The sequence below is a fragment of the Zea mays genome, chromosome 6 (genome assembly GCF_902167145.1).
Source record: "Zea mays cultivar B73 chromosome 6, Zm-B73-REFERENCE-NAM-5.0, whole genome shotgun sequence".
Lineage (NCBI taxonomy): Eukaryota > Viridiplantae > Streptophyta > Magnoliopsida > Poales > Poaceae > Zea > Zea mays.
In genome coordinates, this window is record NC_050101.1 from 178,535,925 (window position 1) to 178,608,013 (window position 72,089).

The window sequence follows — 72,089 nt, forward strand, 5'->3', positions numbered from 1 at the left end:
GAAGGTTCTTGAACTTGGACCCATTGTCGCTCCTTATCTTCTTCACCTTGAGCTCAAACTCGTTTTGAGCTCTCCTTAGGAAGCGTTTGAGGGTCCCTTGGTTTTCAGATTTATCCTGCAAAAAGAATACCCAAGTGAAGCGGGAAAAATCATCAACTATAACAAGACCATACTTACTTCCTCCTATGCTTAGATAGGCGACGGGTCCGAAGAGGTCCATATGAAGTAACTCCAGGGGTCTTGATGTTGTCATCACATTCTTGGCATGATGAGAGCTTCCCACCTGTTTACCTTCTTGACAAGCTGCACAAGGTCTATCTTTTTCGAAAGTAACATTTTTAGACCTATCACGTGTTCTCCCTTTAGAAGCTTGTGAAGGTTCTTCATCCCCACATGTGCTAAGCGGCGATGCCACAACCAGCCCATGCAAGTCTTAGCAATTAAGCATGCATCTAGACCGGCCTCCTCTTTTGCAAAATCCACTAGATAAAGTTTGTCGTCTAGTACACCCTTAAAAGCTAATGAACCATCACTTCTTCTAAAGACAGACACATCTATATTAGTGAATAAACAATTATATCCCATATTACATAATTGACTTACGGATAACAAATTATATCCAAGCGACTCAACTAAAAACACATTCGAAATAAAGTGCTCGGAAGAAATAGCAATTTTTCCTAACCCTTTCACCTTGCCTTGGTTCCCATCACCGAATATGATTGAATCTTGGGAATCCTTGTTCTTGACGTAGGAGGAGAACATCCTCTTCTCCCCCGTCATGTGGTTTGTGCATCCGCTGTCGATAATCCAGCTTGAGCCCCCGGATGCATAAACCTGCAAGGCAATTTTAGGCTTGGGTCTTAGGTACCCAACTCATGTTGGGTCCTGCAAGGTTAGTCACAATAGTCTTAGGGACCCAAATGCAAGTCTTGTCTCCCTTACATTTTGCCCCTAATTTTCTAGTAACTATCTTCCTATCCTTTCTACAAATTGCAAATGAAGCATTGCAAGCATGATAAATTGTAGAAGGTTCATTCATTACTTTCCTAGGAGCATGAACAATATTTCTTCTAGGCACATGATGAATGACATTTTTCCTAGCCACAATTCTATCATACATCATAGAAGAACTTGAAGCAAGCATTGCATGTGAATCATAAGCATGTGAACCAATATCATCGCAACTTATATCATGATGAACATTCCTAGAATATCTCCTATCATGGTATAAGAAGGCATGGTTCCTTTGCACACTATTTGCCATAGGGGCCTTCCCTTTCTCCTTGATGGGAATGGGAGCCTTATGGCTTGTCAAGTTCTTGGCTTCCCTCTTGAAGCCAAGCCCATCCTTAATTGAGGGGTGTCTACCAACCGTGTAGGCATCCCTAGCAAATTTTAGTTTATTAAAATCACTCTTGCTAGTTTTAAGTTGGGCATTAAGACTAGCCACTTCATCATTTAATTTAGAGATGCAAACTAGGTGTTCACTACAAGCATCAACATTAAAATCTTTGCACCTATTGCAAATCTTAACATGTTCTACACAAGATGTTGATTTATTTGCTATTTCTAACTTAGCATCTAAATAATCATTTATGCTCTTTAAGCTAGAAATAGAGTCATGACATGCAGACAATTCACAAGAAAGCATTTCATTCCTTTTAATTTCTAAAGCAAGGGATTTTTGAGCCTCTACAAACTTATCATGTTCTTCATACAAAATATCATCTTGCTTTTCTAATAACCTATTCTTATCATTCAAGGCATCAATTAATTCATTAATCTTATCAATTTTAGATCTATCTAATCCCTTGAATAAGCATGAATAATCTATTTCATCATCATCGCTAGACTCATCCTCACTTGAAGAAGCATAAGTACTAGTATTACGAGTGCTTACTTTCTTCTCCCTTGCCATGAGGCATGTATGACGCTCGTTTGGGAAGAGGGCCGATTTGTTGAAGGCGGTGGCGGTGAGTCCTTCATTGTCGGAGTCGGACGACGAACAATCCGAGTCCTTTTCCTTGCCAAGGTGTGCCTCGCCCTTAGCCTTCTTGTAAGCTTTCTTCTTTTCCCTCTTGTTCCCTTGTTCCTGGTCACTATCATTATCAGGACAGTTAGCGATAAAATGACCAACCTTACCACATTTGAAGCATGAGCGCTTCCCCTTCGTCTTGTTCTTGTTAGGCTGTCCCTTGCGTTCCTTAAGCGCCGTCTTGAAGCGCTTGATGATGAGGGCCATCTCTTCATCATTGAGCCCGGCCGCCTCAACTTGCGCTACCTTGCTAGGTAGCGCCTCCTTGCTCCTCGTTGCCTTGAGAGCAATGGGTTGAGGCTCATGGATTGGACCGTTCAACGCGTCGTCCACGTATCTCGCCTCCTTGATCATCATCCGCCCGCTTACGAACTTTCCAAGGATCTCCTCGGGCGTCATCTTTGTGTACCTAGGATTCTCACGAATATTGTTCACAAGATGTGGATCAAGGATGGTAAAGGACCTTAGCATTAGGTGGACGACGTCGTGGTCCGTCCATCGTGTGCTTCCATAGCTCCTTATCTTGTTGATGAGGGTCTTGAGCCTGTTGTACGTTTGAGTTGGCTCCTCCCCTCTTATCATCGTGAATCTCCCGAGTTTGCCTTCCACCAACTCCATCTTGGTGAGCATGGTGACGTCGTTCCCCTCATGTGAGATCTTGAGGGTGTCCCAGATCTGCTTGGCATTGTCCAAGCCGCTCACCTTATGGTATTCGTCCCTGCACAATGAAGCTAGAAGAACAGTAGTAGCTTGTGCATTTTTGTGAATTTGCTCGTTAATGAACATGGGACTATCAGTACTATCAAATTTCATTCCACTCTCTACTATCTCCCATATGCTCGGATGGAGAGAAAACAAGTGACTACGCATTTTGTGACTCCAAAATTCGTAGTCCTCTCCATCAAAGTGAGGAGGTTTGCCAAGTGGAATGGAGAGCAAATGAGTATTTGTACTTTGCGGAATACGAGAGTAATCGAAAGAAAAGTTTGAATTGACCGTCTTTCTTTTGTTGTAGTCGTTGTCGTCGTTGTCCTTTTGAGAAGAAGAGGACTCGTCGCTGTCGTCGTAGTAGACAATCTCCTTGATGCGCCTAGTCTTCTTCTTCTTTCCATCTTTTTATTTGTGGCCCGAGCCCGAGTCGGTAGGCTTGTCATCTTTTGGCTCGTTGACAAAAGACTCCTTCTCCTTATCACTGATCATAATCCCCTTGCCCTTAGGATCCATCTCTTCGGGCGATTAGTCCCTTTCTTGAAGAGAACGGCTCTGATACCAATTGAGAGCACCTAGAGGGGGGGTGAATAGGTGATCCTATGAAAACTTAAAACTTAATCCACAAAACTTGATTAGAGTTAGCACAGTTAAGCCAAGTGGCTAGAGAGGAGAGCTTGCACAACACGTAAACCATAAAGAGATCAACACAGAGATGGCACAATGGTTTATCCTGTGGTTCGGCCAAGTTCAACACTTGTCTAGTCCACGTTGTGGCGTCCCAACAGATGAGGGTTGCAATCAACCCCTCTCAAGCGGTCCAAAGACCCACTTGAATACCATGGTGTTTTGCTTTGCTTTACTATATCCCGTTTGCGAGGAATCTCCACAATTTGGAGCCTCTCGCCCTTACACTTTGATGTTCACAAAGAAGCACGGAGTAAGGGAGGGATGAGCAACTCACACAAGACACGAAATCACAACGACAACACGCACACAAGTCGCAACAAGAGCTCACAACACAACTCAACGAGTTCACAACTCAACTAGAGCTCTAATTGCTATTGCAAAGAATCAAATGCGCAGAATCAAAGTCTTGGTGCTTAGGAATGCTTAGAGAATGCTTGGTGTACTCCTCCATGTGCCTAGGGGTCCCTTTTATAGCCCCAAGGTAGCTAGGAGCCGTTGAGTGCATTCCATGAAGGCTATTCTTGCCTTCTGTTGCCTGGCGCACCGGACAGTACGGTGCACCATCGGACACTGTCCGGTGCGGATTTCTTTCCTTCTTTGGCAAAGCCAACCGTTGGCGCCTTGGAGCCGTTGGCGCACCGGACACTGTCCGGTGCACACCGGACAGTCCGGTGCCCCCTTCTAGTCGTTGGCTCGGCCACGCGTCGCGCCTGGATTACGCGGCCGACCGTTGGCCCCGGCCGACCGTTGCCTCACCGGACACTGTCCGGTGCACACCGGACACTGTCCGGTGCACACCGGACAGTCCGGTGAATTATAGCCATACGCCGTTAATCACTTCCCGAGAGCAGCAAGTTCGCCTGAGCCAGCCTGGCGCACCGGACACTGTCCGGTGCACCACCGGACAGTCCGGTGCACCCAGACAGAGCTGACTTTGGCTGAACAAGGCCATCTCTTCTTCAATTTGATTTCTCCTGTTTCCAGCACTTAGACACAATACATTAGTCTCTAAAACAATGTACTAAGTCTAAGAACCATACCTTTATATTTGATTTGTACTTTGTCCACCATTTGACACTTAGGCACTTGTGTTGGACACTAAATCACCAAAACACTTAGAAATGGCCCAAGGGCATATTTCCCTTTCAATCTCCTGATTATATTTTTCCTAAGGAACTCTCTTGATTATACTTAATGTGGTTCCCCATCAGCTCGCAGGTATTCTGTTAGATACGAGCAACCTTTCCTAGAAGTGCTCAGATAGAGATTCAGATGCAGTGCAATTGCTTTTGTTTGGTACCTCTGAGCATACGAGACATGATTTGTTTCAACAATGTAATATACTAATCTTACTTAGGCATTGATCTCTAAGTATATAATCAAGAAGTTGAAAATTCATACATTAATGGCCGTTAGAGTGCCTGAAAGTGGCAGGCTTATACTTGAGTTGATAGTGCAACTCTGGAGCAAGTCCTTCGTGACCAACATATTTGCACTTCTTTTTCACAAATGGGTATGCTATGTTAGTAAGTTAACAAATGGTCTGAGGATGTATTAAATACAGGCCATGTACATTATCAAGATATCATGGTTTCCGTTTCAAGTTCATGTCTTTTAAAAGTATCCATTTATGTTATCAAAAAAGAAATCATGTAGTTTAGGTTGACATGTAACATAAATCATTGGTAAAAAAAAGATAATCTCAGGATGCAGTATAATTTAGTTTGATTTTCGATTGATTATTCCTTCACAAGACATGATTCTCTCAATTATAGATACATTCATATTTAAACTTAGTTTATTGATTACATTTTTGTTATGAAGTTGTTTGAAGCCCTCTTGACGAAAAAGAAATATCGCTACGATATAGCTCTGCTCTTGTTCAAGGTGCTACAAATGTATTTTGGTACGGTTGCAAATATAAAAAACCATCATTATTTATTGTTAATTATTTTGAAACCTCAACTGTTTTCTGCTAATAGTTGAGAACAGATCGTTCTCTATCTTCTTGGCCTATATTTGACGCAAACTTTAGGCGCATCGTTGTGGACCTATAGGCGGATCCTTCCACCGACAAGGCGTTCGTGCTACACGAGGCGTTGGCGCGGCACCGGCGCATCGTTGTGGACCTATAGGCGGATCCTCCCCTCCGCCGCCAGCTCCGTATAGACAGGTCCGCATAATGGATCTCTCTTCTTCTTCCACATTTTTCATTTTGCTTGGAGCCAATGGCGGCGAGAGCAGTGAGATCTTCTCGGGCGGGTGGTTCTCGTCTCGATCTGATGTGGCCCCTACGATCCACACAGACCTCATTTTGATGAGATGAGGACTAGCGGCGCTTCTTGGCAGTTCGCTTGGTAATGAGACAAATCTTTGTTTGTTCAGTTGATACTACTGTCCCTGCTTGTGTGCTGAGAATGTTTGGGATTTGATCTGTCCCTGCTTGTGGCCACTGATAAACTAAAATTGGATCGAAAATATGCACTGAGATTTTGTCCTAAATACTGATGTGTTCTCTTCCAGTATTGATGTTCTCTGTCTTCTTGGCCTATATTTGACGCAAACTTCAGTTCTCACAGAAACAAATGGTAGTGTGATCTATTTGATCTTGTCAATTTGTTAGTTACTTGTTGCATAGGTCAGTGTGAGGTTTTCTCAATTCTTTTTTTAGTTATCATTTTTAATTGTAATTCCACCTAAATGATTATGTTTCTGGGCTGTTTTTATTTATTCTGACTGTTTTCTTTACTACTGTCTAATTTAGTTCTCAATTTCTTGTGCAGTGTCCATGTACTATCTTGTGCGGATTTCGCGCACCATATCACCTCCTACCGGATCTTTTCAGCTCTTCATCAGGTTACACTTTTTACCCTTGCTTCAGCTTGGCTCATGCTACTTATGTTTCAGATTTTCATACAGTCATCGGGTGCTGTTTTTGGCTAAGTTAGAAGCCCCGTCTAGGTCGGCAGAGCCTGCTTATCTTGCACATTTTCCTGCACTCACAAGGTACTATGCAATTTCACCATGGTTTAACCATTTGATTAACAACCTGCTTATGGATTATACATGTGTTACTCTGTCAATGCAGCATTCAACTATCTTTCACATGTCCATTTCAATATATTTCTCATTCCATTGCAAATTCTGCTAATTGTAATAGCTTCAACCATTGAGATACCTTGTGACGTTAATCCATAAATACGACACGATTGGAATGAAAAAACTTGTATACATTTACATTTCTTTCCTTTTACTTAACTTGCCTATTAAATGACCCTTTGATATTTTTTGCCTCATTTCCATGTTTTATATGACCTGTAGCTAATCTAAACAGAACCAACAAAGATATGTATACAATGAAGGCTACCCAAAAGTGTAGCAAAAGCATGAAACTTCCTTGACAAATCTACGGTGAAGAAGGCTTTCCTGCTTTATACAGAGGATGGCTTCCATCTGTAATCAGAGTTGTAGGTTCCTTGTAACTGTTAACCTATTCTGTTATGCTCTTGTTGATGTGTGTTTATCACTTTATTGTCTGAATAGCTGTTGAGTTTTAACTACTCAAGAGTGCACCATTGTGTTGTCTATACGACCTTAAGCTCTTGTTGAACTTATTAATGATTTTGCACAATGTTTTTATCTAGGAAGCACTTCCCCTTTCTATGTTTCTATTGTATAAATTGGTTATGGGTCTGTCGTGTGTGGCGTGGACATGGAAGTATAAATGGAAGCAGGACTTGTGCCCTAGGTACATGACTCTCGTCGTATGCTATATTTTTTTGAGATAATCCGTGTACTAGACTATTGTGTTGCTTATAAGGATTTGAGTGTCTCCCTGGTGAAACGAGCTTCCAATAGTTTTTAATGCAAATTATTTGTAATCGATACAGATGTAAGATTTTTTTGGAGTCACATATTAGAGTTCTAAAATGTTTGTGTTCTAAAATTTTGCTTGTAGGTAGGCTATTTTGCGCCCACGCAGTCAGGGATTGTAGATGAAGTCAGGCTATCTATCTCCCCGGTGAAACGAGCTTCCAACAGTTCTAAAATGTTTCTTTCAGCGCACACTCAAAGTTTATTTTCTTAAAAATGCTACTGAAATCTTCTATGATACAACATAAAGCATAGGATTACTATAATGGTTGGATCTGCTTCTAATTTTCTATCTATGAAAAATGGTTAAATTACTACATTGTAAACTGAGACCAATTTCCTTAGTGCTACTTAAGATCATGGTCACATATCCTCAGTTTTGACTAAAATTTTGCTTGCAGGTATGCTATTTTATGCCCATGCAGTCAAGGATTGTAGATGAAGTCGGGTTATCTATCTCATAGTTTGCGGCACCATCGTTGTTTTGGAAAAATAATTTGTTTTTTGGCACGCACTCAAAGTTTCTTTACTTCAAAATGCTACTAAAATATGTTATGATACATTGTAAAGCATATGTTTATTGTAATAGTTGGATCTGCTTTTAAACTTATATCTGTTGAAAATGGTAAAATTACACTATCAACTGGGGCCAATTTTCGTAGTGTTACTTAAGATCGTTGTACATTAACATTTATCAAATAGTTATACACCGTCGCAACGCACGGGCACGTACCTAGTATACTCTTATGGACTGATGACTTATATGAACTCTTCAATGTCCTAAGTTGTGGTATCTAATGCAGTAATGTATTATGTTTGTATGTGTGGATTTCTATTAGTTCTACTTCAATCATTTTATGTTTCCATTGTACTGGACCGCTAGTTTTTTCTGTATCCAAGTACCATTGTGATGTGGCACTCCTAGCACTATGAATTTAATTTGTAATGTGTGAACTATAAAGATGAGATATTTGTGCAATCAAAATGACATATTAATATTGTAACCTAATTATTTACTACCCTCATATTATGCCAAACATAGTGATATATTGCACAAGATAAACTCTGATAGGGTAAACCGGGATTTCCCAAATTTTTGGGTACCCACTTTGTCGGAGAGTAAACTCCATCCAGGTGGCAGAATGCACCTGCCTAATCCTACGAATAGAGGGCTGCCTAGGTTTGCCTAATGAGATGAACGAACACAAGAACACATAAGGATTTAGGGTGGTTTGGGCCACCGAGCGTAACACCCTACCCCATTGTGAGTTGTATTGCTGAGAGCTTGAGAAAACCTAGATCTGAATGGAGATGCCTCCGAGGGAGTTTGACTATGGATCTCCTAGCACGGGCGAGCTCGAGCGAGCTTTTCCCTAGGTAGCTTGAGTTTGTCCCCTTGCAACGCATGTGGCCTCCCTTTTATAGCTTAATGGGAGCACGTACAAGGAGATGAACCCCGACAAGTGGGCATAGGAATACAATAATATGGAGCGTGGAGCGGCAAATAGAGCTAGGTGGACCAAGGTCTTCCTCTGCGACAGGCAGATATCTTCTCTTGGTCATCGTGTGTGCTCCTCTAGCCAGACTCGCCTTCACGTAGTCTTATCGGCGTGTGGGTGAAGGCTCTGGTGTAGGCTACGATGTATACTAGTTTGTCGACTTGCGTAGGGGAGTAGATAGACAGTGTCGTCCTGTCCCCTTTGTTTGTCCCTTCGACTGGTGCTGTAGTGGGAATAGTGGAAGTCATGATGGGTGGCGCTGTCCTTGAGCGGCATAGAGAGTCAATGGTCTTGACTCGGTAATGAGCGGGTTATTGGCGTGGCCCAAACCTTGTGGACTACATAGACCACTCGCATTTAATGTGGGGTACACGCGCCTGTGACTGGTGGGAACAGGCGTGCCTCCTGCCCGTATTTAATGCAAACATGCCATGCTAGATGCTCACATGAGGCTATGCCTAGCGACCTTTGCGATGCGCCGCAGGACATGTGGCAACACCGTATCCCCACCTGAGCGAAGAGCAGGAGTTGGGAACGCATGCAGACATGGCACCCTGGACCTGACCTGGTTGGAGGTTCGGATGGTACTTGTGGAGGTCCGGGTCTCATCTGTGATGGCCTGAACATGTAGCACCACCGGACCTCCCCGGGCCGAAGGTCCAGATGGCAAACATGGGGCCCGTGACCTCCCCTTGGGGGTCCGACCCCATGTTATAGTTGCCGAGCAATCCCACCAACGGGACTAGTGGTGGCAATGGCCCGGAGGCCAGTGGAGGTCTGGAGGCCAGTGGCCTCCTCGGATGGGCCCAGACTTTGAGTCGGGGTAGACTATTCGTCACCATGTGGCTATGGGTAGTCACAGGGGGTCTCGCCTTGACCCAGCAAGAGTGGGTACCCCAATCTTGGGGTACCGATAGAGACCCCTGGGCCACCTCGGGTGAGGTGGCGAATCCACTAGTGGGGCCATTCATGCACTTTGCTCCAAGCATGCTGATCCTAAGCGGTGTGCAGCGGCTCCACGCCTACGACCTCCATGCCAACTTGCCAAGTAGCTTGTCTGATGACGCTTCACCACTATTGCAAAAACAAAACTAGGAGAGAATAATCTTTTCATGGGATAGCGCACTTGAGCTATGCGATGTACGCTAGTATACCGGGCCTATGGGGTCAGATCCCACCAGACTAGACGTTGCCTAAGTGTAGCCTGGCTCAAATGCAAGATTTTTCCTCTACTGGCCTCTATCACATTGGCTCTCTAGGAGGTAGTCTCAACTGTCTGAGGCTACCGTCAAACAAGAGGTCGGTCCTAAATACAATTCAAGATCGATGCTTAGCAACGTACCTCCTAGGCCCTTACTTCGTTGCATTCAATCCCTCGAATCATGTAACTGGACCTTGTTGAGCTTAGTTTCAGGAACCATCCTTGAAGTTTGAACGAGGTCCGAACCTCTAGGGACCTAGTCCAAGGTACTAGGTCAATTGTTCTAGGGTGATGGAGGGTGTAGGCTTACGGTACGGAACCAAGCTAAGCGACTACCTAGCTCCGGACCACCCCTGAGAGCCGAGAACATGGACCTTTTCCCTGGACCGAGTTCCTAGTAATCTGATACCCATTCATCATTAAGTGTGGTCCAAACTAAGTGCTAGGATAGTTACATAACTCGAATTTCATGATAACAAAGCAGTTTGGACTCGTGTGAGGGGTAGAGGAAATGATACATGTAAAATAAAATAGGAAAAGGAATTGACACATAAGGATTGAACTGAGAGCAAAATCTTTCTTTATAACTGGATACATGAGAACTGTGCGATGGACCCAGAAACCGGGTTTTATGAGGGGTAGATCTCACTTGGCTGGACCAGGTTTATGAGGGCAGACCTCTCTGGGCCGGACTGGGTTTATGAGGGTGCACGTCACCGAGCTGGTCCACAGATAAGTGCTATCCTATTACAAAGGAATTGTTCATTCTCATGCTACCTTATGGATAGAAGGTATTAGGCCGAGCTAACCGCCTGGGCAACGACGCCGAGTGTTCGACTCCCTAGTTAAGCAGCGACCTGCACTGCCTTCGTGGGTGTCGAGGGTGGAGCTTGATCGATGGCCGACGAAGGCTACCTCAAACACTCCTCGTTCGCCTCCTTCCAGAAATCCATCGAGAGGTAGAGAGACCATAGTGCTGACCTTCGTTCCCCCTACCTGGCGCGCCAAATGTCGGAGGCGCGCCTGATCTTAGAAATAGAGGGTTGCATTGGGTTTGCCTGATGAGATGAACGAACAAAATAACACATAAGGATTTAGAATGGTTCGGGCCGCTGGAGCATAATATCTAACTCCACTGTGAGTTGTACTGCTAAGAGTTTGAGAAAGCCAGCGAAAGGGCCTCTATCTGAGTTGGTTAGGTGGTCTGAGTAGCACTCCTCAGGTCCTGGGTTCGACTCCCCGTGGGAGCGAATTTCAGGCTGTGGTTAAAAAAAATCTCCTCGTCTGTTCCACGCCAAAGCACAGGTCTAAGGCTCAGCCCCGGTCGTGGTCGTTCTCACATGGGCTTCGATGCCGCTGTGTATGGGTGGGGCAGGGGTTCGGGGGTTTTCTTGACCTGTGTGAGAAGGTCTTCTTCTTAATACAATGTCCGGGGGCAAGCCTAGATCTAGATGGAGATGCCTCCGAGGGAGTTCGAATGTGGGTCTCGCAGCATGAGCGAGCTTGTCCCTCGGGAGCTTGAGTCTATCTGTCAGCAGACGTCACAGCAGAAGGAAGATGGCGGGAATGATGTCGATCAAACGGCTACAGAGTTGGGCCGTGGCAAGCGCAGGCCAAGTGGGCGCTATCCGACCAGTACTTGGTCTGCTTAAGGTAGCAGGCAGCACGCGTATAAAAGGAGTCTGAACTCCTGTAAAAGAATCATCCAGATTTTCAGATAATCAATACCATAGTTCTGTTCTGTATCTTCTTCGGTTTTCTCTGGTAGTTGTGTCCAGGTAGCAGTAGTTAGCTAACAAGTGGTATCCGACTTGGTTCTTGGGCGTGTTCCTCGACTCATGGCGGGAACATCGGAGTCCGGCCTCTCCGCCACGATGGAAGAACAAGCGAAGACCCTGGCAACGCAATCTCGCCTGTTGCAGTAGATTTGCAACCGCTTGGATGCGCAGGATCGCCATTGGCAAGCGTTGGAGCGCACGGTGTCGAGCAACGCCCAGTCAATCACGTCGCTGTTATCCAAGGTGAACGACATCGACATCGATGCGCATGTGGCCGAGATCCAGGCAACTTGGTAGGAGCGCATCGATGTTGTTGACGGAGCCTTGTCTACACGTGTGGCCGCCTTGGAGTCGGCGAATGAAGACGCAAACTTTAGGCGCATCGTTGTGGACCTATAGGCGGATCCTTCCACCGACAAGGCGTTCGTGCTACACGAGGCGTTGGCGCGGCACCGGCGCATCGTTGTGGACCTATAGGCGGATCCTCCCCTCCGCCGCCAGCTCCGTATAGACAGGTCCGCATAATGGATCTCTCTTCTTCTTCCACATTTTTCATTTTGCTTGGAGCCAATGGCGGCGAGAGCAGTGAGATCTTCTCGGGCGGGTGGTTCTCGTCTCGATCTGATGTGGCCCCTACGATCCACACAGACCTCATTTTGATGAGATGAGGACTAGCGGCGCTTCTTGGCAGTTCGCTTGGTAATGAGACAAATCTTTGTTTGTTCAGTTGATACTACTGTCCCTGCTTGTGTGCTGAGAATGTTTGGGATTTGATCTGTCCCTGCTTGTGGCCACTGATAAACTAAAATTGGATCGAAAATATGCACTGAGATTTTGTCCTAAATACTGATGTGTTCTCTTCCAGTATTGATGTTCTCTGTCTTCTTGGCCTATATTTGACGCAAACTTCAGTTCTCACAGAAACAAATGGTAGTGTGATCTATTTGATCTTGTCAATTTGTTAGTTACTTGTTGCATAGGTCAGTGTGAGGTTTTCTCAATTCTTTTTTTAGTTATCATTTTTAATTGTAATTCCACCTAAATGATTATGTTTCTGGGCTGTTTTTATTTATTCTGACTGTTTTCTTTACTACTGTCTAATTTAGTTCTCAATTTCTTGTGCAGTGTCCATGTACTATCTTGTGCGGATTTCGCGCACCATATCACCTCCTACCGGATCTTTTCAGCTCTTCATCAGGTTACACTTTTTACCCTTGCTTCAGCTTGGCTCATGCTACTTATGTTTCAGATTTTCATACAGTCATCGGGTGCTGTTTTTGGCTAAGTTAGAAGCCCCGTCTAGGTCGGCAGAGCCTGCTTATCTTGCACATTTTCCTGCACTCACAAGGTACTATGCAATTTCACCATGGTTTAACCATTTGATTAACAACCTGCTTATGGATTATACATGTGTTACTCTGTCAATGCAGCATTCAACTATCTTTCACATGTCCATTTCAATATATTTCTCATTCCATTGCAAATTCTGCTAATTGTAATAGCTTCAACCATTGAGATACCTTGTGACGTTAATCCATAAATACGACACGATTGGAATGAAAAAACTTGTATACATTTACATTTCTTTCCTTTTACTTAACTTGCCTATTAAATGACCCTTTGATATTTTTTGCCTCATTTCCATGTTTTATATGACCTGTAGCTAATCTAAACAGAACCAACAAAGATATGTATACAATGAAGGCTACCCAAAAGTGTAGCAAAAGCATGAAACTTCCTTGACAAATCTACGGTGAAGAAGGCTTTCCTGCTTTATACAGAGGATGGCTTCCATCTGTAATCAGAGTTGTAGGTTCCTTGTAACTGTTAACCTATTCTGTTATGCTCTTGTTGATGTGTGTTTATCACTTTATTGTCTGAATAGCTGTTGAGTTTTAACTACTCAAGAGTGCACCATTGTGTTGTCTATACGACCTTAAGCTCTTGTTGAACTTATTAATGATTTTGCACAATGTTTTTATCTAGGAAGCACTTCCCCTTTCTATGTTTCTATTGTATAAATTGGTTATGGGTCTGTCGTGTGTGGCGTGGACATGGAAGTATAAATGGAAGCAGGACTTGTGCCCTAGGTACATGACTCTCGTCGTATGCTATATTTTTTTGAGATAATCCGTGTACTAGACTATTGTGTTGCTTATAAGGATTTGAGTGTCTCCCTGGTGAAACGAGCTTCCAATAGTTTTTAATGCAAATTATTTGTAATCGATACAGATGTAAGATTTTTTTGGAGTCACATATTAGAGTTCTAAAATGTTTGTGTTCTAAAATTTTGCTTGTAGGTAGGCTATTTTGCGCCCACGCAGTCAGGGATTGTAGATGAAGTCAGGCTATCTATCTCCCCGGTGAAACGAGCTTCCAACAGTTCTAAAATGTTTCTTTCAGCGCACACTCAAAGTTTATTTTCTTAAAAATGCTACTGAAATCTTCTATGATACAACATAAAGCATAGGATTACTATAATGATTGGATCTGCTTCTAATTTTCTATCTATGAAAAATGGTTAAATTACTACATTGTAAACTGAGACCAATTTCCTTAGTGCTACTTAAGATCATGGTCACATATCCTCAGTTTTGACTAAAATTTTGCTTGCAGGTATGCTATTTTATGCCCATGCAGTCAAGGATTGTAGATGAAGTCGGGTTATCTATCTCATAGTTTGCGGCACCATCGTTGTTTTGGAAAAATAATTTGTTTTTTGGCACGCACTCAAAGTTTCTTTACTTCAAAATGCTACTAAAATATGTTATGATACATTGTAAAGCATATGTTTATTGTAATAGTTGGATCTGCTTTTAAACTTATATCTGTTGAAAATGGTAAAATTACACTATCAACTGGGGCCAATTTTCGTAGTGTTACTTAAGATCGTTGTACATTAACATTTATCAAATAGTTATACACCGTCGCAACGCACGGGCACGTACCTAGTATACTCTTATGGACTGATGACTTATATGAACTCTTCAATGTCCTAAGTTGTGGTATCTAATGCAGTAATGTATTATGTTTGTATGTGTGGATTTCTATTAGTTCTACTTCAATCATTTTATGTTTCCATTGTACTGGACCGCTAGTTTTTTCTGTATCCAAGTACCATTGTGATGTGGCACTCCTAGCACTATGAATTTAATTTGTAATGTGTGAACTATAAAGATGAGATATTTGTGCAATCAAAATGACATATTAATATTGTAACCTAATTATTTACTACCCTCATATTATGCCAAACATAGTGATATATTGCACAAGATAAACTCTGATAGGGTAAACCGGGATTTCCCAAATTTTTGGGTACCCACTTTGTCGGAGAGTAAACTCCATCCAGGTGGCAGAATGCACCTGCCTAATCCTACGAATAGAGGGCTGCCTAGGTTTGCCTAATGAGATGAACGAACACAAGAACACATAAGGATTTAGGGTGGTTTGGGCCACCGAGCGTAACACCCTACCCCATTGTGAGTTGTATTGCTGAGAGCTTGAGAAAACCTAGATCTGAATGGAGATGCCTCCGAGGGAGTTTGACTATGGATCTCCTAGCACGGGCGAGCTCGAGCGAGCTTTTCCCTAGGTAGCTTGAGTTTGTCCCCTTGCAACGCATGTGGCCTCCCTTTTATAGCTTAATGGGAGCATGTACAAGGAGATGAACCCCGACAAGTGGGCATAGGAATACAATAATATGGAGCGTGGAGCGGCAAATAGAGCTAGGTGGACCAAGGTCTTCCTCTGCGACAGGCAGATATCTTCTCTTGGTCATCGTGTGTGCTCCTCTAGCCAGACTCGCCTTCACGTAGTCTTATCGGCGTGTGGGTGAAGGCTCTGGTGTAGGCTACGATGTATACTAGTTTGTCGACTTGCGTAGGGGAGTAGATAGACAGTGTCGTCCTGTCCCCTTTGTTTGTCCCTTCGACTGGTGCTGTAGTGGGAATAGTGGAAGTCATGATGGGTGGCGCTGTCCTTGAGCGGCGTAGAGAGTCAATGGTCTTGACTCGGTAATGAGCGGGTTATTGGCGTGGCCCAAACCTTGTGGACTACATAGACCACTCGCATTTAATGTGGGGTACACGCGCCTGTGACTGGTGGGAACAGGCGTGCCTCCTGCCCGTATTTAATGCAAACATGCCATGCTAGATGCTCACATGAGGCTATGCCTAGCGACCTTTGCGATGCGCCACAGGACATGTGGCAACACCGTATCCCCACCTGAGCGAAGAGCAGGAGTTGGGAACGCATGCAGACATGGCACCCTGGACCTGACCTGGTTGGAGGTTCGGATGGTACTTGTGGAGGTCCGGGTCTCATCTGTGATGGCCTGAACATGTAGCAGCACCGGACCTCCCCGGGCCGAAGGTCCAGATGGCAAACATGGGGCCCGTGACCTCCCCTTGGGGGTCCGACCCCATGTTATAGTTGCCGAGCAATCCCACCAACGGGACTAGTGGTGGCAATGGCCCGGAGGCCAGTGGAGGTCTGGAGGCCAGTGGCCTCCTCGGATGGGCCCAGACTTTGAGTCGGGGTAGACTATTCGTCACCATGTGGCTATGGGTAGTCACAGAGGGTCTCGCCTTGACCCAGCAAGAGTGGGTACCCCAATCTTGGGGTACCGATAGAGACCCCTGGGCCACCTCGGGTGAGGTGGCGAATCCACTAGTGGGGCCATTCATGCACTTTGCTCCAAGCATGCTGATCCTAAGCGGTGTGCAGCGGCTCCACGCCTACGACCTCCATGCCAACTTGCCAAGTAGCTTGTCTGATGACGCTTCACCACTATTGCAAAAACAAAACTAGGAGAGAATAATCTTTTCATGGGATAGCGCACTTGAGCTATGCGATGTACGCTAGTATACCGGGCCTATGGGGTCAGATCCCACCAGACTAGACGTTGCCTAAGTGTAGCCTGGCTCAAATGCAAGATTTTTCCTCTACTGGCCTCTATCACATTGGCTCTCTAGGAGGTAGTCTCAACTGTCTGAGGCTACCGTCAAACAAGAGGTCGGTCCTAAATACAATTCAAGATCGATGCTTAGCAACGTACCTCCTAGGCCCTTACTTCGTTGCATTCAATCCCTCGAATCATGTAACTGGACCTTGTTGAGCTTAGTTTCAGGAACCATCCTTGAAGTTTGAACGAGGTCCGAACCTCTAGGGACCTAGTCCAAGGTACTAGGTCAATTGTTCTAGGGTGATGGAGGGTGTAGGCTTACGGTACGGAACCAAGCTAAGCGACTACCTAGCTCCGGACCACCCCTGAGAGCCGAGAACATGGACCTTTTCCCTGGACCGAGTTCCTAGTAATCTGATACCCATTCATCATTAAGTGTGGTCCAAACTAAGTGCTAGGATAGTTACATAACTCGAATTTCATGATAACAAAGCAGTTTGGACTCGTGTGAGGGGTAGAGGAAATGATACATGTAAAATAAAATAGGAAAAGGAATTGACACATAAGGATTGAACTGAGAGCAAAATCTTTCTTTATAACTGGATACATGAGAACTGTGCGATGGACCCAGAAACCGGGTTTTATGAGGGGTAGATCTCACTTGGCTGGACCAGGTTTATGAGGGCAGACCTCTCTGGGCCGGACTGGGTTTATGAGGGTGCACGTCACCGAGCTGGTCCACAGATAAGTGCTATCCTATTACAAAGGAATTGTTCATTCTCATGCTACCTTATGGATAGAAGGTATTAGGCCGAGCTAACCGCCTGGGCAACGACGCCGAGTGTTCGACTCCCTAGTTAAGCAGCGACCTGCACTGCCTTCGTGGGTGTCGAGGGTGGAGCTTGATCGATGGCCGACGAAGGCTACCTCAAACACTCCTCGTTCGCCTCCTTCCAGAAATCCATCGAGAGGTAGAGAGACCATAGTGCTGACCTTCGTTCCCCCTACCTGGCGCGCCAAATATCGGAGGCGCGCCTGATCTTAGAAATAGAGGGTTGCATTGGGTTTGCCTGATGAGATGAACGAACAAAATAACACATAAGGATTTAGAATGGTTCGGGCCGCTGGAGCATAATATCTAACTCCACTGTGAGTTGTACTGCTAAGAGTTTGAGAAAGCCAGCGAAAGGGCCTCTATCTGAGTTGGTTAGGTGGTCTGAGTAGCACTCCTCAGGTCCTGGGTTCGACTCCCCGTGGGAGCGAATTTCAGGCTGTGGTTAAAAAAAATCTCCTCGTCTGTTCCACGCCAAAGCACAGGTCTAAGGCTCAGCCCCGGTCGTGGTCGTTCTCACATGGGCTTCGATGCCGCTGTGTATGGGTGGGGCAGGGGTTCGGGGGTTTTCTTGACCTGTGTGAGAAGGTCTTCTTCTTAATACAATGTCCGGGGGCTGTCTTACCCCCGCAGGTCAAGTTTTTTTAGTTTGAGAAAGCCTAGATCTAGATGGAGATGCCTCCGAGGGAGTTCGAATGTGGGTCTCGCAGCATGAGCGAGCTTGTCCCTCGGGAGCTTGAGTCTATCTGTCAGCAGACGTCACAGCAGAAGGAAGATGGCGGGAATGATGTCGATCAAACGGCTACAGAGTTGGGCCGTGGCAAGCGCAGGCCAAGTGGGCGCTATCCGACCAGTACTTGGTCTGCTTAAGGTAGCAGGCAGCACGCGTATAAAAGGAGTCTGAACTCTTGTAAAAGAATCATCCAGATTTTCAGATAATCAATACCATAGTTCTGTTCTGTATCTTCTTCGGTTTTCTCTGGTAGTTGTGTCCAGGTAGCAGTAGTTAGCTAACAAGTGGTATCCGACTTGGTTCTTGGGCGTGTTCCTCGACTCATGGCGGGAACATCGGAGTCCGGCCTCTCCGCGACGATGGAAGAACAAGCGAAGACCCTGGCAACGCAATCTCGCCTGTTGCAGTAGATTTGCAACCGCTTGGATGCGCAGGATCGCCATTGGCAAGCGTTGGAGCGCACGGTGTCGAGCAACGCCCAGTCAATCACGTCGCTGTCATCCAAGGTGAACGACATCGACATCGATGCGCATGTGGCCGAGATCCAGGCAACTTGGTAGGAGCGCATCGATGTTGTTGACGGAGCCTTGTCTACACGTGTGGCCGCCTTGGAGTTGGAGTCGGCGAATGAATCCATCATCTCTTGGCGACATGGTGTATTTGAAGTTGCAGCCATACGTTCAGACATCTGTTGCTGCCCGTGCAAGTCACAAATTATCTTACAAGTATTTTGGTCCTTTTGAGATCTTGCAGAAAATTGGACAAGTGGCCTACAAGCTTAAATTGCTAGAATCTGCAACTGTTCATCATGTCTTCCACGTGTTGCAGCTCAGGTTGTCACCATGTCCACTCCAAACTGTCCAGTTAGTTCTTCACTTCCTGATCAGCCTGCTATTCAGTATCCTGTCGAAGTGTTGCAACACAGGACTGTCTCACGTGGTGACCGTTCAGTAGATGATACTTGGGAAGATGAAGTGGCTTTGCACCAGCCACAGCCATCACATCAGAAGGAAGATGGAGGGAATGATGTCGATCAAACGGCTACGGAGATGGGCCGTCGCAAGCGCAGGCCCAGTGGGCGCTATCCGGCCAGTATTTGGTCTGCTTAGCAGGCAGCGCGCGTACAAAAAAAGTAGTCTAAACTCTTGTAAAAGAATCATCCAGATTTTCAGATAATCAATACCACAGTTCTGTTCTATATCTTCTTCGGTTTCTCTGGTTATTGTGTCCAGGTAGCAGTAGTTAGCTAACACTATCCCCTTGCAACACATGTGTCCTCCCTTTTATAGCTTAAGGGGAGCATGTACAAGTGAGCTGGACAACGACAAGTGGGCCAAAGAATATAATAATATGGAGTGTGGAGCGACGAATAGAGCTAGGTGGACCAAGATCTTCCTCCACGGCAGGCAAATATCTTCTCTTGGTCGTCGTGCGGGCTCCTCTGGTCAGACTCGCCTTTGTCCAGTCTTGTCGGCGTGTGGGGTGAAGGCTCTGGTGTAGGCTATGGTGTAGACTAGCTTGCCGACTTGCGTAGGGGAGTAGATAGACGGTGTTGTCCTGTCCCCTCCGCCTGTCCCTTCACCTAGTGTTGTAGTTGGAATAGCGGAAGTCATGATGGACGCCACCCATGTGCGGCGCAGAGAATGGTCTTGCCTTGGTAAAGTGCGGATTACAGGCACGACCCAGACCTTGTGGATTGTGCTTATCGCCAGCATTTAATGTGGGGGTGCACACGCCTATGACCGGTGTGAACAGGCGTGCCTCCTGCCTGTATTCAATACGGGCTTCCCCATGCCAGAAGCTCGCAAGAGGCTATGCTTGGCGGCTTTTGCGATGTGCCGCAGACCACATTGCAGCACCGTATCCCCGCCTAAGTGGAGAGCGGGAGTTGAGAACGCATGCAGATGTTGCGGTCACGGTCCTCCCCTGACTAGGGATTTGAATGACACTTGTGGAGGTTCGGGTCTCATCTGTGATGGTCTGGACACGTAGCGGCGCAGGACCTCCCATAGCCAGAGGTCCAGATGGCATACATGGGGGCCCGGGACCGCCCCTTGGGGGTCCGGTCCCAGGCTGTAGTTGCCGAGCAATCCCACCGACGGGACACGTGGTGGCGGAGGCCAGTGGCCCCGTCTGACAGGCCCAAACTCTAAGTCAGGTTACACTGCCCGTCACCATTCGGACCGGAAAAAAGCTAGAAGCTCACGAGCCTCAAGCGAGCCGAGCCGAGCTAGGTTTTCGAGCTTGTTGCGGCAACGAGCCGACCTGGGCCGTTCTGGCTCACGAGCTGGACAAAATTAATCAGTCTATATAATAATGATGAATATTGGAAAAATTTATATATATTCGACCTGTTTCTTAGTCTTTAATGATGGATATATGACAATTATAATTTAGATTACTTGTAATGTCGCATTATAATTATTTATTTCACATTTATAGATTATTAATTCACTATATAATGCAATGTTATTTTTCAAGGTGCAGCTTGCGAGCCGAGCCGGCTCGTGAGCCTGTATCAAGCCGAGCCGGCTCACGAGCCTATATCGAGCCGAGCCTCCTTTTACAGCTCTTTGAGTAGGCGAGCCGAGCCAAACCCAATTATCTAACGAGACAGACCGAGCAGAGCTCGGCTCGTTTTCAGCTCTAGTCACCATGTGGCTATGGCCTATGGATAGCCACAAGGATCCTGCCTTATCTAGCAGGAGTGGGTACCCAGTTTTGCGTACCAACATGCTTATTTCGGATAGACATCATATAGCGGTTTTCAAAACCCGAATTTAGAAAAACCTAAATTACCAAAGCCGAATATTTCAGGTAACCCGAATGACCACCTCTTCAAAAGCCTCTTCAAAAGACAATATGTTTAGGTAACAGTGTGGACATGGTTTCATCCCCAACGAAACTCATTTCATCTCTTTCTTTGTTAGTTACTTGCCGCATCGTTCAAATTGCTGAAAACTCTTATGAAACAACCATTAAAAATGACTTTTATTGTAGATGTAATAAATCCAGTAGCCAGCTGCTACAGACACGGGTTAAGTCTTTTTACAAGGTGCAGTGCTGCAGGGAAATAGGTAGGTAGTCCTCAGAAATTACAGGACCACATGAACTACAGGAATTCCATAGGTTCCTCAGAAATTACAGCATCCGTCGGCTGATCTCTCTGTGATATGAACTACAGGACCACATGAACCGATAAATCAACAGAGTAATATACATGCTCGTTCCGCGCTTGCGTTCCAATAGCTGCTTCCAAGTATTATATTGCCTAGGCCACAGACGGTCTAGGAACCATACTTTGTCTCAGACAAAATTTATGGTGAAGGAGACGTAAGGGTGCGCCTCGGTTTCGCCTCCCAGACCAGCAACGCCTACATCGTCTTCGGATTTCCAATACAGGCTGCGTTCCAAATGTTGCGTTAGTGAAGAACAACACCAACATGTGAATAAAAACCCAACGGATCGCACCCCAATCAAACCACTGAATTACCTATGGGCATCGCCAGAGAGCTCGTCTAAGATGCTCCTTACTTTCTTCTCGCTCTTTGTAGATGGTGCAAGAACAGCAGACTGATGCAAAACATATGATCAGACAAGAAACTGAAGCATAATATTTGCCATCACAAAAAAAAGTCTGAGAGAATTACCAGGAATGATGGCGGCAGACCATATCTAAGAATGCTCTCCACAAAGACACGCACAGCACAAAAGTGCATCCAGGAACTGAATACCTGCACAATAATAATTACAGTTCACAACCAAGAAATTGAGATACCACCATATTAATTTCACCATAAATAACAAGGTTGTGCCAGTGAAATATATTAACATGAAGCAAAAGGCAGTTCCAGCATGCCAGAATCAGGGCTCACAACAAATGCCCTTACTTCAAATTTCAATAAGACCCCGTTTGTTTGGTTGGAATTCAGTTCCATTTTGATAATTATAATCTAGACAAAACTAATTAAGTTCATATATTTATATATGTAATATATTTATATATTATTCTAAATCATATGAGAGAGATAATTATATAATACATTTATGTTATAGCGAATCAAGTAGATGATTATGCTATAAATTGTACATCGGAAAAATAGCATGTAAACCTATAGAATCAATTTCCATCTCTCACCCCATGAATTTGAGATAGGCTTATATGATAACTTTGGAAAGTGGTGGAATGTCACATTCTAATAAAATAGCCTATTCTATTAATAAGATTCTAATTCCTCAAAATGAAAGGAAACAAACGGGACCTAAGAGAAACCTATCAATTCTAACGCACTTGAAGAAAATAATGACAGGAAACATTAATGGCATGATGGCTTTCCATAGAAACAGGGCCTAAAATTTCCATTCAACATAACTGACACTTACAGCTGAAATGTAATCAATAGAATCTTTAAGAAAAGAAATGCAGTTGTCGTTAGGACCACTAGATTATGTAGGAAAAGACAAGTACCTCGCTGTAGCTGGCATAACACCACTGAAGAAGAGTGGTCCTCATAGCTTCTTGGTCTCGCAGTAGCTTCTCCATCTCCTGCATCCGGCTTTCCTGTGCTTCAGGACTGTACTCGAAATCACGGATCTGGAAACAAATGACAAAAAATTTAGTGGACGACAAAAGACTAAAGCAGGATAGCCAGACTAATGTAAAGCGTAAATCTCAAGAAAATCTTACCTGAAAACCCTTCTCGCGAGCACGGACCTTAAAGTTGTCAACAACCTTAGCAAATAGTGTCACAGTGTAGAGAGCATATTCGTTGTCTTCATAGAGCTTTTTAGATGACCTAGGTACCTATGTAATTATTAGTTAGCTCATATGAATGGGACAGTCGAATCAAGTATGAATATAACTATATAAGGAAATCAGGTACATAATTTAGACAGCCTTGACAGATTCTAACTAAAGTAAGATTCTCCTAAGAACAGTTAAAATATTATTCAATTCTCTTCAAGAGGAAAGTTATAAGAAAAATATTTCAATTTGGGAGGTTGTAATGAGCAGAAAGCATGATAAATGAAGAGTGCAATCGAAATTTAACCTTACCACAAATGTATCAAGTGTCTCATAGCTTGACAGCCAGTCTTTTTGGGAGTACTTGGGAACGATTGCAAGAAGTGTCACAAGATGTTCCGAGGTGATCATATCCTCCGGTTTTACCAGATTGGAAAGATCACGAACCGCTAAGCTTTCACACAATAAAAGACAAACTAATTAGTACAGGAAAGCAACAGATGAAATGGATATACCATCCAGTTCCGCTCTCCTGTTCCTTTTTAAAATAAACAAGGGAAAACGTAATGGTCTTGGCATCAAACAGTTCCTCCAGGGTCTGCACAAAAGTATGACAATGCAATTTACCTCCCACTTTGCTTTCTGTTGATTGCACTAAGCTGGCTCCTTACATTATTATATTCCGCTGCTCGCACCTGGGGAAGAGAGTTTTTTTTAGAAGTTGTGAATTTAAAATAAAGCATAGAAGTTATTGACCAGATGCATCAGTACAGCAAAACCGAGAGCCATAAAACTGAGGGCAAAACAAAAATCACAGCCAAAGAACCAAATGGTATTTTAGCTGAGAAACGTGATTTTTTTGTTTGTCGAGTCCTGACAAAATCTGTGATCAATGGTTTCTCATCACTTTGCGTCCTAGTGGCTCCACAAATCTGTATCAGAAGCACGTGACAACTATATGCTAGGACAAGTGGAAGTAGATCTAATAGTCAAACAAACAGTGGTTAGAACAATGTAGTGATAACGTTGAATTGACATGAAAGAAGGCAAAAATCCCCTAGAATATCTTGGCAACTGTACTGAGCTCCTTCGTAATGTACACGTCTAAGTATAAAACATGGCCTCTTATTATACATATATGAATATGGTTGCATGTATTTCAGTTGTGAAGCCTGAAGAGCAACCATAGCTCCTCAATTCCAACCAGGACTGCAACAGTAGCAAATAAAATACCCGTGAGTCTAGCATCTAGCTAATGAGTTGATGTTGCTATACCAGCGATAAACTGGGGCAGGCCGGGACAGGACACAAAAAAGGATAGGCAGAGAGGAGCGGAGTTGTGTAATAAGACTTAAGACGTGCAATCAAACCTTCATATCATCCTCAATCTTGGCAACCTGTGACTGGATGCTGCCAACAATCTCCTTGAGCGGAGACATTGTGGGGTATTTGCCCTCATCCCACACGAACCTGAACGCGGAGCCAACACAAAAGGTTGGTTTTAGGCGTCCGATCAGCTGGGCAGCCTGGGCTGGACAGATAGCAGTTAGGCAGCAGACCTGGTGAGGTAGGTGTCGACAGGAACGCCATCGACGGTGAGGGTCCCACTCTCGACCCCTCCGGCGCGCTCGAGGTCCTCGATCTGCCTCCGGATCTTGTGTGACACGCCCTCCACGAAAACATTGGACTGCGGGCAGGGTATAGATGGCATCGAATCAGAGGCTAGTGCTCGGGGCAGCAGACGTTAGAGGTGGGAAAACGGAGATCGAGATCGTGCGGGAAGCAAAGGCGGCGGGGGGAACCTTGACGAGGTCGTCGCTGAGGGCGAGAAGCGAGTCGAGGGTGCCGACGCGGAGATCCGGGACGTTGAACTGCGCAGATGGCGGATACGGTGAGGCGACGCGAGAACTAAATTCCGGCGGGAGAGTGAGAGGGAGAGGGGTCGGAAAAGGGGATCTCTTACGCGGTAGAGCGGAGTGTCGAAGGAGTGGCGGGAGATGGAGTCCTGGAGGCGAGACCACAGGGAGCTTGCGATGGCGCCAGGTGACTGCACGGGCAGAGACACGATCCAGTAGCGTGTCGCCATGGGCGCTGGCGGTGAGACTCGGGGGAGGAGGCGCTGGTTTGGTTCGTGTGATCTGGTTGACGCAGGAGCTCGCGGCTTCGCAATGGAGGAGACGGACACCCGCACGGCCGCACCGCACGGATCAGAATTCAGAGGAGCAGGACATGTCGGCTTCTGTGTGGGGCTGACGTGTCTTTTAGCAGTGAGTAACGAGTTCGAAATTAGAGAGCTGGAATCGGCTTTGGTTCACTTAAACCAGACTCGTTGCAAAAAAATTGTGATTCCAACTAAATGAGTTAGTTTAATTTAGAATCGTTTCCTACTCAAATACTTCAAATTTTTATCATTCATGTTACTAAGCTATCATATTCAACAGTTGTTTTAACTAAATTACTACTATTGTCAACTCGCTTCAACTTTCTCAGAACTTATGGTCAGAGTCGGATTTTTAGTAATTTACAGTTGAACCAAACAGACCCTAAAATATAGTCGAGTGATCAGATAGACATATTTGATGTGCTAGGCCAATTAATTAACTTTGCAATCATAGCCTAAACCCATGATCATTTGTGTTGATGATCATAGTAGACACAAAGAACTCTTTGTTTGGAAGAAAAACTCGCTAGAGATTTTTATCTCAACCATGATACATCCTAGTTTTCTTAATGGTTCTTTAACGATGTCTAGCGCTCAATAGCTTCAGAACCCCAAAAAACACCTGAAACCCGCGAACAACGGTGGAAACGAGAAAACTCGTGTTTGAAGAGCTGAAACAAGTTGGAAACATATTCTACAAAGTGAGGTACATCTTTGAAGCTTTAACATTGCCTTAGAATGTCTGGCACTCTATTTGTCGGCGTTTTGGACCCGCGAGGACCCTCAACCGATTAGTGAATTTGACGTTGCGTGTCCCTGTCCAGATGGGTAGATGCAAGATGGAACACAAGGGGAGGATGAGGCTTATATTATCTTGCACCGGGGTGCTCGTAGTAGGGGTTACAAGCGTTGCGAGAGAGAGAGGGTGCGCCCTTGAGGTGAGTCGTCTGAGTTAGCCTTCTCTGCGTTTTCTCTCCTTCTCTGCCTGCCTCCTTTGGGAAGGCCCTGGACATCCCTTTTATAGATACAAGGAGATGGTCCAGCTGTACATGTGGGTGTAGCTATGTGCTAACGTGGCCGGCGGAGAAGTACTTGAGCCCTGTAGAAGCGCAGCTGGCGGTGCGGCCTGGGTCTTGCTGACGTTTCTTTGCCTTCGTAGGGAGCTTGAGAACAATCGACGTCATGGACGCATGCAGGGAACCATCATTACCTGTTGCCGGAGTAATCTAGATGGGACACCGGTCTTGTTCCTTCGTAGCCTAAGGCAGCTAGCTAGGGGTAGGGTAATGATGTATCCCCTGTGGCGTAGTCGGTCCGAGGCCAAGGTCGGGCGAGGCGGTGACTTCTCTTGAGGCCGAGGCTGAGGTCGGGCGAGGTTGTGACTCCTCCCGAGGCCGAGGCTGAGGCCGAGGCCTGGGGTCGGGCGAGGCGGAGCTCCCTGTTGCGCACGAGGCTGAACTCGGGGGAGGTCGTGACTTATTGTCGTTAGTTTTACCCTGGTGGTTGGCACAGTAGTCGGAACGGGGTGAATAGTGTGGTTTTCCTATCAGAATGAACAGTAAAGGGACGAAGTGACTGCGGTCATTTCGACCCTGCCAACTGAGGCGCGCGTGTCAGGATAAGGTGTCAGGTGATCCCCGCATTAAATGCGCATGCGATACGGTCGGCGGTAAGGCAATTTGGCCGAGGTTGCTACACGACAAAGTTTGCCCGAGCTTAGCTTCGGGCGAGCCGGGGGTGCGCCCGCTGCTTGAGGGGACCCTCGGGCGAGGCGCGAATCCATTCGGGACTACTGTTCTTGCCTGAGGCTGGGCTCGGGCGAGGCGAGATCGCGTCCCTTGGTAGATGAAGCTTTTAACCTTGAGTCGTTCTTGCCAGCCTTTACAGTTTGCTTTTAAAGATGTTTTCCAGCCGTGCCTTCGCACTCCTCGCATTCATCGCATCTTTCCACCTTCCGAGCCCCCAGATGGGGTGCACCTGTGTTGCCTTCTTCTTGCTGCTGTTGGAGGAGCGCGACCTCGTGGGGGTTGGTACTCTTCAGTCATCGCTCGGCTTCAAGGATTTTCATCATGCAGCCAGGCTGCAGATCCCCGCCAGTGGTCACCCAGAATGATGACCGCCAGCCTTGTGGTGGGGAAGAGCGAGCCGGGCCGTGGCCTCCCCCTGCCCTCAGCTTCAAGGAAGTTCATCATCCGTGCTGGGGAGGAGGGCAAGCCAAGTCGGTGTCCTGCCCTCCGCATGGGCTGGCGACCCGCTTCTTCCTCCAGCATTTGGGGGAGAAGGGCGTTTACCAGCCTTACGGAGGGGGCGAACTGCCATCTGCTGCCTAGTCGGGGTGTGGCTGTCCGTCCACCGCACGGGCGACGGTCGCACCGTGCGCAGGTCAGCCATGTCCACGGCCCTTCCCGCGCCGCCGACCGCACCGAGGGGTCGTACAACACGTCGTACGCCACAAGGGCGGTGTCCGTGTTCTTGGATAGTCTTGTCCTCGCTCCTGTGGCGAGGACGGGAGTGAGGACCTGCTTGTGCGCGCTGGGGCGGCCGCCATTCGCCGGTGCGGCGTTGGTGCGTAGGTGGCCGCTGTCGTTGGTGCTGAGGTGGTGGCCGCCACAGGTGAGGCTCCCCACTGCAGAGGGGGTTGCCTCCACCGACGAGACCGTCAGTGCCACCTGCGCACCGGACCTCCGGCTCTTTGGCTTTAATGGCTTGTTCTCGCCCCTCGTAGGGGGACGGGGGCGAGGGCCTATTCACAGTAGTGTTTGCCCTGGGGCAATCGCTGCTGCTGTCTAGCCGCCCGAGGCAGAGGTCGTTGTCGCTGCTGGTGCAGTGGTTGCCGACGAGCCGCTTGGAGTTGGTTATCTCGCAGCCCCTCTGGTGTGGAGGTAGTTCATTCCCACGGGAATGGAGCTGGGGTCCCGTTTGTAAGGGAATGTAATGGTATTTGCCTGAGAGCAAAATGTAATTGCTTTAAGTACTAAGACATCTGCCGTAGGTCGGGAAAACCGCCGAGGGTGCTGCTGACGTCTAAGTCTATGTAGCATAGTTATCCTAAGTATGTGTATTTGTTTTCTGTGGCTGCTGAGGCCTGAACATTTGGGTATTTGAGTATAAAGCCTTGTTTCTTTCCTCTTATTCCGAGCATTGGGACTTGTTCGTCGGTAGCAGAATCACTTATCCGAGCGTGAGCTACCTTTCGCGGAAGGTGATGAGTGAGGTATCTGTATCCCAGAGGCGTAGGAGTCCCTCAGCTCGGTCAGCCTTGCCGTTCAAGGTCTCTCTCGCTCGTCATTAGGATTCCGTTATCGACACAGTCGAAAGGCACGCCCAAGCTATGGCCTTACAGCAGCGTGCCCGGGCCGAAGGTATGTTTTGCCTACTTTGTGATTTTGTTTTTGTATTCATTCTTCTCCTCGTGTCTGAAGAATATTGTCCGACTTTCTTCAGGGCTCGAGATAGCTCTTAACGAGTCCGTCGAGAACTGCAAGGCGCTTGCCCAGGCAGCTGAGCAGAAGGAGGCCGAGCGCATGGCCATGTCCGAGGCTATCTCGGCTTTTTGCCGGGCCTTTGGCCTCGACGACGTCCCCTCGGGTAGCTCCCCCCAGAGTCACCTGTGGGCCTTGGGCGACCACGTGCGCAGCAGACTCCGCGGGGCGCTGCACCACGGCGTTAGGAGGGCCTTCGCCGTCCTCGCTTCCCACTACGACGTGGATTTGGAGCGGGTCAGCGAGGGGTACTGCTTACCCGACGAAGAGGAGGCCGCCTTAGCCGAGGTCCAAAGGCTTGACGCGGCTGTCGAGGGCCCAAGCGCGGCGCTGTCTTCCCCCTTTGATGTGGAGATCCTTCCGCCCGTGTCGCCGTCCGAGGCCGGGCCAGATTCCACTGAGGGTGGAAACGACGCCGAGAGTGCTGCTCCTCCCCCTGCCGACACCTGAGCCTGTGGGGAACAGTTTATTTTAAGTATGCGTATGTTTCTTGCAGCCGCTGAGGCCTAAACATTTTTAGTGTCGGAGTATAAAGTTGTGTTTTCTTTCCTCTTGTTTCGTGCGTTAGGACTTGTTCATCGGTAGCATAATCACTTATCCGAGCGCGAGTTACTTTTCGCGGAAGGTGATGAGTGAGGTATCCGTATCCTGGAGGAGTAGGAGTCCCTCGGCTCGGTCGGCCTTGCCGTTCAAAAGTCTCTCTTACTCGTTTTTAGGATTCCGTTATCGATATAGTCGAAAGGCACGAAAGTCGTTTTGGCAGAAAACTTTTCCGAGGAAAATTTTGACGCAGAGGGGGTTCCCCCCTTCTAGCCCCCGAGGGAGGGTCTGGCTTTGCCGAGGCAAGGCTGATCCTTTCTTGATGGTTAGACTTTATTTATACATGTAAAGAAAAGCGAGATACATGAATGACTTGAAACATTTTTAGGGTAGAAGCGACATAGTTGTTGGATGTTCCAAGCGTTGCTGTAGACTTCGCCTCGATCATTGGCCAGCTTATATGTCCCGGGCTTCAAAATCTTTGCGATGATGAACGACCCTTCCCAGGGAGGAGTAAGCTTGTGGCGCCCTCGGGCGTCTTGTCGTAGCCGAAGCACCAAATCTCCCACTTGGAAGCCTCGGGGCTGAATCCTTCGGGTGTGGTAGCGTCGCAGAGACTGCTGATACCGCGCCGAGTGTAGCAAGGCTACTTCCCGAGCCTCTTCCAGCTGCTCCAATGAATCCTCTCGGTTGGTCTGGTTGTTTTGGTCGTCGTATGCCTTTGTCCTCGGGGAACCGTATTCCAAGTCCGTGGGTAAGATGGCCTCGGCCCCATAGACTAGGAAAAACGGTGAGAAGCCCGTGGCCTGGCTTGGCGTCGTCCTCAGACTCCAAACCACCGAGGGTAGCTCTTTCATCCACCGCTTGCCAAACTTGTTGAGGTTGTTGTAGATCCTCGGTTTTAGTCCCTGCAAAATCATGCCATTGGCGCGCTCCACCTGTCCATTTGTCCTTGGGTGAGCTATGACGGCCCAGTCCACTCGGGTGCGTCATTGAGTTTGACGGATGGTTGATATATGTCTTTGGAGAGGACATTCGGGGGAACCGTCATCCACCCCGAGGCTATTTTAGCCAGCTCATCCGCAGTCTCGTTGTACCGTCGAGCCACATGGTTGAGTTCCAGCCCATAGAACTTATCTTCCAAGCGCCGAACTTCGTCGCAGTAGGCCTCCATCTTCCGATCGCGGCAGTGAGAGTTCTTCATGACTTGGTCAATAACAAGTTGCGAGTCGCCACGAGCGTCGAGGCGCCGAACCCCTAGCTCGACGGTGATGCGCAACCCATTAACCAAGGCCTCGTATTCGGCCACGTTGTTTGACGCCGGAAAATGGAGTCATATCACGTAGCACACATGTTTCTCGATGGGTGAGATGAAGAGCAAGCCAGCACCTGCTCCGGTTTTCAAAAGTGACCCAACGAAGTACATGGTCCAAAGTTCGGCCTAGATTGGAGCTGTTGGCAATTGGGTGTCGACCCATTCAGCCAGGAAGTCAGCCAGGACTTGGGATTTTATGGCCTTCCGAGGAGCGAATGAAAGTGTTTCGCCCATGAGTTCCACTGCCCATTTTGCTATCCTACCCGAGGCCTCTCGGCACTGGATGATCTCTCCCAGGGGGAAGGATGACACCACAGTCATCGGATGAGACTCGAAGTAGTGTCACAGCTTTCGCCGTGTTAGAATCACTGCGTACAGTAGCTTCTAGATTTGCGGGTAGCGGATTTTGGTCTCGGATAGCACCTCGCTGATGAAGTAGACTGGCCTCTGGATGAGTAGTGTATGCCCCTCTTCTCGTCTCTCGACTACGACTGCAGCGCTGACCACTTGAGTGATTGCGGCTACGTAAATCAAGAGGGGTTCTCCCGAAGCGGGGGGCACCAAGATGAGTGCTTTAGTAAGGAGCGCCTTTAAGTTTCCGAGGGCTTCTTCGGCCTCGGGAGTCCAAGTAAAGTGCTCGGCCTTCCTTAAGAGGCGGTACAAGGGCAATCCTTTCTCACCAAGGCGCGAGATGAAGCGGCTCAGAGCCGCAAGGCGTCCCATGACCCTTTGTACTCCTTTTAAATCTTTGATGGGTCCCATGTTGGTGATGACTGCAATTTTCTCCGGGTTGGCCTCGATGCCTCGTTTGGAGACGATGAACCCTAGGAGCATGCCTCGGGGGACTCCGAAGACACACTTCTCGGGATTGAGTTTTACGCCCTTCGCTCTTAGACACCTGAATGTTATCTCAAGGTCAGAGAGGAGGTCAGAGGCTTTCCTTGTTTTGACAACGATGTCATCGACGTAAGCCTCGACCGTTCTGCCGATGTGTTCTCCGAACACATGGTTCATGCACCTTTGATATGTTGCACCTGCATTCCTCAAGCCAAATGGCATAGTAGTATAACAATACATGCCAAAAGGTGTGATAAAAGAAGTCGCGAGCTAGTCGGATTCTTTCATCTTGATTTGGTGATAGCCTGAATAGGCATCGAGGAAAGACAGGGTCTCGCACCCAGCGGTGGAGTCCACAATTTGATCGATGCGAGGCAGAGGGTAGGGAACCTTTGGACATGCTTTATTTAACCCAGTGTAGTCTACGCACATCCTCCATTTCCCACCTTTTTTCTTTACAAGCACAGGGTTAGCTAACAATTCTAGATGAAATACCTCTTTGATGAACCCTGCAGCCATTAGCTTGTGGATCTCCTCGCCTATGGCTCTGCGCTTTTCTTCATCAAAACGGCGCAGGTGCTGTTTCACGGGTCGGGCATCGGCTCGGATGTCAAGTGAGTGCTCGACGACATCCCTCGGTATGCCAGGCATGTCCGAGGGACTCCACGCAAAAATTTCGGCGTTTGCGCGGAGAAAGTCGACGAGCACTGCTTCCTATTTGGGGTTGAGCTCGGGGCCGATCCTGACTTTCTTGCCGGCGTCGTTGCTAGGGTCGAGAGAGACAGACTTAACCGCCTCAGCTGGTTCGAAGCTGCCGGCGTGCCGCTTCGCATCAGGCGCCTCTTTGGAGAGGCAATCCAGGTCGTCGATGAGGGCTTCGGACTCGGCGATGGCCTCGGCGTACTCCACACATTCCACGTCGCACTCGTAAGCGTGGCGGTATGTGGATCCGACGGTGATGATTCCCTTGGGTTCTGGCATCTTGAGGTTGAGGTACGTGTAGTTGGGGACGGCCATGAACTTGGCGTAGCACGGTCTTCCCAGCAGCGCGTGATAGGTCCCTCGGAACCCGACCACCTCGAAAGTGAGGGTTTCCTTTCGGAAGTTGGAGGGAGTTCCGAAGCAGACGAGCAAATCAAGTTGCCCAAGGGGCAGGACACGCTTGCCGGGGACAATCCCGTGAAAAGGTGCTGCGCCAGTCCGGATCGTGGACAGATCGACCCCCAAGAGCCCTAGGGTCTCAGCGTAGATGATGTTGAGGCTGCTGCTCCATCCATGAGGACCTTGGAGAGCCTAGCGTTGCCGATGACGGGGTCGACGACAAGCGGGTACCTTCCTGGGCTTGGTACGCAGTCGGGGTGGTCGCCTTGGTCGAAGGTAATGGGTTTGTCGGACCAGTCTAGGAAGACTGGCGTTGCTACCTTCACCGAGCAGACCTCCCGGCGCTCTTGCTTGTGGTGTCGAGCCGAAGCATTCGCCACTTGTCCACCGTAGATCATGAAGCAGTTGTGGACCTCTGGGAACTCTTCTTCCTTGTCACCCCCCTTCTTGTTGTTGCCTTGGTCTTTGCCACCTTCTGCCGAGGGTCCAGCCTTATTGAAGTAAAGCCGGAACATGTCACACTCTTCAAGGGTGTGCTTGACGGGACCCCTGTGATAGGGGCACGACTCCTTGAGCATCTTGTCGAACACGTTGGCCCCCTCTGGGAGGTTTCCGAGGATTCCTGTGTTCGGCAGCAGCGACAAGATCCGCGTCAATGGCGTTGCGTTTTGCTTGCGCCTTCTTCCTGGTCTTCTTCTTCGTGCCACGCTGGACGGACGCCTCGGGGACGTCTTCCTTCTGTTTTTCCTGAGGCTGCTTGTCCTTCCGGAAGATGGCTTCGACCGCCTCCTGACTAGAGGCGAACATGGTGGCTATGTCCATCAATTCGCTTGCCTTGGTGGGAGTCTTGCGTCCCAGTTTGCTCACCAGGTCCCGGCAAGTGGTGCCGTCGAGGAATGCCCCGATGACGTCTGAGTCGGTGATGTTGGGCAACTCGGTGCACTGCTTGGAAAACCGCCGGATGTACTCTCGCAGGGATTCCCCTGGCTGCTGGCGGCAGCTCCGGAGATCCCACGAGTTCCCAGGGCGCACGTACGTACCTTGGAAATTTCCAGCGAAGGCCTTGACTAGGTCGTCCCAGCCGAAGATCTGCGTAGGAGGCAGATGCTCCAGCCAGGCCCGAGCAGCGTCGGAGAGGAAAAGGGGGAGGTTGCGGATGATGAGGTTGTCATCGTCCGTCCCTCCCAACTGGCATGCCAGCCGGTAATCCGCAAGCCACAACTCTGGCCTCGTCTCTCCTGAGTACTTGGTAATGGTGGTCGGGGCTTGGAACCGGGCCGGGAACGGCGCCCGTCGTATGGCCCGGCTGAAGACCCGCGGACCTGGTGGTTCGGGTGAGGGGCTCCGATCCTCCTCACTGTCGTATCGTCCTCCGCGCCTGGGGTGGTAGCCTCGGTGCACCCTTTCCTCGAGGCGAGCTCGACGGCCGCGGCGGTGTTGCTCGCTGCCGAGGCGGTCCGGGGCTGCAGGCGTCCCGTCCCCTATGCGCTCGGTGTGGACCGAGGCTTCCCGCATGCGTCGAGAGGACGTTGCGCGATGCTCCGAGGGGCACCCTCGCCTTCGGGAGGCAGAGCTCTCGGCTCGTCGGACGGCGGCATTTTCTAGGAGATCCTTGAGTTCGCCCTGGATACGTCGCCCCTCGGTGGTGGATGGTTTCGGCATTGTTCGAAGTAACATTGTCGCTGCAGCTAGGTTCTGGCCGGCCCCGTTGAATGTCGGGGGCAGTCCTGCCCTGGCGTCATCAATTATACGTCGCTGGACGTCCCGGGCCCAATGTCGCGCTCCTCCGGCGAGCGCTCGACCTGCCCACTCTTGCTCAATGTTTTGTCAGAGCTGCACAAGTCGCCCCGTTTCTTCGTCAAGCTTGGCCTGCATCTCGCGGAGTTGCTCGAGCTATGTGCCCTGACCCCCCGCAGGGACCCGGACCACAGCTAGCTCCCGCGGGATCTCAACGCGAGACGCAGGCGCAGGGGCGTTGTTGTTTTCTGGCATGCTGAGGTGGTCATCTTCGTCGTGATCCTCCTGATCGATGTGGAAGCACTCGCGAGTTGGGTCGTGACCCTCGTCACCAAGGCTGTGGTCATCGTTAGAGTAGCCGGAGAGGCAGTGGTCACATGCGGACATGAAGTCTCGCATGGCACTGGGATCACGGAGTCCGGAGAAATCCCAACCGAAGTCGGGGTCGTCCTCTTCCTCGGAACCCGCGGGTTCGGAGGTTGAGACGACCGTCAGTAGGTCCCAAGTTGACCACATATGGTACCCCGGAAGGTCAGGATATGCCCTCGCGAAAGCACTCACCGAAGCAGGGTCGCTTGGTGGATCGAAGCTGAATCTAAAGGGAACAGGATGGAAAACTGATGGTACCTCCTGGTTGATGGACGGTGGTGAAGTCGCATCGGGGACGGAGTGTGTCGTTATCTTAGGTGCGAGACTAATGCCCGACAAGTCCCTCGCAAGGGTGCCGGCGTCATCAGTCCGCTGGGGTTGGCACGTTGCTAGGAAGCGACACCCGTCGTTGTCTCAGGTGCGAGGACAACACCCGACATGTCCCCAGCAGGGGTGCCGGCGCCGTCGACTCGCTCCGGTCCGACAGCCGATGAGGTGCTACTTCGTGCCTGGCCTCGGTTGCTCCGTCTCCTCCTCCTCTGGCGAGGAGGGTGGCGGGGCAAACTCGGGTGCTCCTCTTCCTCCACGGGGAGATGTCGTCGTCGTCGGGTTCGCCTCGGCCGGGCGAGCCGACGACCGTCGTTGTTGTCATGCTGTGGGGGGAGGAGTACCATGTCGTAGCTGCCATCGGGGGACATGAACTCGAGACTCCCGAAGCGGAGCACCGTCCCGGGCTGAAGAGGCTGCTGAAGATTGTCCATCTGGAACTCAACGGGAAAGTATTTGTCAACACGCGGCAAGACCCCTACCTGGCGCGCCAACTGTCGGCGTTTTGGACCCGCGAGGACCCTCAACCGACTAGTGAATTTGACGCTGCGTGTCCCTGTCCAGATGGGTTGATGCAAGATGTAACACAAGGGGGAGGATGAGGCTTATATTATCTTGCACCGGGGTGCTCGTAGTAGGGGTTACAAGCGTTGCGAGAGAGAGAGGGTGCGCCCTTGAGGTGAGCCGTCTGAGTTAGCCTTCTCTGCGTTTTCTCTCCTTCTCTGCCTGCCTCCTTTGGGAAGGCCCTGGACATCCCTTTTATAGATACAAGGAGATGGTCCAACTGTACATGGGGGTGTAGCTATGTGCTAACGTGGCCGGCAGAGAAGTACTTGAGCCCTGTAGAAGTGCAGCTGGCGGTGCGGCCTGGGTCTTGCTGACGTTTCTTTGCCTTCGTAGGGAGCTTGAGAACAATCGACGTCATGGACGCATGCAGGGAACCATCATTACTTGTTGCCAGAGTAATCTAGATGGGACACCGGTCTTGTTCCTTTGTAGCATGAGGCAGCTAGCTAGGGGTAGGGTAATGATGTATCCCCTGTGGCGTAGTCGGTCCGAGGCCGAGGTCGGGCGAGGCAGTGACTTCTCCTGAGGCCGAGGCTGAGGTCAGGCGAGGTTGTGACTCCTCCCGAGGCCGAGGCTGAGGCCGAGGCCTGGGGTCGGGCGAGGCGGAGACCTTCTCCCGAGGCTGAGGCCTAGGGTCGGGCGAGGCAGAGACCTTCTCCCGAGGCCGAGGCTGAGGCCGAGGCCTGGGGTCGGGCGATGCGGAGCTCCCTGTTGCGCCTGAGGCTGTACTCGGGGGAGGTCGTGACTTACTGTCGTTAGTTTTACCCTGGTGGTTGGCACAGTAGTCGGAACGGGGTGAATAGTGTGGTTTTCCTGTCAGAATGAACAGTAAAGGGACGAAGTGACTGCGGTCATTTCGACCCTGCCAACTGAGGCGCGCGTGTCATGATAAGGTGTCAGGCGATCCCCGCATTAAATGCGCATGCGATACGGTCGGCGGTAAGGCGATTTGGTCGAGGTTGCTACACGACAAAGTTTGCCCGAGCCTAGCTTCGGGCGAGCCGGGGGTGCGCCCGCTGCTTGAGGGGACCCTGAGAGCACCTAGAGGGGGGGGGTGAATAGGTGATCCTGTAAAAACTTCAAACTTAAGCCACAAAAACTTGTTAAGTGTTAGCACGATTATTGCCAAGTGGCTAAGGTGAAGTCTCAACAATCTCAACAAAACACAGTACCACAAGAGAATCAAGCACAGAGTGACACAGTGGTTTTATCCCGTGGTTCGGCCAAGACCAACGCTTGCCTACTCCACGTTGTGGCGTCCCAACGGACGAGGGTTGCAATCAACCCCTCTCAAGCGGTCCAAAGACCCACTTGAATACCACGGTGTTTTGTTTTCCTTTCACTATCCCGTTTGCAAGGAATCTCCACAAATTGGAGTCTCTTGCCCTTACAAGTATATGATCACAAATGAAACACAGAGTAAGGGAGGGAAGCAACACACACAAATCCACAGCAAAAGCGCACACACACGGCCAAGAATCGAGCTCACAAGACTATCTCAGAGTTCTCACTTAGAACAGAGCTCGAATCACTTAGAAACACAAACGAATGCGCAGAGACTTAGTGTGGATGATCAAGAATGCTCAAAGGTTGCTTATATATCTCCTCCATGCGCCTAGGGGCTCCTTTTATAGCCCCAAGGCAGCTAGGAGCCGTTGAGAGCAAATCCGGAAGGCCATCTTTGCCTTCTGTCGTCGGGGGCACCGGACAGTCCGGTGCACACCGGACACTGTCCGGTGCCCGATTTGTTTCCTTAAACGGCGAAGACGACCGTTGCAGACCGTTGGCAGATCTGGCGCTGTTGGCGCACCGGACATGTCCGGTGCACACCGGACAGTCCGGTGCCGTCTTCCGACCGTTGGCTCGGCCACGTGTCTCGCGCGGATTGCGCGGCCGACCGTTGGCCCTGCCGACCGTTGGCTCACCGGACAGTCCGGTGCACACCGGACAGTCCGGTGAATTTTAGCCGAAGTCGCCGGAGAAAAACCCGAGAGCGGCTGGTTTGCGCTGCGCTGATCTGGCGCACCGGACACTGTCCGGTGCACACCGGACAGTCCGGTGCCCCAGCCCGAAGCAGCCTTTGGCTGTACACAGCCACTCTCCACTTCTTTTCTTTTCTTCTTTCTCCTGTTTCTAACACTTAGACAAGATGTTAGTACACAAAACTAATGTACTAAGGCTTAGAAACATACCTTTACTTGTGATTTACACTTTGTTCATCCATGAGCATATTTTCACATTTAGGCCCTTGTGTTTGCACTCAATCACCAAAATACTTAGAAATGGCCCAAGGGCACATTTCCCTTTCAATCTCCCCCTTTTTGGTGATTTATGCCAACACAACATAAAGCAAGTGGAACAAGTGCAAAATCACTTCAAATAAAAACTCAAATTGGTTTTGATTCAAGTTTGGCATATATGGATCATCCTTTGCCACCACTTGGTTTGTTTTTGCAAATCAAACTCAAATCTCTATCTCTAAGTCAAACACACATTTTGAAGTTTAAAGAGAGTCATTCCAAAAGAGATTGATCAAAGATTTCAAAAACTCCCCCTATTTCCCATACTCAATACTTCTCCCCACAAGAAACCAACTTTTGACAATAGAGACAATAAGAGACAATAAAAGCTTTTGACAAAAACAAAAACTCTATCCTACTCTTTTCAAAATCTCTCCTCAAGTGGTAGCTGATCCATTTATCACTTTGGCCTTTATTTTCTCCCCCTTTGGCATCAAGCACCAAAACGGGATCAATCTTGGCCCTTGAACCCCATTGCCTCACCAAAGTCTTCAATAAAGAGCAAATGGTAATAAGATTTCATGAGATGAACTTGGAATTAGTTACCCTCTCATCGGAGTGCAGTGGAAGTCTTTCATGGTCCAAGTCCACCTTTTTCCTTTCAATCCTCCTTCGAGACTAAATTATCAAACTCAAGCACATGGTTAGTCTCAAAGGATCAAGTTGTAACACATCTCCCCCTAAACATGTGCATCACTTTGCAACGGACTTGTGAGGTCCAGGGAGGGTTTGTACAACTTGAGCACCACAATAAGCAACAAAATGCAGAATGAACCTGATCAAATGCATAAACACATGTATGCTACAATTCAATCCAAGTTCCGCGAATCTAAGACATTTAGCTCACTACGCAGCCTGCAAAAGGTCTTCTCATCTAGAGGCTTGGTAAAGATATCGGCTAGCTGGTTCTCGGTGCTAACATGAAACACTTCGATATCTCCCTTTTGCTGGTGGTCTCTCAAAAAGTGATGCCGGATGTCTATGTGCTTTGTGCGGCTGTGTTCAACAGGATTCTCCGCCATGCGGATAGCACTCTCATTGTCACATAGGAGTGGGACTTTGCTCAGATTGTAGCCAAAGTCCCGGAGGGTTTGCCTCATCCAAAGTAGTTGTGCGCAACACTGACCTGCGGCAACGTACTCGGCCTCAGCGGTGGATAGGGCAACGGATGTTTGTTTCTTAGAATTCCATGACACCAGGGACCTTCCTAAGAATTGGCACGTCCCCGATGTACTCTTCCTATCGACCTTACATCCAGCATAGTCGGAGTCTGAGTATCCAACTAAGTCAAAGGTAGACCCCTTTGGATACCAGAGCCCGAAGCAAGGCGTAGCAACCAAATATCTAAGAATTCGCTTTACCGCCACTAAGTGACACTCCTTAGGATCGGATTGAAATCTAGCACACATGCATACGCTAAGCATAATATCCGGTCTACTAGCACATAAGTAAAGCAAAGAACCTATCATTGACCGGTATGCTTTTTGATCAACGGACTTACCTCCTTTGTTGAGGTCGGTGTGTCCGTCGGTCCCCATCGGAGTCTTTGCGGGCTTGGCGTCCTTCATCCCAAACCGCTTTAGCAGATCTTGCGTGTACTTCGTTTGGGAGATGAAGGTGCCGTCCTTGAGTTGCTTCACTTGGAACCCAAGGAAGTAGTTCAACTCGCCCATCATCGACATCTCGAATTTCTGCGTCATCACCCTGCTAAACTCTTCACAAGACTTTTGGTTAGTAGAACCAAATATTATGTCATCGACATAAATTTGGCACACAAACAAATCACCATTACAAGTCTTAGTAAAAAGAGTTGGATCGGCTTTCCCAACCTTGAAAGCATTAGCAATTAAGAAATCTCTAAGGCATTCATACCATGCTCTTGGGGCTTGCTTAAGTCCATAGAGCGCCTTAGAGAGCTTACACACATGGTCGGGGTACCGTTCATCCTCGAAGCCAGGGGGTTGCTCCACGTACACCTCCTCCTTGATTGGCCCGTTGAGGAAGGCGCTCTTCACATCCATTTGAAACAACCTGAAAGAATGGTGAGCGGCATATGCTAGCAAGATCCGAATTGACTCTAGCCTAGCCACAGGAGCAAAAGTCTCCTCAAAATCCAAACCTGCGACTTGGGCATAACCTTTTGCCACAAGTCGAGCCTTGTTTCTCGTCACCACCCCGTGCTCGTCCTGTTTGTTGCGGAACACCCACTTGGTTCCCACAACATTTTGCTTCGGACGAGGCACCAGTGTCCAAACTTCATTGCGCTTGAAGTTGTTTAACTCCTCTTGCATGGCCAACACCCAGTCCGGATCTAGCAAGGCCTCTTCTACCCTGAAAGGCTCAATAGAAGAGACAAAGGAGTAATGCTCACAAAAATTAACTAATCGAGATCGAGTAGTTACTCCCTTGCTAATGTCACCCAGAATTTGGTCGACGGGATGATCCCTTTGAATCATCGCTCGAACTTGAGTTGGAGGTGCCGGTTGCGCTTCTTCCTCTATCACTTGATCATCTTGTGCTCCCCCTTGATCAAGCGCCTCCACTTGAGGTACCTGTTCGTCATCTTTGGTTGGGGGTTGCACCATAGTTGAGGAAGAAGGTTGATCTCGTTCATCTTGTTCCTGTGGCCGTACTTCTCCAATCGCCATGGTCCGTATAGCGGCCGTCGGAACATCTTCTTCATCTACATCATCACAATCAACAACTTGCTCTCTTGGAGAGCCATTAGTCTCATCAAATACAACGTCGCTAGAGACTTCAACCAAACCCGATGATTTGTTGAAGACTCTATACGCCTTTGTATTTGAGTCATAACCTAATAAAAACCCTTCTACAGCTTTGGGAGCAAACTTAGAATTTCTACCCTTCTTTACTAGAATGTAGCATTTACTCCCAAATACACGAAAGTACGATACATTGGGTTTGTTACCGGTTAGCAGCTCATACGACGTCTTCTTGAGGAGGCGATGAAGGTAGACCCTGTTGATGGCGTGGCACGCCGTGTTCACGGCTTCCGTCCAAAAGCACTCGGGGGTCTTGAACTCTCCTAGCATCGTCCTCGCCATGTCGATGAGCGTCCTGTTCTTCCTCTCTACCACACCATTTTGCTGTGGTGTGTAGGGAGCGGAGAACTCGTGTTTGATCCCTTCCTCTTCAAGGAACTCCTCAACTTGAAGGTTCTTGAACTCGGACCCGTTGTCGCTTCTTATCTTTTTCACTTTGAGCTCAAACTCATTTTGAGCTCTCCTGAGGAAGCGTTTGAGGGTCCCTTGGGTTTCAGACTTATCCTGCAAAAAGAACACCCAAGTGAAGCGGGAAAAATCATCAACAATAACTAAACCATACTTACTTCCCCCTATGCTTAGATAGGCGACGGGTCCGAAGAGATCCATATGCAGCAGCTCCAGGGGTCTTGAAGTGGTCATCACATTCTTGCTGTGATGCGCTCCTCCCACCTATTTCCCTGCTTGACAAGCTGCACAAGGTCTATCTTTTTCGAAATGAACATTGGTTAGACCTATCACATGTTCTCCCTTTAGAAGCTTGTGGAGGTTCTTCATCCCCACATGTGCTAAGCGGCGATGCCACAGCCAGCCCATGCAAGTCTTAGCCATTAAGCATGCATCTAGACCGGCCTCTTCTTTTGCAAAATCAACTAAATAAAGTTTGCCGTCTAATACACCCTTAAAAGCTAGTGAACCATCACTCCTTCTAAAGACAGACACATCTACGTTTGTAAATAGACAGTTATACCCCATATGACATAATTGACTAACGGATAGCAAATTATATCCAAGACTCTCTACTAAAAATACATTAGAGATAGAATGCTCATTAGAAATCGCAATTTTACCTAACCCTTTTACCTTGCCTTGATTCCCATCACCGAATACAATTGAATCTTGGGAATCTTTATTCTTGACGTAGGAGGTGAACATCTTCTTCTCCCCCGTCATATGGTTTGTGCATCCGCTGTCGATAATCCAGCTTGAACCCCCGGATGCATAAACCTGCAAGGCAAATTTAGGCTTGGGACTTAGGTACCCAACTCTTGTTGGGTCCTACAAGGTTAGCACAAATGTCCTTAGGGACCCAAATGCAAGTCCTGTCTCCCTTGCATTTTGCCCCTAACTTCCTAGCAACTATTTTCCTATCCTTTCTACAAATAGCAAAGGAAGTGTTTAAAGCACAATAAATTATAGAAGGTTCATTCACTACTTTCCTAGGAGCATGAATAACATTCTTTCTAGGCACATGAGCAATATTTCTCCTAGGCATATCCCTATCATGCTTATAAGAAGAACTAGAGGCAAACATGGTATGAGAATCATAAACATGTGAATCAAAATCATTATAAGCATTTCTAGCATTTCTCCTATCATAATACATAAAAGCATGGTTCTTTTTAGCATTACTAGCCATAGGGGCCTTCCCTTTCTCCTTGACGAAGATGGGAGCCTTATGGCTTGTTAAGTTCTTGGCCTCTCTCTTGAAGCCAAGACCATCCTTAATTGAGGGGTGTCTACCAACCGTATAGGCATCCCTTGCAAATTTTATTTTATCAACTTCATTCTTGCTAGTCTTAAGTTGGGCATTAAGACTAGCCACTTCCTTATTTAATTTGGAAATTAAAACTAGATGTTCACTACAGGCATCAACATCGAAATCCTTACACCTAGTGCAAATCTTAACATGTTCTACACAAGAATTAGATTTATTTGCTACTTCTAACTTAGCATTTAAATCATTGTTAACACCTTGTAAAGTAGAAATGGTTTCATGACAAGTAGATAGTTCATAAGAAAGCATTTCATTTCTTTTTACTTCTAAAGCATATGATTTTTGTGCCTCTACAAATTTATCATGTTCATCATACAATAAATCCTCCTGCTTTTCTAAAAGCCTATCCTTTTCATTCAATGCATCAATCAATTCATTGATTTTATCTATCTTAGATCTATCTAAGCCCTTGAACAAGCATGAATAATCTATGTCATCATCACTAGACTCACTATCACTAGAAGAAGCATAAGTGGAGTCTTGAGTACTCACCTTCTTCTCCCTTGCCATAAGACATGTGAGACGCTCGTTGGGGAAGAGAGCCGATTTGTTGAAGGCAGTGGCGGCGAGTCCTTCGTTGTCGGAGTCGGAGGAGGAGCAATCCGAGTCCCACTCCTTTCCTAGATGCGCCTCGCCCTTTGCCTTCTTGTATTGCTTCTTCTTTTCTCTTTTGTTCCCCTTTTCCTGGTCACTTTCATTATCGGGACAGTTAGCGATAAAATGACCAAGCTTACCGCATTTGAAGCATGAGCGCTTCCCCTTGGTCTTGGTCTTGCTTGGCTGCCCCTTGCGACCATTTAGCGCCGTCTTGAATCTCTTGATGATGAGAGCCATCTCTTCATCGTTGAGTCCGGCCGCCTCAATTTGTGCCACCTTGCTAGGTAGCGCCTCCTTGCTTCGTGTTGCCTTGAGAGCGAGAGGTTGCGGCTCGTTGATCGGACCATTCAAGGCGTCGTCCACATATCTCGCCTCCTTGATCATCATTCGCCCGCTAACAAATTTCCCAAGAACTTCTTCGGGCGACATCTTGGTGTACCTGGGATTTTCACGTATATTGTTCACCAAGTGAGGATCAAGAACGGTAAATGACCTTAGCATTAGGCGGACGACGTCGTGGTCCGTCTATCGCGTGCTCCCGTAGCTTCTTATCTTGTTGATAAGGGTCTTGAGCCGATTGTATGTTTGCGTTGGCTCCTCGCCCCTTATCATTGCGAACCGTCCAAGCTCGCCCTCCACCAACTCCATCTTGGTGAGTAAGGTGACGTCGTTCCCCTCATGAGAAATCTTGAGGGTGTCCCAGATTTGCTTGGCGTTATCCAAGCCGCTCACCTTATGGTATTCATTCCTGCACAAGGAAGCTAGAAGAACAGTAGTAGCTTGTGCATTCTTATGAATTTGTTCATTAATGAACATGGGACTATCCGAACTATCAAAATGCATTCCACTCTCTACAATCTCCCATATACTAGGATGGAGAGAGAATAGGTGACTACGCATTTTGTGGCTCCAAAATCCGTAGTCCTCTCCATCAAAGTGTGGGGGCTTGCCGAGTGGAATGGAGAGCAAATGAGAATGTGAACTTTGCGGAATACGAGAGTAATCAAAAGAAAAGTTCGAATTAACCGGTTTTCTTTGTTTGTCGTAGTCGTCGTCCTTTTGGGAAGAAGAGGACTCATCGCTGTCGTAGTAGACGATCTCCTTGATGCGTCTTGTCTTCTTCTTCTTCCCATCTCTTTGCTTGTGGCCCGAGCCCGAGTCATTGGACTTGTCATCCCTTGGCTCGTTGACGAAGGACTCCTTCTCCTTGTCGTTGATCACAATTCCCTTCCCCTTAGGATCCATCTCTTCGGGCGGTTAGTCCCTTTCTTGAAGAGAACGGCTCCGATACCAATTGAGAGCACCTAGAGGGGGGGGGGTGAATAGGTGATCCTGTAAAAACTTCAAACTTAAGCCACAAAAACTTGTTAAGTGTTAGCACGATTATTGCCAAGTGGCTAAGGTGAAGTCTCAACAATCTCAACAAAACACAGTACCACAAGAGAATCAAGCACAGAGTGACACAGTGGTTTTATCCCGTGGTTCGGCCAAGACCAACGCTTGCCTACTCCACGTTGTGGCGTCCCAACGGACGAGGGTTGCAATCAACCCCTCTCAAGCGGTCCAAAGACCCACTTGAATACCACGGTGTTTTGTTTTCCTTTCACTATCCCGTTTGCAAGGAATCTCCACAAATTGGAGTCTCTTGCCCTTACAAGTATATGATCACAAATGAAACACAGAGTAAGGGAGGGAAGCAACACACACAAATCCACAGCAAAAGCGCACACACACGGCCAAGAATCGAGCTCACAAGACTATCTCAGAGTTCTCACTTAGAACAGAGCTCGAATCACTTAGAAACACAAACGAATGCGCAGAGACTTAGTGTGGATGATCAAGAATGCTCAAAGGTTGCTTATATATCTCCTCCATGCGCCTAGGGGCTCCTTTTATAGCCCCAAGGCAGCTAGGAGCCGTTGAGAGCAAATCCGGAAGGCCATCTTTGCCTTCTGTCGTCGGGGGCACCGGACAGTCCGGTGCACACCGGACACTGTCCGGTGCCCGATTTGTTTCCTTAAACGGCGAAGACGACCGTTGCAGACCGTTGGCAGATCTGGCGCTGTTGGCGCACCGGACATGTCCGGTGCACACCGGACAGTCCGGTGCCGTCTTCCGACCGTTGGCTCGGCCACGTGTCTCGCGCGGATTGCGCGGCCGACCGTTGGCCCTGCCGACCGTTGGCTCACCGGACAGTCCGGTGCACACCGGACAGTCCGGTGAATTTTAGCCGAAGTCGCCGGAGAAAAACCCGAGAGCGGCTGGTTTGCGCTGCGCTGATCTGGCGCACCGGACACTGTCCGGTGCACACCGGACAGTCCGGTGCCCCAGCCCGAAGCAGCCTTTGGCTGTACACAGCCACTCTCCACTTCTTTTCTTTTCTTCTTTCTCCTGTTTCTAACACTTAGACAAGATGTTAGTACACAAAACTAATGTACTAAGGCTTAGAAACATACCTTTACTTGTGATTTACACTTTGTTCATCCATGAGCATATTTTCACATTTAGGCCCTTGTGTTTGCACTCAATCACCAAAATACTTAGAAATGGCCCAAGGGCACATTTCCCTTTCAGACCCTCGGGCGAGGAGCGAATCCATTCAGGACTATTGTTCTTGCCCGAGGCTGGGCTCGGGCGAGGCGAGATCGCGTCCCTTGGTAGATGAAGCTTTTAACCTTGAGCCGTTCTTGCCAGCCTTTACAGTTTGCTTTTAAAGATGTTTTCCAGTCGTGCTTAGGAGCATTGGGGGTACCCCTAATTATGGTACCCGACACTATTGTTCTAGGACACCCAAAAAACACTTGAATCTCATAAGTTATACCTCACAGAAAATGTTAATAATGTCAAAAACTTAAAAGAGCGTGGGACTCTAAATACTAGATGTGGTTGATACAAACATATTTAATATTCTAGACTAATTAAAATCCTTGGAATCATAGCCCAAAATTGATGGAGAAAACACATGATCATTTGAGTGTTGAAGAGCACAATGAACACAAAGAAAACTCGATGTTTGGAAGCAGAAACTAGCTAGAAATTTTTTGCCTTAGTTAAGGTACATCCTACTTTCCTTAATGGCTCTCTAATAACGTTTGGTTTTCGGCAGTTTTGGGACCATAAAAAAACTTGAAATCCTTGAACTATAGCCCATGAAAAATGGTGAAAACTAGAAAATCGATGAATAAGACAATCAAAGAGTCTACTAATAATATTTTTAAAGCTACATCTCCTAAAACAAAAAAAGGTTTTTTTTATAAAGACCTCACAAAAGTATACAAACATGATTTTAGTTAATCTTTCTTTTAAATATACATATATTATATATTTACTGATTTATAATTACCTTTTTTAAAAGGGGATTAAGTCAAATCATATCTTTATAGGAACAATACAAAAATTAATTTCTCCAAAATGAGCTATTAATGCGTGAATTGCAAAGCTAGAAGCATTTGCTCAAATAGGACAATAAATAAATATATCACGAGAATCTGAAGACCAAGTTGGTACTTGGGAATCTCGAGTCTAAGGCAAGTTGTGCCCTTGATCACTCTTATTTACCTAATAATGTTTCTGTCAATCACTGTGACATGCTCAGGTTAATTTGATGGGACCTAATAGGTTTCCCTAGCATTGTTTATCCCACACCTTGCAGACAAAAGAACTATTGGGTAGTTTTGCTATCGCTCTACCTGGTTATGTTCCAATTCTGTTGTTGTTTTAATTATGTTCATGATAAGATCATTATGTTAATTGGAACATGAAGCGACCACCCGGCAAAACAGTGCTACCATAAGGGTGGTATAGGACGCCCTTGGCTGACTAATTAGGAAAGCTAGTGGAGGAGTACCTTACCTGAAAGGGCAAGGGCGGTAGAGGAGCTGCGTATAGGGAGGTTCTTGGGTTGATCATGCTGCGATGACTTTTCAGACGAGGGATTCCTATATTGCCCTTCTCAGAAACTGTAGCGGATTTTCTGAAGCTAGTGGAAGTTTGTAAAGACCTCGTAGTGAATCCTTAGCCATTCACCTCAGAAGTGTCTAAGGGCCTTGCAAACCCTAGCTAGACGGGATACATGGCTTGTGGGTAAATATGCACAACATTTGCAGAGTGTAAAACTGGTATATCAGCCGTGCTCACGATCATGAGCAGCTCGGACCCTCACATGAGTAATTTATGGAACTAAACTTAATTTGTCATATGCATTGCATTGTGGGTTTATTATTAATTGTGATATCTTATTTATTTGGGTTGGTATCTACTTATACTTAGTAACTGCTAATAAAACTTTGACCAACTTTAAAAGCAATGCTTAGCTTTAACCATCTTCTTTGGTAAGCCTTACACTTCACATGAGCTCCCACCTTTGGTGAGTTCATGCACATTATTCTCCACAACTTGTTGAGCGATGAACATATGTGTGCTCACCCTTGCTGTACTCGCATTCCTCCTAGGTCAAGGACATGTACCACGGGATGAGGCGTATGAAGGATGTTGTGATGAATTCGTGAGTGGTCTAGACCGTCGTATCCCAGTCAACTATGGTTGTTGGATCGTTGTCTTCGTATGATGTAATTATTTAACTATTTTGTACAGAACTCCGTTATATATAAATGGTGTGACTTTCGTTTTTGTATCATGAGTCATCATATGTGTAAAACTTGATCATATCACACCTATGAATCGCGCCTGGGTTTAGCCCCCTAAATCCGGGTGTGACATTGAGCGTCTCATCGGTGTAGAAAATTCAAAGAACTTATTTTTCGAGAGATGAAACATGTTAAAAAAGTTCTATAAACTAAGATACATCCTGGACGTATTAGCGCTGCCTTTAGAATGTCTTGCACTCGACCTTACTAGGACACCCAAAACACATGAATCCCATGAGCTGTTGCTCACGAAAAATCTTAAAAATGTCAAAATCGGTCAGAGAGTGTGAGACTCTAAAAACTACAATTGGATAAGTGACTAGATAGTCAAATTTTATGTGCTAGACCAACTAATTACCCTTGCAATCATAGCCCAAAATTGATTAAAACCCCATCATCGTTTGAGCGATGAAGGGCATAGTAAACACAAAGAATTTGTTCTTTGGAAGCAGAAAATAGCTAGAAAAACATTGTATTAACCAAGGTACATCCTAGTTTCCTTAATGGTTCTCTAACAACCTCTCAAACCCTAACAGTACCCATGTCATAAGAACTCAAAGTTTCTCCACAAATCCATAAGAGAAAGGGAATGGAGAAACCAAGAACACAAACTTCAGAATTTCAACAAGTATTCAAAACTGAGATTGAGAAGTGAGAAAAACCTATGGGTTGTATCGGCGACCCTTCCTCATATTAAACTTAAAGACACAAAAACAGTCGAAGTACAAAATCGTTGTGGATCTTTGGCTAAAACTAGAGACGTCTAGAGATGGGAAATATGAGTGCTAAAGCCCTAAGCCAAAACAAATGGCGGCCAAGTGATGTTTAACTAATCAGCCCTCTCCTCTATTTATAGAGGATTATTATCACTTCCTAAACTATCCTTATTTACATAGAGCCTATCCACTCCACCGAGGGCGAAATGGACCAACTCGTGGGATTTTGATTCGACGGCCACGTCCTTCACACGGAGTTGCTTCGCCTTGACGCACCCTTTGCGATCACGCCACGTGCCGCCACCGGTTCCCTCCAAAACCGCCATCGCTGAGTTTTGAGGCCCAAACTCAGCAAAACTCGTCATCTGTAGCGCTGGGTGGTTGAGGCCCAAACCACCAAACTCGCCGTGAGCACCGCACCTCGTGCACGTCCTCCACGATCAAATGTGTGTCCCACCAGTACTTGATCATGCTGGCAACACGATCCACTCCACCACGTTCTCACACGAGTGCGTGTCCCAAGTATCAGCCACCGCAGTTGGTCATCCGGCTGCTCTGGTCCGTCAGTCAAGACCCAACACTCGCCCTTCACCGCTCCCGGTCCATCAGCACGAGCCCGCATGACTTTTGCCTCAGTCGTTGACCACCATCCCTACGCTCCACACCTAAACACCACAAGCCGATCGACATGGTTGCACAAGTATAATCTCACAATCTGGTCAGTCCACTAACTACCCCATAGTGTAACCCGTTGACAATCACTCATCATCAACCCGAACCACAAGGGACAAGTCAACCTTGTGCTCGCAAGTCTGATTAGCTACACTCTATAGCATGAAAGCATATGATATGTGCAACAGATCTCCAACTCGTTGCTTGCAACTAGCAAAATAGAAAATGTGATCAACCTAGGAGGATTAACTCCTTTGTTCTCTCTATTGCGCAATGCAGAGCTCCTGCCATTTTTCTTCAAAATAAACCTAGGAGGAACTAGGTGGTTTTTCGTTATTAAGACTAGCTTCAAAAAGGAACTTGTTGGTACCCTGAATCAGGCGTACCCCTTACTACAGTATGATGGCACGGTGTCCATGTGGCTATCTTTAGTCGCACGACAAACAGCACCCAACCCCACCACGTGGGCGGCTCCGGGGGCCGCCACGTGGCCAGAGGAGACAATCTACTCTAAGGTATTAACGGTGGTTCCGGACCCCTAGATACACAAACCAGACCCCTGGGACGGGTCCCGGACCCCTCAGGAGGGGTCCAGGCTACTCACAGTAGGGTCCCGGGATTCTAAGGAAAAGAATACCCAGGCCTTAATCAAGGCCAGGCGGGGGTCCGGTACTGACACGTGTCCAGACCATACCGCGAGCGCTCCCATTCCCCGCTCAGGCGAAGACCCGATGCAGCCACGTGGCATGCTGCCCGTGACGTAAGCCAGCGGGCGGAGTCAGATGTTAGGCCTCTAGGCCGCGCATTTATTGCGGAGGAGGCGCGTCGCCTATCAAACTGGCAGGTGATGTGTCACCTCAGCATTAAATACGCCCTGTCTACTCCACTGACAAGCGATGTGCCGCCTCAGCATTTAATGTGCCCTGTCCACTCTGCTGACGGGCGGCGGACAGGCCATCTTGCAGGCGGCGTGCCCGTCCGCTCCGGTGGCAGGCAGTACGCCCGTGCTGCGGCATACACTGTGCTCATCATCACTCGTGAAGCTTCCGCTGCACGCCAATACTACACAGGCTGCGGATATCAGGACGCAACGAGATTGCCCTGGCGACTAGCATTAGTTGCTCCAAGTATTACATCCGTTATGTCCCTGGGCCCGCATGTCGGGGCTCAGCACCCTTGTACGTGCCCTCCTTCAGCTATAAAAGGGGAGGCACGCAACGTTACAACTCAGACACACTTAGAAGCTCACTTAGACTTAGACCCAGCTCAGGCTCACAAGTTCATACAAGCTCTCAAGCTCAATACATCACACAGTGGAGTAGGGTATTACGCTCCGGTGGCCCGAACCACTCTAAATCCTTGTGTGTTCTTGTGTTCGGTCATCGCTTAGCAAGACAGGCAAAACGCTTAGGCCCCTCCTCATCTTAGGATTTAGGGCGGGTGCATTCCGCCACCCGGCCGGAGATTTCCTCTCCAACATTTGGCATGCCAGGTAGGGGGCTAGGCTTTAGGTTTTTGCTTGTTTTCTTGCTCAGCATGATGGTGCAAATCGTTGAGCACCACGCCGAGACTTCGGCGGATTTCCTGGTGGAGGAGGAAGCTGTCTCTTCCACGCCACAGGTTCCCAACCGCCCGGTGCCGGGCGCTGCTGCTGTGCACGCTGTACAGCAGCATACAACTGCGCAGACATCCTGGACTCCGTCGAGGGCGGCTCCAGGGGCATTGTTTGCGGCCAGGGAGTTGCTACGCCACCCCCAAGCTCCACGACCTCACTAGGGGCCATGAAGCAGTGGCATCACGATGTCGACCGACTGCTCGGCATGGCGCACTCCGGCTCGACCAGGTCGAGGCCGCGGTCATTCCGGCGCCAACACGAGGCGACGGCGTCTGTGCGCTCACCCTCGGTGAGGGGTGCACAGATCGACGACCTCCGGGCAGAGCTCAACCGTAGGCGTGCAGGAGAGGATGCCCGGGTCTCCCTGGAGAAGGTGCGGGAGCGCCGACGAAACATCGAGGGTCGCAACCTCTATCAAGATTTTGCTGCGGTAGCATCGCAGACCCCAGCGGGTGCCCGGATCTAGGTGGGTGTCCCATTGGCCGGTGTGGTCTGCGCCGCGCTCGCGAATCATCTCCACGCGGCAACCTGGCCCCCCAAGTTCCGGCCGCACCTGCCGGAAAAGTATGACGGTATGTCCAACCCGTCGGAATTCTTGCAGGTGTACGTCACCGCCATTACCACAGCAGGTGGAGACACTGCTGTGATGGCAACATATTTTCATGTTGCCTTGTTTGGGCCTGCCCGGATTTGGCTCATAAACCTTACCCCAGGATAAATCTACTCCTGGGAAGAGCTCCGCGCGAGGTTCGCAGCGAACTTCGCCAGTGTTTATCAGCGGCATGGCGTGGAGGCTAACCTCCATGCAGTGAGGCAGGAGCCCGGGGAAACTCTCCGGACCTTCATCTCCCGCTTCACCAGGGTACGAGGGATTATACCCCGTATCTCCGACGCTTCCATCATCACCACCTTCCGCCAGGGGTGCATGATGAAAAAATGCTAGAGAAGTTGGCCACGCATGACGTGGAAACTGTCACCACGCTCTTCGCTCTGGCCGACAAGTGCGCCAGGGCTGTCGAGGGTCGTGCATGGCACTCGGCACCACAGACCGGGGTTGCCTAGATGGGTGGCTCGGGTGCCGTCTCTCAGGACGGCAAAAAGAAAAAGAAGAAGAACTGCAGCTCCAAGAGGCCGTCGTCTGCTGCTCCGGTCGTCGCAGCTGCGACTGGGGGCCGAAACAAGCGCAACAAGCGCCCACGGTCGCAGAGGGGTAACAGCGGCTCATGCCCTGTACACCCCAACAGTCGCCATATCACCGCAGAGTGTCGCGAGATCATCGAACTCGCGAAGCGCGTCAGCGAACGGCGCGAGCAGACCTCCAAGGACGGCTCCCCTCCTCGTCGCCGGCCTGGCAAGGAAAGGGTCGACAGCGGCGAGGTGGCCGCGGGAGAACCGGACCTCGGGTATCAGTCACCCGAGGGGGTCCTGAAGGACGTTTTCACCGAAGACTCCAACTCCAGTGATGACAACTAGCCAGGCCATCGGGGAGACCCTGTCCTTCCTGGTCTACAGGGCTGAAGCCTGCCTTCCCCCGGAAACCCTTTTGGACTCCCCACGGGTCCAGTATTTTAACGAGTCTATGCAGGAATAGCCGCGGTGTAAGGACATGGACTCCACCAACAAACGCAGGTGGCAGGTGGCGACCCGAAATGCACATTGCGACCAAGCGCTCAGGCGTTACCACCAACGGTCCATGCATAGTAGGGAGCTCTGGGTCGGGACCCAGCCCTATGGCGAGTACTGAACCAAGAAGGGTTCCGCAAACGCTCCCCCAGCTGGGAGGAACCCTTCAAGGTGACAGAAATGTGCCGACCCGGGGGTAGCCACCTTGCTACAGCTGGAGTACCTCTGCCTAACCCCTGGAGCACCTTTGTAAGTTATATCCATAGAAGCAGGTATGAGGGGTTGAGTTTCTCTCCCTTTTGTAACTAGGTAGTGCATACGTGTACGCCAGCCCGGTGAGGTCCGCCCTCATAAGCCTGGCCTGTTGGTCTGCACCCATGCATGTCAAGTTATAAAGAGAAGACCTACCCCCTCAGATATACTCCTATGACAGTTTTATCCTCCCATGGTTTTATCCTGCAGTTCCCGGATATTATTTTTTATCTAACCCACCCGTGCAGTTCCCATTTGTTCTGGCATGATGATATCCGAATTGAGTAGCCAGGCCTGCAGTTTAGGACCCCTCTACGAAAGCAGGGGGTCCGGTAGCCTGGGGGCCGGTTCTAAAGAACGGGAGCTCGTTCCATGGGGTGGTCCGGAGCAGTGTAGCTGCTTAGCCTGGTTCCGTACCCAAAGCCTGCACACTCCACCACTCTATGATGGGCACCCTAGTATTTGGAGCTATAGTCCTGTGGGTCCGACAACCTGGGGTCCGGTTCTAGAGAATGGATACTTGTCTCCTGGGGTGGTCCAGAGCCGTGTAGCCGCTTAGCCTGGTCCTGTACCGTAAGCCTGCACGCTCCACCACTCTGCGATGGGTGTCCTAGTATTTGGAACCGCGGTCCAGGGGGTCCGGACACACAACTTGGCTTCCCAGACTAAAACCTGCAGGTCCCGTGCATGTATCAAAGGATGGCTACTGTCAGACGATGGGTCCTATGGGTGTGCTACTAACGCTCCCTAGCCGAAGTTATGTTCAGGCCCAGGCCCCAGTCGAGGCAGCCTCCTGGGGGCCGTTGCCAACTCTTTTAGGTATGCTGGTATCCAGCCTCGACACGTCGAGCCTACATCCCAGGGGAGCCAGGTACCATGGAGGAGTCGGCAGTGCCACACGCGACAGGGACAAATAGTATGCAGATAAGTACTAATACTGCTCGATAAATAGTACTCAAAAGTACCTTACAAAAGCAAAGTTATTACATCTGCCTCCAAGCGGGACCCTAGCCTTGTGTCTACAGGTATGACCTACTCGACATCAGTAGGGTTGCGCTGGAAGCGCGCGACCGCCATCTCCACGGCGTACGACGTCTTGTACGACCCCCGTTGGAGGCGGCACCGAAGCCATCAAAGCCAAAGAGATGGAGCCGCAGCATGGCTCGCTTCCCGCCTTCACAAGGCTGGTGAACATCCTTCCCTCCGAATGCTGGAGGAAGAAGCGGGAAGGAGCATCGCCCCACAGACATCCTGCGGAGGTAGGCGATGATGGCCGCCTGAAGGATGAAGCAGGGCGTGAAGTGCTGAGGTTGGAGGCCGAGCTCCTCCAGCAGCAGCATGAAGAAAGACGAGATCGGCAGCGCCAACCCGCTAGGGAGGTTGGAGACGAAGAACACAAACTCTCTAGCGGCGAGATTGCCGTGAGGAGAGGCACCGACATGGATCTTTCCGGTGAACGCCGACACACACCATCCGAGCAGGTCACGCACCAAGTTGAGTGCCACCTCGGGCTGGAGGCGCTTGGGAGGGTCTAGCAAGGCCATGGCGGCTACCACGGCAGAAGAGCACAGAGAGCTCGAGGGCGAAAGGGCGCTGCGAGTGATGAGAATGGCTACCACGCTCAGGGGAGTCCCTTTTTAAAAAGGATTCCCCCACTGACGCCCCGAGACGCCGCTGAAGAGCTCGCTCGACGCGCGTCAGGGTGACCCAGCCTCTAGCACGGGGGCCCGGGCCCACGAGTCATACTCCTTGGGCGTCGGCCTCCGTGTGCGGAGAAGGCGAACCACCGCGTGAAGAGCACGCTACCGCCTACGGTAGTGCGTCTCTTCACCTCCGCCGAAAGCAGCGGACCAGTCCGCCGCGTGAGGAGCATGCCATCGCCTGCGATAGTGCGCCTCGCCACCCCCACCGAAAGCAACGAACCGGTCTTTGACACGGGGACCCGGGCCCACGAGTCATACTCTTCGGGCGTCGGCCTCCATGTGCGGAGAAGGCGAACCGCCGCGTGAAGAGCACGCTACCGCCTACGGTAGTGCGTCTCTTCACCTCCACCGAAAGCAGCGGACCAGTCCGCCGCGTGAGGAGCACGCCACCGCCTGCGATAGTGCGCCTCGTCACCCCGCCGAAAGTAGCGGACCAGCCTCTGGCACGGGGGCCCGGGCCCATGAGTCATGCTCCTTGGGCGTCGGCCTCTGTGTGCGGAGAAGGCGAACCGCCGCGTGAGGAGCACGCCACCGCCTGCGGTAGTGTGCGTCTTCACCCCCGTCGAAACCAACAGTCCAGTCTCTGGCACGGGGGCCCGGGCCTAGGGGTGGATAACGAGCCAGCTCGGCTCGGCTCGTCCGAGTTCGAGCTGGCTCGTTAAGCTAACGAGCCAGCTCGGCTCGGCTCAGCTCGTTAAGGTAACGAGCCACAGAGTCAGCTCGGCTCGGCTTGTTTACGAGCTCGAGCTGGCTCGTTTAGCTCGCGAGACAGAGCAGAAAAAAATAAAATAATACATAATAATTATTTTTTAGTTAATTTCAAACTAATTTAACAATAGAAAATAGTAATTATACTTATAGTTTCACAAACCACGTCAATATAACAAATTAGCACAATTCATCACTCATTAATTCACAATTCACATACATGTTCATCAGTTTAACCCATAATTATATTTGCATACACCAAATTAACACATAGACATAGTTCATTAATCATTAGTTTAATTCATAGGCCATAGACACCTCACATATATAACATGTTCATCAATTATTCTGTAAATGATATGCATATAGTTTCGTTTTGCTGGAATATGGTAGCTCGTTTAGCTCGCGAGCTGGCTTGTTAACGAACCGAGCTGCCTCATTAACGAACCGAGCTAGGATGTTAGCTCAGCTCGTGAAAAAATTTAAACGAGCCGATCCGAGCCGAGGCGAGCTGACCATTAACCAAGCGAGCCAGCAAGCCACGAGCATTTCGTCCAGCCCTACCCGGGCCCACGAGTCATCCTCCTTGGGCGCCGGTTCCTGGGTGCAGAGAAGTCGAACCGCCGCTCGCGCCAGTACCGCGCCTCCTCGGGGCCGCCGCAGAGGACAGAGAAGGTGAATTTTCAAAACCAATGCAGCGGTATCGAGGCACCCCACGCATGGCCCAGCAAAACCATCAAGTGCGAAGATCACGGGTCAGTCAGCCGCGGGGACAGGCGTGACAGTTGGCGTAACCGAGGGTGGACTAGCAGTAATTACGACAGCAAGCGCACAGAAACAGCGTGCCAATCGCCAATTAAACTTTGGCCCCACCTGCAGACTCGTTTTCTCCCCTGAGGCGGGCCCGGGGGCCACTGTCGGTACCCTGAATCAGGGGTACCCCTTACTACAATATGATGGCACGGTGTCCATGCAACTATCTTTAGTCGCACGGCAAACAGCGCCCAACCCCACCACGTGGGTGGCTCCGGGGCCGCCACGTGGCTAGAGGAGACAATCTACTCTAAGGTATCAACGGTGGGTCCGGACCCCTACGGGAGGTGCCGGACCCCTAGATACACAAACCAGACCCCTAGGACGGGTCCCGGACCCCACAGTAGGGGTCCGGGCTACTCACAGTAGGGTCCCAGGATTCCAAGGAAAAGAATACTCAGGCCTTAATCAAGGCCAGGCGGGGGTCCGGTGCTGACACGTGTCCGGACCATACCGCGAGCGCTCCCACTCCCCGCTCAGGCGGAGACCCGATGCAGCCACGTGGCATGCTGCCCGTGACGTAAGCCAGCGGGCGGAGCCAGACGTAAGGCCTCTAGGCCGCACATTTATTGCAAAGGAGGCGCGCCGCCTGTCAAGCTGACAGGTGATGTGCCGCCTCAGCATTAAATACACCCTGTCTACTCTACTGACAAGCGATGTGCCGCCTCAGCATTTAATGTGCCCTGTCCACTCTGCTGACGGGCGGCGGACAGGCCATCTTGTAGGCGGCGTGCCCGTCCGCTCCGGTGGCAGGCAGTACGCCCGTGCTGCGGCATACTGAAAGGGAATTAGGCTTACACCTAGTTCCTAAATAATTTTGGTGGTTGAATTGCCCAACACAAATCTTTGGACTAACTAGTTTGCCCAAGTGTATAGATTATACAGGTATAAAAGGTTCACACTCAGCCAATAAAAAGACCAAGTTTTGGATTCAACAAAGGAGCAAAGGGGCAACCTAAGGCACCCCTGGTCTGGCGCACCGGACTGTCCGGTGTGCCACCGGACATGTCCGGTGCACCAGGGGGACTCAGACTCAAACTCGCCACCTTCGGGAATTTCCAGAGGCGACTCGGCTATAATTCACCGGACTGTCCGGTGTACACCGGACAGTGTCCGGTGCACCAAGGGAGGTCGGCCTCAGGAACTCGCCAGCTTCGGGAAACTCCAACGGCTAGTCCGATATAATTCACCGGACTGTCCGGTGTGCACCGGACTGTCCGGTGCGACTCCGGAGCAACGGCTATCTCCGCGCCAACAGCTCCCTGCTGCGCAATAAATGCGCGCTCTGCGCGCGCAGAAGTCAGGCGCGCCCATACTGGCACACCGGACAGCAAACAGTACCTGTCCGGTGTGCACCGGACACCCAGGCGGGCCCACAAGTCAGAAGCTCCAACGGTCAGAATCCAACGGCAGTGATGACGTGGCAGGGGGCACCGGACTGTCCGGTGTGCACCGGACTGTCCGGTGCGCCATCGAGCAGACAGCTTCCCAACGGCCACTTTTGGTGGTTGGGGCTATAAATACCCCAACCACCCCACCATTCATTGCATCCAAGTTTTCCAGCTTCCAACCACTATACAAGAGCTAGCATTCATTGCAAAGCACACCAAAAGAGATCAAATCCTCTCCCAACTCCACACAAAGCATTAAGTGACTAGAGAGAGTGATTTGTAGTGTTCATTTGAGCTCTTGCGCTTGGATCGCTTCTTTTCTTTCTTGATTCTTTCTTGTGATCAAACACTCACTTGTAATTGAGGCAAGAGGCACCAATTGTGTGGTGGCCCTTGCGAGAAGTTTGGTTCCCAAGTGATTTGAGAAGAGAAGCTCACTCGGTCCGAGGGACCGTTTGAGAGAGGGAAGGGTTGAAAGAGACCCGGCCTTTGTGGCCTCCTCAACGGGGAGTAGGTTTGCAAGAACCGAACCTCGGTAAAACAAATCCGCGTGTCACACTCTTCATTTGCTTGCGATTTGTTTTGCTCCCTCTCTCGCAGACTCATTTATATTTCTAACGCTAACCCGGCTTGTAGTTGTGATTATTTTTGAGAATTTCAGTTTCGCCCTATTCACCCCCCCTCTAGGCGACTTTCAATTGGTATCAGAGCCCAGTGCTTCATTAGAGCCTAACCACTCGAAGTGATGTCGGGAGATCACGCCAAGAAGGAGATGGAGACCGGCGAAAAGCCCACTACAAGCCACGGGAGCACTTCATCGGAAGAGTCCCGCACCAAGAGGAAGGAGAAGAAGAAGGACTCCTCCAAACGGAAGGAGAAAAAGTCTTCCTCTTCTCACCACAAAGAGAAGAAGGAAAAATCTTCTTCCCACAAGCCGCATCGGAAAGGCGACAAGCACAAGAGGATGAGGAAAGTGGTCTACTACGAGACCGACACTTCATCAACATCGACCTCCGACTCCGATGCGCCCTCCGTCACTTCTAAGCGCCAAGAGCGCAAGAAGTATAGTAAGATCCCCCTACACTACGCTCGCATTTCCAAACATACACCTTTACTTTCCGTCCCATTAGGCAAACCACCAACTTTTGATGGTGAAGATTACGCTAGGTGGAGCGATTTAATGCGATTTCATCTAACCTCGCTCCACAAAAGTATATGGGATGTTGTTGAGTTTGGTGCACAGGTACCGTCGGTAGGGGATGAGGACTATGATGAGGATGAGGTGGCCCAAATCGAGCACTTCAACTCTCAAGCAACAACAATACTCCTCGCCTCTCTAAGTAGAGAGGAGTATAACAAAGTACAAGGGTTGAAGAGCGCCAAGGAGATTTGGGATGTGCTCAAAACCGCGCACGAAGGAGACGAGCTCACCAAGATCACCAAGCGGGAAACGATCGAGGGGGAGCTCGGTCGGTTCCGGCTTTGCAAAGGGGAGGAGCCACAACACATGTACAACCGGCTCAAGACCTTGGTGAATCAAGTGCGCAACCTTGGGAGCGTAAAGTGGGATGACCACGAGATGGTTAAAGTTATTCTAAGATCTCTTATTTTCCTTAACCCTACTCAAGTTCAATTAATCCGTGGTAATCCTAGATATACTAAAATGACCCCCGAGGAAGTTATCGGGAATTTTGTAAGTTTTGAGTGCATGATCGAAGGCTCGAGGAAGATCAACGAGCTTGATGATGCCACCACATCCGAAGCTCAACCCGTTGCATTCAAGGCAACGGAGGAAAAGAAGGAGGAGTCTACACCAAGTCGACAACCAATAGACGCCTCCAAGCTCGACAATGAGGAAATGGCACTCGTCATCAAGAGCTTCCGCCAAATCCTCAAGCAAAGGAGGGGGAAGGATTACAAATCCCGCTCCAAGAAGGTTTGCTACAAGTGTGGTAAGCCCGGTCATTTTATTGCCAAATGTCCTATATCTAGTGAAAGTGACCGAAGTAACGACAAGAAGGGGAGGCGAAAGGAGAAGAAGAGGTACTACAAGAAGAAGGGCGGTGATGCTCATGTTTGTCGGGAGTGGGACTCCGACGAAAGCTCAAGCGACTCCTCCGACGACAAGGACGCCGCCAACATCGCCGTCACCAAGGGACTCCTCTTCCCCAACGTCGGCCACAAGTGCCTCATGGCAAAGGACGGCAAAAAGAAGAAGGTTAAATCCAACTCCTCCACTAAATATGAGTCTTCTAGTGATGATAATGCTAGTGGTGAGGAAGATAATTTGCGTACTCTTTTTGCCAACCTTAACATGGAACAAAAAGAGAAATTAAATGAACTAATTAGTGCCATCCATGAGAAGGATGATCTCTTGGACTCCCAAGAGGACTTCCTAATCAAGGAAAATAAAAAACATGTTAAGGTTAAAAATGCTTACGCTCTACAAGTTGAAAAATGTGAAAAATTGTCTAGTGAGCTAAGCACTTGCCGTGAGATTATTGACAACCTTAGAAATGAAAATGCTAGTTTAAATGCTAAGGTTGATTCACATGTTTGTAATGTTTCAATTCCCAATCCTAGAGATAATAATGATGATTTGCTTGCTAGGATTGAAGAATTAAACATTTCTCTTGCTAGCCTTAGATTAGAGAATGAGAATTTAAATGCTAAGGCTAAAGATTTTGAAGTTTGCAAAGTTACAATTTCCGATCTTAGAGATAAGAATGATATACTTCGTGCTAAGATTGTTGAACTTAATTCTTGCAAACCATCTACATCTACCATTGAGCATATCACTATTTGCACTAGATGTAGAGATGTTGATATTAATGCTATTCATGATCACATGATTTTAATTAAACAACAAAATGATCATATAGCAAAACTAGATGCTAAAATTGCCGAGCACAACCTAGAGAATGAGAAATTTAAATTTGCTCGTAGCATGCTTTATAATGGGAGACGCCCTGGCATTAAGGATGGCATTGGCTACCAAAGGGGAGACAATGTCAAACTTAGTGCCCCTCCTAAAAGATTGTCAAATTTTGTTAAGGGCAAGGCTCCCATGCCTCAGGATAACGAGGGTTACATTTTATACCCTACCGGTTATCCCGAGGACAAAATTAGGAAAATTCATTCTAGGAAGTCTCACTCTGGCTCTAATCATGCTTTTATGTATAAGAGTGAGACATCTAGTTCTAGGCAACCAACCCGTGCTAAGTTGCCTAAGAAGAAAATTCCAAATGCATCAAATGAACATAGCATTTCATTTAAGACTTTTGATGCATCCTATGTTTTAACTAACAAATCCGGCAAGGTCGTTGCCAAGTTTGTTGGGGGCAAACACAAGGGGTCAAAGACTTGTGTTTGGGTACCCAAAGTTCTTGTGTCTAATGCCAAAGGACCCAAAACCGTTTGGGTACCTAAAGTCAAGAACTAAAATTGTTTTGTAGGTTTATGCATCCGGGGGCTCAAGTTGGATACTCGACAGCGGGTGCACAAACCACATGACCGGGGAGAAAAGGATGTTCTCCTCATATGAGAAAAACCAAGATCCCCAACGAGCTATCACATTCGGGGATGGAAACCAAGGTTTGGTCAAAGGACTTGGTAAAATTGCTATATCTCCTGACCATTCTATTTCCAATGTTTTTCTTGTTGATTCTTTAGATTACAACTTGCTTTCTGTTTCCCAATTATGTCAAATGGGCTACAACTGTCTTTTTACTGATGTAGGTGTCACTGTCTTTAGAAGAAGTGATGATTCAATTGCATTTAAGGGTGTGTTAGAGGGTCAGCTATACTTAGTAGATTTTGATAGAGCTGAACTCGACACATGCTTAATTGCTAAGACTAACATGGGTTGGCTCTGGCACCGCCGACTAGCCCATGTTGGGATGAAGAATCTTCATAAGCTTCTAAAGGGGGAACACATTTTAGGATTAACCAATGTTCATTTTGAGAAAGACAGGATTTGTAGCGCATGCCAAGCCGGGAAGCAAGTTGGCACCCATCATCCACACAAGAACATCATGACAACCGACAGGCCACTTGAGCTACTCCACATGGATCTATTCGGCCCGATTGCTTACATAAGCATCGGCGGGAGTAAGTACTGTCTAGTTATTGTGGATGATTATTCTCGCTTCACTTGGGTATTCTTTTTACAGGAAAAATCCCAAACCCAAGAGACCTTAAAGGGATTCTTGAGACGGGCTCAAAATGAGTTCGGCTTAAGGATCAAGAAAATAAGAAGCGACAACGGGATGGAGTTCAAGAACTCTCAAATCGAAGGCTTCCTTGAGGAGGAGGGAATCAAGCATGAGTTCTCTTCTCCCTACACTCCACAACAAAATGGAGTAGTGGAGAGGAAAAATCGAACTCTATTGGACATGGCAAGAACCATGCTTGATGAGTACAAGACTTCGGATCGGTTTTGGGCCGAGGCGGTCAACACCGCTTGCTACGCCATCAACCGGTTGTATCTACACCGAATCCTCAAGAAGACATCCTATGAACTCCTAACCGGTAAAAAGCCAAATATTTCATATTTTAGAGTTTTTGGTAGCAAATGTTTTATACTTGTTAAAAGAGGTAGAAAATCTAAATTTGCTCCTAAAACTGTAGAAGGCTTTTTACTAGGATATGACTCAAACACAAGGGCATATAGAGTCTTTAACAAGTCCTCAGGACTTGTTGAAGTTTCTTGTGACGTTGTGTTCGATGAGACTAACGGCTCTCAAGTAGAGCAAGTTGATCCTGATGAGATAGGTGAAGAACAGGCTCCATGCATAGCGCTAAGGAATATGTCCATTGGGGATGTGTGTCCTAAGGAATCCGAAGAGCCTCCACATGCACAAGATCAACCATCCTCCTCCACGCTAGCATCTCCACCGACTCAAAATGAGGATGAAGCTCAAGTTGATGAAGGAAAAGATCAAGCAAATGAGCCACCTCAAGATGACGACAATGATCAAGGGGGAGATGCAAATAATCAAGACAAGGAGGATGAAGAGCAAAGACCGCCACACCCAAGAGTCCACCAAGCAATCCAACGAGATCACCCCGTCGACACCATCCTCGACGACATACATAAGGGGGTAACTACTAGATCTCGTGTTGCACATTTTTGTGAACATTACTCGTTTGTTTCCTCCATTGAGCCACACAGGGTAGAGGAAGCACTACAAGATTCGGATTGGGTGATGGCGATGCAAGAGGAGCTCAACAACTTCACGAGGAATGAGGTATGGCATTTGGTTCCACGTCCTAACCAAAATGTTGTAGGAACCAAATGGGTCTTCTGCAACAAACAAGACGAGCATGGTGTGGTGACAAGGAACAAAGCTCGACTTGTGGCCAAAGGATATTCACAAGTCGAAGGTTTGGATTTCGGTGAAACCTATGCACCCGTAGCTAGGCTTGAGTCAATTCGAATATTATTAGCCTATGCTACTTACCATGGCTTTAAGCTTTATCAAATGGACGTAAAAAGTGCCTTCCTCAATGGACCAATCAAGGAAGAGGTCTATGTTGAGCAACCTCCCGGCTTTGAAGATAGTGAGTACCCTAACCATGTTTATAGGCTCTCTAAGGCGCTTTATGGGCTCAAGCAAGCCCCAAGAGCATGGTATGAATGCCTTAGAGATTTCCTTATTACTAATGGCTTCAAAGTTGGGAAGGCTGATCCTACTTTGTTCACTAAAACTCTTGACAATGATTTGTTTGTATGCCAAATTTATGTTGATGATATTATATTTGGGTCTACTAACGAATCTACATGTGAAGAATTTAGTAGGATCATGACAAAGAAATTCGAGATGTCTATGATGGGGGAGTTGAAGTACTTCTTAGGATTCCAAGTGAAGCAACTCCAAGAGGGCACCTTCATTAGCCAAACGAAGTACACTCAAGACATTCTAACAAAGTTTGGAATGAAGGATGCCAAGCCCATCAAGACACCCATGGGAACCAATGGGCATCTCGACCTCGACACGGGAGGTAAGTCCGTGGATCAAAAGGTATACCGGTCGATGATTGGTTCATTGCTTTATTTATGTGCATCTCGACCGGATATTATGCTTTCAGTATGCATATGTGCAAGATTCCAATCCGACCCTAAGGAATCCCACCTTACGGCCGTAAAACGAATCTTGAGATATTTGGCTTATACTCCTAAGTTTGGGCTTTGGTACCCTCGGGGATCCACTTTTGATTTAATTGGCTATTCCGATGCCGATTGGGCGGGGTGTAAAATCAATAGGAAGAGCACATCGGGGACTTGCCAGTTCTTGGGAAGATCCTTGGTATCTTGGGCTTCAAAGAAGCAAAATTCGGTCGCTCTTTCCACCGCTGAAGCCGAGTACATTGTCGCAGGTCATTGTTGCGCGCAATTGCTTTGGATGAGGCAAACCCTGCGGGACTACGGTTACAAATTAACCAAAGTCCCTTTGCTTTGTGATAATGAGAGTGCAATCAAAATGGCCGACAATCCCGTCGAGCATAGCCGCACTAAGCACATAGCCATTCGGTATCATTTTCTTCGGGATCACCAACAAAAGGGAGATATCGAGATTTCCTACATTAATACTAAAGATCAATTAGCCGATATCTTTACCAAGCCTCTTGATGAACAAACTTTTACCAAACTTAGGCATGAGCTCAATATTCTTGATTCGCGCAATTTCTTTTGCTAGATTGCACACGTAGCTCATTTATATACCTTTGATAATATCTCTTTCATATGCTATGACTAATGTGTTTTTCAAGTCTATTTCAAACCAAGTCATAGGTGTATTGAAAGGGAATTGGAGTCTTCGGCGAAGACAAAGGCTTCCACTCCGTAACTCATCCTTCGCCATCGCTCCAAGAAAAGGACCTTGTCTTTGGGGGAAAGAGTAAGAGCCCAAAGCAAAAGGACCGAACTTCGTCTTTGGTATAATCTTAACTCATTTACTTATGACCAAAGGGGAAGATAGTACTTCGATGGGCTCTAATGATTCCGTTTTTGGCGATTCATGCCAAAGGGGGAGAAAGTATGAGCCCAAAGCAAAAGGACCGCACCACCACCAATTTCAAAAACTTAATTGTTTCAAAGAGTATTTTCAATTGGCATCCTATTATGTTCAAAAAGGGGAGAAAGTAGTATTTCAAAAAGGATATATCAAAACCCTCTTGAACACTAAGAGGTGGATCTCCTTTAGGGGGAGTTTTGTTTAGTCAAAGGAAAAGCATTTGAACAGGGGGAGAAAAGTTCAAATCTTGAAAATGCTTTGCAAACTCTTATTCATTTACCTTTGACTATTTGCAAAAAATCTTTGAAATAGATTTACAAAAGAATTTGCAAAAACAAAACATGTGGTGCAAAAGTGGTCCAAAATGTTATATAAGAAAGAAACAATCCATGCATATCTTGTAAGTATTTATATTGGCTCAATTCCAAGCAACCTTTACACTTACATTATGCAAACTAGTTCAATTATGCACTTCTATATTTGCTTTGGTTTGTGTTGGCATCAATCACCAAAAAGGGGGAGATTGAAAGGGAATTAGGCTTACACCTAGTTCCTAAATAATTTTGGTGGTTGAATTGCCCAACACAAATCTTTGGACTAACTAGTTTGCCCAAGTGTATAGATTATACAGGTATAAAAGGTTCACACTCAGCCAATAAAAAGACCAAGTTTTGGATTCAACAAAGGAGCAAAGGGGCAACCTAAGGCACCCCTGGTCTGGCGCACCGGACTGTCCGGTGTGCCACCGGACATGTCCGGTGCACCAGGGGGACTCAGACTCAAACTCGCCACCTTCGGGAATTTCCAGAGGCGACTCGGCTATAATTCACCGGACTGTCCGGTGTACACCGGACAGTGTCCGGTGCACCAAGGGAGGTCGGCCTCAGGAACTCGCCAGCTTCGGGAAACTCCAACGGCTAGTCCGCTATAATTCACCGGACTGTCCGGTGCGACTCCGGAGCAACGGCTATCTCCGCGCCAACGGCTCCCTGCTGCGCAATAAATGCGCGCTCTGCGCGCGCAGAAGTCAGGCGCGCCCATACTGGCACACCGGACAGCAAATTGTACCTGTCCGGTGTGCACCGGACACCTAGGCGGGCCCACAAGTCAGAAGCTCCAACGGTCAGAATCCAACGGCAGTGATGACGTGGCAGGGGGCACCGGACTGTCCGGTGTGCACCGGACTGTCCGGTGCGCCATCGAGCAGACAGCTTCCCAACGGCCACTTTTGGTGGTTGGGGCTATAAATACCCCAACCACCCCACCATTCATTGCATCCAAGTTTTCCAGCTTCCAACCACTATACAAGAGCTAGCATTCATTGCAAAGCACACCAAAAGAGATCAAATCCTCTCCCAACTCCACACAAAGCATTAAGTGACTAGAGAGAGTGATTTGTAGTGTTCATTTGAGCTCTTGCGCTTGGATCGCTTCTTTTCTTTCTTGATTCTTTCTTGTGATCAAACACTCACTTGTAATTGAGGCAAGAGGCACCAATTGTGTGGTGGCCCTTGCGGGAAGTTTGGTTCCCAAGTGATTTGAGAAGAGAAGCTCACTCGGTCCGAGGGACCGTTTGAGAGAGGGAAGGGTTGAAAGAGACCCGGCCTTTGTGGCCTCCTCAACGGGGAGTAGGTTTGCAAGAACCGAACCTCGGTAAAACAAATCCGCGTGTCACACTCTTCATTTGCTTGCGATTTGTTTTGCTCCCTCTCTCGCAGACTCATTTATATTTCTAACGCTAACCCGGCTTGTAGTTGTGATTATTTTTGAGAATTTCAGTTTCGCCCTATTCACCCCCCTCTAGGCGACTTTCACATACACTGTGCTCATCATCACTCGTGAAGCTTCCGCTGCACGCCAATACTACACAGGCTGCGGATATCAGGACGCAAAGAGATTGCCCTAGCGACTAGCATTAGTTGCTCCAAGTATTACATCCATTATGTCCCTGAGCCCGCATGTCGGGGCTCAGCACCCTTGTACGTGCCCCCCTTCAGCTATAAAAGGGAAGGCACGCAACGTTACAATTCAGACACACTTAGAAGCTCACTTAGACTTAGACCCAGCTCTGGCTCACAAGTTCATACAAGCTCTCAAGCTCAATACGTCACACAGTGGAGTAGGGTATTACGCTCCGGCGGCCCGAACCACTCTAAATCTTTATGTGTTCTTGTGTTCGGTCATCGCTTAGCAAGACAGGCAAAACGCTTAGGCTACTCCTCATCTTAGGATTTAGGGCGGGTGCATTCCGCCACCCGGCCGGAGATTTCCTCTCCGACAGAACTCTAAAGGGTTCTGAACCCTACATTTAGAGGATCAGATCGTCCTCTACTTCCTCCAGCAGCGTCCTCTAAACGATCCTCTAAATTTAGAGAACACTGCTGGATCCTTTATATATAGAGTTTCTCTAAACGGCCCTCTATCCATTTGAATATTTTAAACAACCGATTTAGAAAAACTAAAATGTGTACAACATATTTGAGAGTATGACAAATATGTATGTACAAAAAATAAAATTAAAAAAACTATTAATATAGGTATTTGCGTATAGAGGACGTGATATAAAGGACGTTGTTGGAGAGAAAGAATATATAGAGGATGAGATCTTTTAGAGTATACTGTAAATGACGGATATAGATGATAGATATAGATGACATTGCTGGATACAGTCTAACAAAGGAAATAGATACCCAAATTCAAGTAGAAGAGGACTTGAGCCTTCACCCAACCAGTTCAGCTAGGTTCACTTTGTGTTGCTTGCAACTAACATAAGACACAATTTGAATAAGCACACATCACTAGTTTACCTAGAAAATTGATTTCATTGCCATCCTCAAGTAGCTCTTTCTGTTCCTTTTTCAGTGCAGAATTTCTCATAATAAATAGTACAACACAAGTTATGTACATTACTTTATATTATTGAAATTATAAGAAATTTGCCCCTGGAGTCTTAACAAGGCATCCCAGAAGGAGCCATCTTACCATTTCTTGGATTCGTTTGCGGTCATCATCATTGAGTAAGAACTGAACCTGAAGAACTATTTTTCCTTCATAGCAAGAGTAGTTCCTGACTCCACAATCTCTTTTGTCTTCAGCTCTGTGGTGATTATCAAAACACGGCAATTAATAGATGCTGGTAAGTACAAAAAGAACAGTTAATAACCAGCTAAAACAGAAACTGATTTTGATATCAATTCCCTGTCTGCAATGTACAGCATCATTACCATACCCTACTGAAGTGATATAACAGGGCTGCACAACACACACATATTTGGTTGTGACAAAAATAAATGAATGATGCACTAGTCAAATATCGATTAAGGTAACATATGAAAATGAGCTTAACAAAGATAAATCATCTTGTTCTACGTTTCCACGGTATTCTCTTTTGCCCACAGCGACTGCATCCAGAATGAATTTCACATATAGTACAGGAGATTACCATATGGAAAGCAAAACGAGGAAAGAAAGTAGAATTCGGAGATCCGAACCTTGCAAGAACAGAGAGGTGATGACTGGCTGCATAGTAAAAAGCAAAATGGAAAAAGGAAAAAGAGCACAACCAGTTCTTGCTTCCAACAGAACAATACGATATATTTTTTCCTCAGATATTTCGAGTAAAGCATAGTTATGCATGATAGGACAAGAAACTGCCTGAGATGTGGATGCTTTCAGGCATTCTTTTTCTGAATTCCTGCTTGGTACTGCACAGAAGCCCTACAATGTTGATCTTCTATAGCATAGAGAAGAAGAAACACCAGCTGCGGCTAGTGGATGTTGCTTGGGGAAGCTGGACTTGTGGTTGGCTATCCGTAGCCATGGATCTCCTGGGACCACAGGAAGAGTTGAAGTTTGGCTGCTTCTGGTGCTACCAAAAAAACATACACCCACAAATGAAGAGAACACCACATGGTTTTGCACTACGCAGTTAAGAACATTCTAAATAGGGTTGGGGCCCAGTTGGGGTCTCAACAATACAGTACATGGCAATCGATGAGCTCATCACACGCGATGAGTTCACTCATCACACGAGAGCCACAGAACATAAAATTGTCAACGGAGCAAATTGCGGATGGAATGGAACAGAAGAATTTGACACACTTTAGTTTTTTTAGCCTTGAAGAATCTCTAGAACCAATGCACACAACACTAGTTTGCATCCACACAACCTTTGAACTCGAGGAGGCTACATCATGGAGACATCAGTTTACAAGATAGCACAGTACTGTGTTTGTACACAATCCAATCAGGCCCAATCATCTTCTTGGCTGAACATCAGACACAAGAGACCCAAATGGCTTGATCTCTTTTAGAAGCTTGGGAGGGATCCTGCTCGGATGAACTCTTTTAGAAGGGCCTTCTCCTCATCGAGTTTCTTCTTCTCGGCAGCATTGCGTGGCTTGATCTTCCGCTTCTCTTCCAGCATCCATTTGTAGAGCTTGCGCTGGTCATCTTCAGGGATTGGTGGGAGCTCCTTTCTGGGGATAGAGACTGGCTCAGCAGGCTTCCCAGCAGTTGCAGTAGCAGGATCAGTCGTTGGGTCCTTCTTTGCTGAGTCCTTTTGGTTGGCCCGCACGAGGACATAAGCTACATGTTATACAAAGAATTCAGTAAACTAGCCCATCTAAAAATTTGATTTGAGAAAGAACAACCTTCAGAACTGGAAACATAAGCATCCCAGCACTTTAGTCCAGTGCATATTTAACTCTTTGATGAAAGGGACATGCTGGCGTAATCATGAATAAAAACATTTGCACATTCATAATTGGCTGAGTGTAACCCAAGACCTGAGTCATGTTTTTGTCCCATCCCTCGCAGATCAAATGAAATCATCATTTGGAAGTTGGAACAGCAGATAACATCACTATGATCAGATTGTTGTTCGGGTGAAAAAAGGGGAGTATGATCGGCCCATTATATACGTTACTATAATAAACACTTCACCTTCAATTATGGTTGCATCTCATGTTTACAGGTTCTTTATTGCTTTCTACTGTAGCATATTATAAGCAGAAAGAACACTCAGCCGACACTTTAGGCGGTAACTAACGCTAACTGCTGATTAATTCTGAAGCCAAGTAACTAGAAAAGTGATTCATGTGCATAATTAAGTAGGTGGAGTAGCAACCACATACGAAAATCGAAGGCCCTAACAGGAACTTGCTGGGTGAAAACTCAAAATGTAGAATCAGCTACGACTGCCAGCAAGTAGAGCACCGGTCAATACAAAAAGAAACCAGGAGGGCAGCTCGTAATCCATAACGCCTAAGCACATTGCTGATTTTCTCATCTCACTAGAATTTGATCCAAAACAAGATCTCCTAAGCGGATCTTAGCTAGAGCAGACTCCGAGGACAATTACCCAGCGGCACTTAAACCTAGTCAAACTCGCAAGGGCAAACACCAAACGGGTGCGATGCTCCTAAGTCCTAACACGGCATCTTATGCGTACCAGACAGCGAGAAATCGCCGAGTGCAACGAAAACCTAGTGACCCCAAAGCGAATCGAACTGATGAGCGAGGGAGGGAGGCTGGGAGGGGGAGTAGAGGCAAGCTGACCTACGACAAAGAGGTTGGCGGCTAGGAGGAAAGGGAAGATGCGGCGCATGAACCCCTTCCTCGCCTCGGGCGTCGGCGGCGTCGGCGTCGGCGGCGTCGGCGGCTTCGGCGGCGTCGGCGGCTTCGGCGGCTTCGGCGGCGTCGGCGGCGTCGAACCGGCGGGCTTGGGCTTGCCGTGGGAGTCCATCCGGTGGAGAGCAGACCTTCTCTCTGTGTTGGGGGCGAGGGTGACCGCGTCAGTTGCCCTTGTTCTCGGCTCTATCTCCAGCGACTAATCTGTATTGATACTCTATATCTGTTATTTATAGTCTCTTCTAAAATATTATATCTTCTATATCTCATTTCTCTTCAATAACATACTCTAAATTATGTCCTCTATACATAAATATCTATATTAGAAATATTTTTTATTTTTTTTATATATGTATTTGTCATACTATTGTATATATTTTAATTTTTCTAAACTGGTTGTTTAAATTATTCAATTTGATAGATAACCGTTTAGAGAAACTCTATATATAGATGATCCAGCAACACTCTAAATTTAGAGAACCGTTTAGAGAACGTTGTTGGAGGGAGTACATAACGATTTTATCCTCTAAATTTAGGGTATATGACCCTTTAGACTGCCTCCAGCAATACACGGTAAATGGTCCTGTACTCTAAATTTAGAGTACGAAACGTTCTCTACGCCGTCCAACAAGGAACTCTAAATGGAACTCTAAAATATAGAGGACGTACGGCGAACGCTAAACGTAGAGAAGTCCTTACGCGCGCTATCCGTCTGCTCCGCTCTGGGCCCGCTCTTCAATGTGGTCATCCGTCTGCAGCTACCTCTGCTACCTCCGCTGGCTGATTAATTCTATTCTTTTTTTTGCGTGTAAATCTAATAGTAGCAGCACTTTTGCTAATTGGGATTATTAGATTAGTATTATCAGTTTATGTCCAATACATATATAGATATGTACGTAGACGGCGTTATGAAAAAAACGATTAGTAATGTCGGTTGCAAAATGTAATTATTATAATTAGTTCCTAATTCATTTTTATAAAATTTCTAGAAATAAATAACTTCATTTTTTTCATTACGCACATAAGTTCAAATTGTATTAATATCAAATAAATGAGTATTAAAAATGAGTATATGAATTCTGTTAGATATAGAGTACCGAATTTAGAGGACGTTGCTGGAGTTGGCGAAGATATAGAGAACGAAATTTTTTAGAGGGTTCTGTAAAGGACAGAGAATATTCCTTTAGGGGATAAAATTTAGGGGACGTTGCTGGAGACAGCCTTAGAGTTTCTTGTTAGAGCTAGTTTTAGACTGACCCCATCACCTTCTTTTCCCCTAACACTGTAGTTCCTTTATCGGCTGCACCGCTGCCCCAAAAGTTGCTACAGTGCAAGAGGAGTGTACACAAACGAGGGTGAAGTGGCCAGCTCCCCTTGGATCGTTTTAAGTGCATGCCAATATTTATTTATTGTATAAAAATTGATAATAGATGATGAATAACTATGAAAACTATTATTTTATAGTTATAGTAGAATATAAGGGAGAATTTAAGGCAAACCGTTACGGGAAGAGTTAAAATAGGAGAAGGAATCTTACTGACGCGGCTACATAGTAATGTATAGGGAGGAAAATTTAGAGGACACCTGCAGATACCCTCACGTATGAGTGACAATGGACTCTAAATTTTACACTATAAGATTTAAGGATCAGATCAGATTAGGATCGGACCCTATTTCTATTTATTTTTGAACTAAAATTTATTTATGGCCCTATCATTTTGTGAAGAAGCATTTAGATTGTGATCCATTACCACCCCTAGGCTCACGTGATCTCAAGGCAATATCTCAACTACTACCTCTATGAAAAAAATCTACTTTGAAAACAAGTGATTTTAGCACAGTAGAATGGCATTGTCGGTGTTTCGACCCCGGGGGTCCCTGGACCGACGAGTAAATTGTCGCTGCGTGTCCCAGCCCAGATGGGTCGGCGCGAGACGGAACACAAGGGGGAACAATAAGGGGAACCGCGGCTCGTGTTGTCCTGCGCTCAGGGCGGATGCGCTTGCAGTAGGGGGTTACAAGCGTTCGCGAGGGAGAGAGAGAGAGCCTGCCCGTCAACCCGTTCTCCCGCGCGGCCACCCTCTCGTACGAGGGCCCTGGACCTTCCTTTTATAGACGTAAGGAGAGGGCCCAGGTGTACAATGGGGGTGTAGCAGTGTGCTAACGTGTCTGGCAGAGAGAAGCCAGAGTCCTATGTACATGCCGACGTGGCTGTCGGAGAGGTGTTAGTGCCCTGTGCATGTGGCGTCGTGGCCGTCGGAGGATCACTTGAGCCCTGTAGAAGCACAGCTGTCGGGACCTTGCTGACGTCTCCTTGCTTTCGTAGGGGGCTGAGAACCGCCGTCGTCATAGGAGCATGCGGGGTGCCATCATTACTTGTTTTACCGGGGTGAGCCGGATGGGACGCCGGT

The 72,089-nt window shown here is 47.9% G+C and overlaps 2 protein-coding genes across 2 annotated transcripts; both read right to left on the minus strand.

The window, feature by feature from the left end:
• Nucleotides 1-21,227: 21,227 nt before the first annotated feature.
• On the minus strand, nucleotides 21,228-25,203 carry LOC100281241 (uncharacterized). The gene is given in 11 exon segments (NM_001154160.2): nucleotides 21,228-21,658; nucleotides 21,749-21,828; nucleotides 21,906-21,989; nucleotides 22,724-22,849; nucleotides 22,943-23,059; nucleotides 23,312-23,453; nucleotides 23,627-23,694; nucleotides 24,370-24,469; nucleotides 24,559-24,686; nucleotides 24,802-24,870; nucleotides 24,963-25,203. Coding segments are annotated over 11 exon segments (1,134 nt in total). The 5' UTR covers nucleotides 25,086-25,203; the 3' UTR covers nucleotides 21,228-21,561.
• Nucleotides 25,204-67,960: 42,757 nt separating this feature from the next.
• On the minus strand, nucleotides 67,961-69,882 carry LOC100276986 (uncharacterized). The gene is made up of 2 exons (NM_001150665.2): nucleotides 69,607-69,882; nucleotides 67,961-68,634 (listed from the first exon to the last, which is right to left on the minus strand). The coding sequence occupies exons 1-2, from the start codon at nucleotides 69,791-69,793 to the stop codon at nucleotides 68,357-68,359; spliced, it is 465 nt and encodes a 154-aa protein (NP_001144137.1). The 5' UTR covers nucleotides 69,794-69,882; the 3' UTR covers nucleotides 67,961-68,356.
• Between the last annotated feature and the right edge of the window lie 2,207 nt (nucleotides 69,883-72,089).

Bases quoted from the DNA above. Each gene is read 5' to 3' on its own strand.
- LOC100276986 (NM_001150665.2), bottom strand. From the start codon at position 69,793: ATGGACTCCCACGGCAAGCCCAAGCCCGCCGGTTCGACGCCGCCGACG. The intron at 68,635-69,606 runs GTCAGCTTGCCT...TATAACATGTAG, and splicing joins CGCCAACCTCTTTGTCGTAG to CTTATGTCCTCGTGCGGGCC.